This window comes from Mercurialis annua, linkage group LG3 (assembly GCF_937616625.2).
Source record: "Mercurialis annua linkage group LG3, ddMerAnnu1.2, whole genome shotgun sequence".
In the NCBI taxonomy this organism is placed as follows: domain Eukaryota; kingdom Viridiplantae; phylum Streptophyta; class Magnoliopsida; order Malpighiales; family Euphorbiaceae; genus Mercurialis; species Mercurialis annua.
Window position 1 is genome coordinate 17,939,968 of NC_065572.1, and position 72,089 is coordinate 18,012,056.

The window sequence follows — 72,089 nt, forward strand, 5'->3', positions numbered from 1 at the left end:
TAACCGAAAACTCATCGGAAAAATTTTAAAAAAATTACGGGACATTACAACGTGTATGATGAAGGGGAAGGTGAGTCGGATGGATGTACGTTTGGGGGTAATAAATCTGAGGCCGAGCGTTCTGACTCGGCCAAGGGAGGGTCTGTTGACGTTCCTCGGGTAAATAAGGTAGAGGAAGTTGGTTGTTCGGAAGCGACCTCTTCTGTCAAACCAAGACGAATGAGACCTAGGAGTAGTAAAACTGCCGAGTCTCGGAAAGTTAGGATGGAAACCGCTTTTTCCGAGTTGAACCAGGGATATTTGGATTATCTTCTTTCTCAAATAAATTTACGTGAGGGGTATCGGTTTGAACTATCCCCTCCCGGTCTAACAATAAACAGCACGGTCGGTTCGGATTTTATAGTAATAAGCGTAGAACACCTTCATTCTGGTGTCCGCATTCCCCTTCAATCCGATTTAGTGGCTTTTCTGAAATTTTATAACATGCCTCTTAGTCAGTTTCATCCGAACGGCATTAGGAACTTCCTCTGTGTTCGTCGGTTGTGTAGACGACGTAAGATCCCCTTCTCAGTAGAGTTTTTTGCTAGCATTTATGGCCTTATTTTTGGCGGTGCTTATGATTTTTCTAACTTCAAAATTCTTAAGTTTGTACCTAGGCATGTTATAGAGAAGGTATCTACCTCGGTTAAGAGGTTTATGGAAGATTGGTTTCGGATCTGTCACCCTACTGCCTTCGCCGACCTGCCTCGCCGGTGGTTGTGCACGTCTCCTGTGACCCTTTTGAGACGGGACGCTACTGGGAATGAGAACCATGTACTTCTCCAGAACGTTTTGAAGACGACTGGTCCTATAAATACTTATACTCTTATATCGAAACTTCCTATTGCTAAGTTTGACCCGAAGCGGGAAGGTTGTTCTCGGTCTTTATTTTTTACTTCGGATTTCTCTTTGTATTAACCTGTTTTGTTTTTTTTTTGTTCTTATCAGTTTTTGTTTTTGGTTTCCAAGTGTTTAATATGATTGCCTTCAACGCTGCTAGACGAAAAGGCGATGGTATGGCTGCTAAGAGACCGTCATCTGCCGATGCTGGAGTTGGAGAAAAGGTTTCTGGGCATGCAATTTTTGACGGAAAATCCATCACAAATCTGTAACAAACTGCCATTTGTTATGGATTTATAACATAATTCTAGCTATTAAAAAAAGGGCGTCTCTAATACTTTGTGAGAGAATGTCAAATCCGTCACAAATTTTATGAGGGATTTGTGATGAATTTGATTCTCACAAACAATATTTTCCTATTTAAATAATCTGTTACAAATTTGTGACAGATTTGTGTTAGATACAGCTTTGTCTGTTAAAAATGCGTCACAAATTTATGACGCATTGATTATAGATACAGTTTTATGATAGCAATTTCCGTCAATCCATCACAAATTTCTAATGCAGTTGTAACAAAGAAGTTCATCACATATCCCTTTCAAACTAGGAGAACTTGTAAATGAACTTCAAGCATTCCAATATTATGTAATAGCATTTGTTTTACAAATCTGTTCAAACCTATATAAAAACCAAAAAGTTATGTTCAAACCTATATAAAAACCAAAAAGTTATGTCGATACACATCTATTCAAACATATTGACGATACACAAAAACCAAAAAGTATTGTGGATACACATACAAGTTCGATGAACATATAAACATACGAGTATGATAAACACACTAATAAAATGCTAAGAAAGAAGGCCCGATGGTGCACGAGGAACTATAGTCACAAAAACTATAGAAGCGGGCTCAACTAGGTTAAATACCTTTATGCATATTCTCCCACATCCTCCTATACTCTCCTTGCATCTGATGTAACATCTTCTCCTGAAGTCTTTCTTTTCTTTTAGCCGACTCTTGCTGCTATTGTAGCAAAGTATCCTCAAGACCTTGCTCTTTTCTAGCTAAATCTTGTTGTTGCTGCTGCAAAGTATCTTGATAATTATGTAAGGATTCTTGTTGCTCAGGAAAAAATCTCTAACTGTTCTGTAAGATGTTGTTGATGATCATGAAAATGATGCTCAGTCATCTGGTTTATGTGCTCACTAGTCATTACATCTTGTCCGCAAACAGAAGCAGAAGGAAAATTATGCAGATAATATACTGATGCCTGATAGCTTAATCCATACACCTGCTTCTTCTTTTCACCGCCAACAACATCATAGTACAATGAATTAATACCAACTTCTGGCACACTCCCATCTTCTTGTGGTTGACTAGCGTTAGCCACAGTAATTTCCATCTTATCTTGCATAGTAAATGAACCACTATAGTTATTAGCATATGATAAATAATTATAACAGTTATACTATTAAAATTAGTAACAAAATATTCAGAAAACAAATCAGACCATTACATTAGCATCTTGTGCTTTGCTACTAACAAAGGATCCATCTTTCCTTGTGTGGAACTTCTTTAGAATTTTCCATGAATTCACTCCACAAATCTCTTTTTCCTATAAAATGAAAAAATAAGAAAACTATATACAAAAATATTAAACTTTAGCTCATAACAATTGAATTAAATAAAACAAATTCATCAAAAATAGATTACAATCATCAATTTGAATCAAATTCATATCATAAAAATGAAAACACAAATACAAGGAACCTGCAAAATGGATTCTATTCACTGTCTAGTTTATAACACAAATAACAAGTATAATTCAATGTGCGTATATGATTTGATCAAACAAATTCTAGCTTTGCAAAATTGAGTAATAACTGAAATTTCAGCTAATCTAAAATTTATTTTTGCAGTAATCTTGATTAAGTAATGATAACTTGTGGGATGCGGCGACTCTCTGATTCGGTGGCAACTTGGTGGTCGTACCTGAAAAGCACAACACAACCGTTAGAAGGGTGCCGGAAGGGGATTCCAGCAGACCACTCCAACGGTCAAGTCAATAGGTGTTTTAGTGAGAGAAAGAATAAGAAATGAAAGATAGTTAATGAGTCGAGAGAGAAAGAGAATTAACCTTTTTACCTACTCTTTCTTAGCCTTTTATACTATGTCTTTGTTTCTCTTTGTCTGGGCCGACAAGTCTGATTTCATTCTCTTTGTCGTTGTAATCAGTGAGAGGTAATCTCGGACAAAGCCGGGATGGTGTTGTGACGTATGCTGCTCGGTATAACCGAGATGGTATTTGCTATGTGTTTTACTCGGTTGAGCCGAGATGACGATGTGGTGTGTTTTACTCGGTTGAGCAGAGATGGTGCTGTTATGTTTCTTACTCGGTTTATGTTCTATTTTTGAGATTGTTCATCTATGTTGTTATCAAGTAAAGCATAGGTTGGTCTTACAAGACTTTGATTAGAAAATCTAGTAGGATTATAGTACGAGCTCAACGGCTTCATATTCGAAGTGGAATTAATAGAACTAGAGAGTGATTTGAGCATAAAAAACCTAACTCGGGCTATTAAAAATGACAACTAAGAAAAAACAACAAAAAAATAAATTAATCTAAGTCACTGCTGTAGATATAGCATCAACTTCTCACAAAATAAAACTTATTTAATTGAACTGAATTTGGAATTTAATTTAGTTTGATTGATATTATAATTTTTGGAAACTTTGCTTTAATCGAATCGACAAAATTTGCATATAGAGAATATTAACTAATATTTTGTTTGACCGTTTTGATTGTAAATAATAAAATACTTAACTGGGACAAGATTGATGAGCTCTCTTGATCCAGTAACAACATCAAGAATCAAACAAATTCCACATGATAATTTCAGGTCTAAATCTAGTTTGACTTGAAAATGAATATGTAACTAGATCTCAGTTGACAGTATGGCGATCAGCGCAGGTAAGCAGCCGACTATTCACTCTTCATAGCCACCAGCTTCGGTAATCACCAACAATCATCCATTTATTAGAAATCAAGGCAGTCAGAATACCTATCACCAAACAGTTATTTATTTGAGAACTAGCCCCCAAACTGGTTCTATAACGACATTGAAAAGGCCTTCATGAAATTCAATATCGTCGGCAAGGTGAGTTTGGCAAGAAGGCTCAATAGGGCAAATAAGAAATTCGGGTTTCTTAAACTAGATTCAGATCACAATCTGAACAAAATTCTTCGCAAATTGGATCAAATTTATACTGGTCCTTGTCGTGTTAGGGCGTTTCTTTCGAAATACCCCAGCCCTAGAACGCTTAAACCCATGAAAGATACCTTTGATTCACGTGAACAGTACCAGAATTAAGGGATTAAGCCTGCCAGCCCCTACCTCCCCCGTTTCTCAAGAGTTCAAACACTCACCTCGTGACTCAAGGTCATATGCTCAAGTGCTTGTTACTAAGCCAATCATCTATGATTCTCATGTACTTGATCCAAGTTCGAAATCGATTATCATAGAGGTTGCTGAAATCTCTAAGATACTGCACGTTAATGACTTCCTGCAGAATATCGAAGCTGTTTATGAGTCGATTTCATTTCTAGACGGCTGCCTTATCATGATTAATTTCCATGATACTACTGACAAAAAACGATTTATTGCTGATTTTCCGAATATGGTTACTTTTTTCAAAGCTATTATTCCATTGGATGTTAATTTTGCTGCGAGCGAAACTTTCGTTTGGGTTTCGTTCTTTGATGTCCCTATTTCTGCTTGAAAGGAGGACTTCTTTTTGCTGCTAGGTAATCACCATGGGTCAGCTATCGCAGTTCATCCCTCAGTGGCTGCTAGAGATCGAATGGAAACAGGCTCGGTCCTAATTTCAACATCCTCCACACTCATCGAAACTGATATCCCGGTTGTAATCAATGGCAAATAATTTACTATACATGCTCATGAAACACAACTACCCGTTTTAACTAATGGAATTGCAGATTATGAGTCCGTCTCAGAATCAGATTCTGACAGCTCCCCACAATCACCTTTGAACCAGTTTGTGCAAGATTCACAATGCAAATCTCCTTCCTTAGTTGTTTCTCCAGTTGATACTACCTTCTCCTTTGACAAGTTGAGCCTAAGTAACATTACTCTTAGGAGGAAACTTAAGAACACATCCAACAGCCACAAGAATTTCAACTCTCCTCCAGCAGAATCACCTTCTTCTAAACAGCCTTGGTAAGCAAGAATGATCCTTCATTAGAAGCTAACAAGTCTTGGGAAATTCGTCAGATGCTAGGTTTATTAAATGAAGAAGGGAAAACAGTTAATGTTCAACAGTTAGAAGCAAACATCATCAAGGATAGACAAAATTAGAATATCTAATTTCTTTCTTCCTATCTCGGTATTTTTCTTCTTTTATGTCAGTTATCTTTAAGTTTATTTCATGAAATTTTCGAGGGAGTATAATGATTCTCGGAAACAGTCCTTTATCAAAAATCTTGTTAACGATTATAATATTGCTTTTCTTAGTTTACTTGAAACCAAAAAAGAGTCCATTTATTTATGGTTTGCCTTATTTGGCCTAACTTAGACTTTGATTTCTCGTTTGTGCCATCAGTTGGAGCTTCGGGTGGACTTCTACGGGTTTGGAATCCAATCTTGATCAGTGTTATTTCAGTAGTAATGGAAATAGATGGATTTGTTTGGATTTTATGTGGAAGGGAAATAGCTATCGTCATATCTTTCTTAATGCGAGCACTGTGGCAGTTGAGCGTATTACTTTTTGGAATAAAATTCTTCAGCTTGTTGTGTTTAACGGGGCAATTATCATTAGTGGCGATTTCAACGAAGTTCTTAATCCAGAGGAAAGAACTAATATCTCTAGGTTTAGTCATTCTACGGTAGTTCTTCAAGATTTTACTAATGAGGAAAAACTTATCGACTTATCTCTTCAAGGAAGATCATTCACTAGGCATAACTCTAATTCGAAGTCCCGCATTGATCGATGTCTTATTTTAGCAACTCATTATATAGAGTGGCCTTTTATGTCCCTTACTGCTCTTTCAAAAGGATTATCTGACCACTCTCCTATTCTCTTTAATTTGGGAATGATATTAACTGGGGTCCCAAACCTTTCTGCTCTCTCGATGCTTGGTGGACGCATGAAAAATTCTCTAAGGTTGCAGCTAATGCTTGGAATGAAGCTGGTCTATCTTCTACAGCTCTTGTTCCTAAGCTAATGGACCTGCGTAATAGTTTAAAAACTTTGAATCATCAGGTTTTTGGTAACAAGAAAAAGCAGTTTGATGATATTTCAATGAAAATTGATGCTCTTGACTCTCTAGCTGATACTCGTGTGGTATTTGTTTTAGAAACTGATTTGCTCGCTTCTCTTCGTAGTGAATTCTTTATGACAGGTAACACTTTGGAGTCTATTTGGAAAAAAAATCAAGAATTACTTGGCATTCTCAACGGGACCAAAACACGAGATACATTTATACTTTGGCTTCGGTTCATTACAGAAATAATGCTATTCTTTTAGTCCAAGTAGGCAGTGACATTTGTACGGATCCAACAGTAATGAAAGCATAAACTCGTCTCTTCTTCAGTTCTTTATATGCAAGGCAGCATATAGCTGATTACACTTTATCGCATCTCAGCTTCAAGCAGATTTCTCGGGCTTAATCTGATCTCCTGATTAGTCCCTTTCAAGAGGAACAAATTTTGTCATGTGTTAATTTCTTTAATCAACTTAAAACCCCAGGTCGCGATGGCTTTAACTTCTTCTTTTATAAACGTGCTTGGAGCTTTATGAAGCAGGACATCATGAGCTTTTTACAAGTTTTCATGAAATAACATTTCTCCCAAAAGGTATTAATACGTCATTCACAGTTCTTATCTCGAAGGTAATTGGTTCTGCTTATTTATCCGATTATCGTCCTATTAGCCTGGTTAATGATATTTACAAAGTGCTCTCCAAAGTTTTACCTATCAGACTGTAATACCCCATAAATTGAATAAGTAAACTGTTAAGATACTAGGACGTAGCCAATAAATAAGGACATAAGGGAATACAGGATTCATTTCACTTCTTAGAGCTAAAGAGCTCCTTTTCCTTCCTTTTTGTCTCCAAGGTGCCGAACCCATCATCAACTCCATAGCCTTAATGATTTCTCACCAAAACTCACCAAATTTGAAGCAAATCTTCATTATTCTGTAAGGTAATCAAGGTAAGACTCTTTATTGACGATTCCTTTGGTTATAAATGGTGATTTGAATGATAGAAAGGTTAGGATTTGGATGTTGATTTTGGGGTTTCTATGTGTTAATGATTATAAGGTATGGTATTCATGGACTTTTAATGGTGAATTGAAGCTTGGCATCTTCGGCTTTGAGACTTCCATCAAGGTGAGCATGGTTGCTGAAATTTTGATTAACATTGCTCATGAAATTGGATGTGTTTGTTAGCTATGTATTCGTCCATGGCATGATTTGAAATGATTGTTTATGTGTTGATTTGGTTGTCTAATGAAAGAAAGTTTAAGATGAATGTTTGAGATAGGATTCGGCCATGGAGTAGGATGATGTTAAGTGATTCTTAATTTTATTATAAGTTTTGGTTTTGAGTCTAATAGCTGAATATTGATGGAGATTAAGTTAAGTTTGAATTAATGAAAAGTTTGTTGAATTGCAGAATATAACTATGCAGAACAACCCTGTTGCGAGAGTTATATCTCGAGCTATGTAGCTCTGCATTAAGTTAACTTTGTTTGTACGGTAACTTAAGGTTCTTAAATAAATATGTCTAAGTTTAAGTTTCTTCATATTTGGCCTATACGTGGCTTGAATAAATTTGAACATTACGTCGTGCGTAACAGTTATGAATTTTTGGACAACCCAGAGGATTAAACTTCTGGGATAGAATTCGACATCTTCGGGTGCTAGAATTAGTCCAAGACCTAAAGGGAAATTGAAGATGACATTCTAAACTTTAAGAATGTTGGTTTTTTTAGAGGTCGGATTATTTTACAAATAGCAAACGTAAAATAGTACGACAAGTTATATATTTGTTTGTTCTTAAGTCTTATATGTCCATCGAGTTAAATCCTAACTCAATATCTATATGCATTGTCTTAGGTTCGACAAAGTGACCTACTAGCAGACGAGGAGTTCAGGGAGCTTACGCTATTATATCAAAGATTATGGATAAGCAAGCAATGACTTTATTATGTTGAATGTTTACATTTAAAGTATTTTAAAAATGCAACTCTTTATGCAAATGTTAATACATCTTGCATCTTATTATTCAAATGAATTGCTTTGCTTTTAAATGCATATATTATGTTTTGAAACTAATATAGAATCGATGAAACAAACTACCTATTTGGTGTCAATAGGCTGTGTGATCACCAGTGTTGTTACTGTCTAGAGATCTATAATTGTTCAAATAGATTGGTATGTGTATGAATGACATGGAATGTATGTGAGCCGTTTGTATATGAACTGTTTGTATGATTCGTTCTATATGCAGGAGGCTATAAATGTGATAGGCCGTAGCTTGAGCTCGATGGATTTATCTCGGGTCCAGGACCTAGGTCTAGTGGGTGAACTCGATGACTTATCTAGGGACCCACAACTTATGATCAAAAGACAGTACAGTGTAGCTCGGTAAAATGTACCATTTGGATGATATGATCTGAAGTAAGTATACGTGATAGGAAATACGTCTTACGATTAAGACTAGGTTTTTATCTGGACTATTTATACATATATGCATTCAATTTAATGAATTATACAATGTTTTGAAATGTTTAATAAATACTTTTGTGTAAAAAAATGAACTCACTTAGGGATGACTAATCACCCCCACAGTGTTTCATTTCAAGTGAAAGCATCTAAAGTATCGTACTTCCATTCTTGTTCCGGAAGTCTGTAAGTACAGTAAAGAGAAGTCACTCAGTAATGCTACAGTAGAGTTAAGTCCTAGTGTGTATATTTGTTTGTCAACGGTGTTCATACGTTTTGCGTATGCTCTGATAAGTATGAATGTTTTGTAATTCTTCCTAATACTGTTTGTTTGTTTTTGAACGAGTTATGCTAGAAATTATTTATCGCATAGCAAGACTCAGATTCCTATGATGTATTTTCATATTATGAAACAGACCTTTGCATAGGTCAAGCTTTTGACGAAGTGTTTTGCGAAAAAATTATACGTGTTTTTAAAAGGCTTGCTACAAGTTTTGGAACTACCATTCCCATTTCCTAGCGCCGGTTGCGACTCGTGATTTCGGGTCGTGACACAGACTTGCTCCTCTACTTCCAGATATTATTTCAGATAACTAACACGCGTCATTAAATAAAGAAGTATTCTTGATTGTTCAATGATTGCTAACGAGCTTTTACATCTGGCTAATAAATGAAAAGATAACTTACTTATCGTAAAGCTTGACTTCCACAAAGCTTTTGTTAGTATTGATTGGCATTACCTACTTTCTGTTATGAGATAAATAGATTTTCCCGATATTTGGATCAGCTGGATGTCAAAATGTTTCTCGACAACTTCGACTTCTATTCTACTTAATGGTAGTCCTATGGATCCACTTTCTTTGGAAAGAGAAGTCAGACAAGGTGACCCGATTTCCCCTAATCTTTTTGTTATTGCTCTGGAAGGCCTGAATGTTATTTTACAGAAAGCTAAGTCTATGGATCTTATATCAGGTTATGAGTAATAACACGTACTTTTAAAAGTACGAAATAAGGTGCCATGAGGCATAAGTTTACATATAAGGCAAGGACATCAGAATTAAGTTCAATAAATAAGGATTAGACCAAAACGGTCTAATAAAATTATCGCAATATAATAATTTAATTATTATGCGATAACTTGAAATTTAGCGGAACTTTATTTATTGAAAAAGGGAAATAAAATAAAATTAATTATTTTGGCCCGGATAAAAAAATAGTGTGAAAGGTCCATTATTTATCGATAAATAAATATCGTGAATGTTTTAGTTGATTTTTAAAATGAATTGGAATCAATTTAAAAGAATTGAAAGCTTAGGGATTAAAATGCAAGAGGTGCCTAATCAAGGAACCCATATGGACATTTTTCCTTATAAGCAAATGATACTGAAAGACCAAAAACATAAAATCAAAAGAATAGAAACCCTTAAACTCAGCCTCATCACAAAAGACCAACTTCACCATCTTCTTCTTCCTTGCGCGATGAAGACGACAGGAGCAATAACTCGACGATTTGGGCATCTATTTTAGAGGTTAAGCTTCGGTTGTGAAGCTAACCCACGAAGGAACAAGGTAACTCCTTATTCTCTGAAATCAATTAGGTCTTGATGGTGTTTTGCTGAGTTCAAAGTGATCATAAATTCTGCTATGTTTTTGCTTGATTTTATGTTGAGTTTAAGTGATAAATTGAAGTGTTTTTGGGTGAGTCTTGGAATCATAGGGTTCGGTATGTATGGGAGTCGAGCTAGGAGGTCGGGACATTAGCCATCTGTTGCTGCTGCAAAAGTGCAGTAGCAAGTTGCAGCATTTATGCTTCAAAATAGAACAGCCACGGTGGCTGTTTCATCACCCAAAAATAGACCCTAAAACGTGATAGTTTGTGCTTGATATGGTATAGAATTATGTTACATAGATGAATTATGGATGTTTTAATTTTAATTTGAATGATATTTGATGGCTGTTTTATATGTCTGAAGTTGAGTGAAAAATCTGAAAATGAATTTCCAGAATTATGCATGATGAGAGGCTGACTTTGATGGCAAATTTGAGGATGAATGGTATGTGGTATGTCGGTTTTAGTTCGAGTCTTAATGAAAAGTGTAGACGAGGTTATAGAGAATAAGAATATAAATTTTGTTTAGGATTTGCAAGTTTGTAAAGAGTTATTTTTGATTGATGAAAATAGTAAAAAAGTTAGTAAAAATCTGGAAATGAAGATATCAAGCCATGAGGGCTGTTTCGAGTTTAAAAACGGACTCAATCCGTAATAAGTTTTACTCGGGAATGAGCGGAGTTCAAAAAAGGAGTTGCATAGATTGGTTTATAAGAAATTAATCGTTGTATTGTTAAGATAGATGAAAAACTGTTTAAGCTTAACGTTTAGTGAAAGATAAGGAGATTGCATAAAATGGTTAAAGCTTATTAAGAAGCCAACTTTAGGATTTTATTCTGAACAAACTCGACGTCGAATCAAGTCGATGTCTTCATGAAAGTTGTAGGCGACAATACAAAGTTTAGGAATGTCAAATTTGTTTTGGGTTTCGACTATGTTATATGCTCTGTTTCTGAGCTGGAAACAGCAGCGATAGTAAGGCTGTTTTGCAGCCAAAAACAGCAACTTTGAGGAACCAACTTCAGGATAAATTCTCGACACGTTAGGACTATAATTACAGTCTAGATTCTAAAATGAAATTCGTAGACGGGGTTTTGGACTTTAGGAATATCAAGTCTGTCCGGGAGTCGGGCTATTTTAAGTAAACACTTTAATAGCCTAAAGTGGACTAGTTAAGCTAGTTTTGGAAAACTAGTTTTCACTTAACAAAATAGTAACTCATTAATGATATGATTAAGTAATTATCGTTTTGTTTCGGGGTGGATATGATATGATAGAGTCTATTTGTTTATTTGTTTTATGAACGATGATTAAAGTGTCTTGGGTCAGAATCTGTATTAATTCCAATTAGTTATCGAATTTGCGTAGACCCGACGAGACAAGTACTAATGGAACCTGGAACTGGAAGAACTTAAAACTGCTTTGCTTAGTTAGATATTATGGATAGCAAGCGGTGAGTTTATGTTTATACCGTCGTTTATTAATATTGCAAAATTTTGTAAAATTCTTTAAATTGCATTTAAACATTTTGAAACCTTATATATAAATCCGAAGAAACAAGCTATCTATTGGGCATCAATAGAACTGTGTGTACACCAGTTAAAATGAACGCAATGAACATAAAATGGTAGTACATTATATATCCATTATGTACAACCAATAACAGTTAAGCTATGAATGACAATAGGATATTAAACATCCTATATCACTGAACTTATCTGTTATTACAGAAAGGGTACTAAACTTCATTTTATTACAAAAAGGTCACTGAGTTATACCTTTTATTACAACCAATAATAGATAAGCTATGAATGACAATACATTATACATCCATAATGTACAACCTATGATGAGTAAGAAGTATATCTATAATAGATATAATATAAACTGATGCGGGATAAACTCGGTGAACTATCTCAGGCAAAGTAGCTCGGTGAACTATCTCGGGACAGCATCATTAAGTGATTAATGCAAGATAAACTCGGTGAACTATCTCGGGCAAAGTAGCTCGTTGAACTATCTCAGGACTGCATTAATCGATATACCAGGATAACTCGGTGGAACTGTCTCGGGACCTGTATCTCACCCATTTAACTCGATTGAACTATCTCGGGTTGCGAAAAATTTATACTCATTTTTAGGCGTGCTACGGGTTTTTGAGCTACCACTCCCATTCCCTAGCGCCGGTCTCGGCTCGAGATTTTGGGTCGTGATATTATGCTTATAATGACAGTCGTGATTCTATTTCACAGTTACAATTTACAGATGATACTTTACTACTGCTTCCTTTTGATATCTGTAAATTGCAAAATATGACTAGAATTCTCAGGTGTTTTGAGCTTATCTCTGGTTTAAAGATCAATTGTCACAAGAGTTCTATGATTGGCATAAACATTAACGACATTGACCTTCAAATTGCATCAAATATTATTGGATGTAAGATGGACATATTACAATTAGGTAATTAGGTTTGCCTCTTTCTCATCGGAAAATAACTTCGGGAACTTGGAAGCACGTTGTTCAGAGGGTCAAGTCGGAATTCTCATTATGGAAGGGCTCCTTACTTTCTCTAGCTGGCCGCTTATATCTTATTTAATCGGTTCTTCAAAGCATTCTAATTTATTTTATGTCGATTTTTAAAATGCCAGTTAGTGTTCAAATCACTTTAGAGTCCTACATGAGAAGTTTTCTTTGGAAAGGCGATGTCTCCAATAGAGTTTTATTCAAAATTTCTAGGAATATTATCTGCCATGACTTCAAAGATGGAGGTTTGGGTTTATCTTCGCTTAAAGCAGAAACCGCTATTTGCTCTGCAAATGGATATGGAAGATTCAATCTAATCATCAATCTCGTTGGGCTAAGATAATTTCCTCAACTTCGAAGATTGTTAGCTGGAACAATCTTGGAAGCGATTCAAATTACTCTCTATCTCATATATGGAAAGGCATTATATGTTTATGTCTTCTTGATTAATCTTCTTGGTTAGCTTTTATTGGCAATCGGTCGTTTATAGTTAACAATGGAGCTTCGATATACTTTTGGCATGATAATTCTCTCGATGGGGCTCGCCTTCAATTCAATACCTGCATCTTTTTGGGTTATCAAAACAGAAAGATTCTACTGTTAGTCAGCTTAAATCTGCATGTTGGAGCTGGAGACGTAGACTGAGAATATTTGAAAAAACCGAGCTGCTTCTCCTTGAAGCTTCTCTTGATCAACTCACTCTAACTGATGTAGATGACATTATTTGCTGGGACCTCAAAAATTAGCAGTATCTTGCTCGTTCCTTTTCCATTTTGTCTCGCTCGGATCCTCCAACCAGCCATGCTTTTTCTATGGCATGGAAGTCAGTTACTTCTCCTCGCATGAAGTTTTTTGTATGGACAGCTCTTCATGGAAGAATAGCGTCTCGTTCTTTCCTCGCTTCTAGGAACATCATTCGGACTTCTAAAGTTGCCTGTATTTTTTATGGAGAAGCTGAAACGAGTGAGCACATTCTCATGCATTGTTCGTTTGCTAGATAGATTTGGAATTTGAGTATTTCTAAGTTGGGTTTGTTTTGGGTAATGCCTTTGTTTCCTTGACACTTTCCTTAGATCTTGGAATCACTTGATTATTAACACTTCATATCAGGATTTATGTATCAGTTTATGGGTATCCACAGCTTGGAATCTTTGGAAGTGAACGGAACCTTCGTGTTTTCCAAGGAAAATCTACCTCTATGGCTTTGAATTTTTACAAATATTCAAGGCTAGTTTTTCCTTATTCTAGTTTGAAGTTCTTTAGAAACTCAGATTATATTCTTCTGGGATGATGTTTTTTTGTTGTCTCTCTTATGTCTCTTTCCGGCTTTTGAATTTGGTTGTTTTTAATATAAATTTCATTCATAATAAAAGTAGATTTCAGTTAATATACTTAAATAGTAAAGTAAGCTTGCTATTTGTCAATTTTAATACTAGCATAAAAAAACTAAGGTTAATTGTCATAACAGTAACCTAATCTCGTTTAGAATTCATTAAGAAATTTCATTTAGAATTCATTATGCATTTCCATATCATGTCTAATTATTATAAAATAGAAATTTAAAAACAGGATATAGGCATTTTAGATGTCAAAAGTAAATTGAAAACAAAAGTTACGATTAGTTTAATTGAATCGGTATAATTGAACAAAAGGAAAAACTCAAGGATTGGAAGATATATTTAATATATCATTGAGGGCTTAAGAGGATGTTTGTATTAAGCATATCTATCTATGTGTAATTGTCAAAATTATCCTTAAGAGTTGCTAAGTGTTTAGCCAAGGTTAGAGATCTAAGTATATTTTGGTAATTTCATAATTAGTTAGATTACTTAAACATGGAGACTTTGCAAACAAACTTCACAACATAAAACCTAATTCTAAAAATCCAAAGCTTCGATTCTGATTGTTCTTGAGGTTTAGGAAGAGATTCAAGATCATTTGGTAAGAAATTTTATCTAAATAGCTTGTGTATTTGAAGTTTACCTAGTGATATCATATTCTTTTTTTGAATTCAGTATTTGCAGTTTAGGGAGAGAAGTATATCTCGAGTTCCACAACTCCAAATTATGTTCTGTTTTCTGATATAGATACTTTAGTGTGTCTCCTACAACTTTTATTCTTTGAGGTTAATCTTTTTTGGTCTTATTAATACCGTAATTGACCATGACATTTTATTGCTTCAGCTGTGAAGACAGTCTGAACACACCTTACTAAAAATCGTATAACTCATTGCTTAGCTATTGAAATGATGAAATTCTTTTTGATTTGGATTTTAGACTAAAAGGGATAAATGTTCACTGAAGGGTTTGTTAAAATTATGTCAATACTATTCACAGGACATGTTTGAATAGAGGCTTAATGTTCTTCCTACTAAGACAGATTTGTTGCCATGTTTATAATCATGCATAAACCATACAGAAATCCATTGTTAGGAGCTGAATTTCGGTCAAATCAGTATTAGATATATGTATAAGTATGTATATGTGATTGTGATGGTGTTTTGTGATTTACATTACTCATTTAGGTGCTCGTTTTGGCAAAGACGGTGCAAGTAGAAAGTAAGGCAGCTTTTGACGATATTTTGGACTAGTTTTGGGTTGTTGTGTGGTGAGTAGATATACTAGCCCTTGCTACTGAAATCAATATGCTATTTTGATATTCAAAGTGTCAAGGTTTATTGTGTTTTAAATGGTTATATATGGTTGTTTTGAAATGCACGGAAGGCGTTCGATAAAATATTTCTTTGAACGTTTCAAACGATACATTATTCAATGTTGTTTATAAGTGAAAGGTTTCTGGATTTCATCAATATGTGGACTTGATTATGGTTAAGTTTTGAATGATAATTTGAAATGGTTTTGCAATTGAATCGTATTGAGTTTTGATGAAATAACTTGAGATTTCTTTTATGTGATATGCCTACTCTGTAACGATATATTTGGGAGGTGCGGAATTGAGATATGCACCTGGTTTATATGCTGAGATAGTTATATGCACATGTGTGATATTGTGAATGTCTATGCGCATTTGACACAGGGCACTTGATTGATGGTCAGTGAAGGGAGAAGGCTGAGCCGTGCTAATGATGGAGAAGGGTTAGCCATCAAGTGTTCCTAGATATGTTGGTTAGACTGTAGATCAGTGTTGTGTTCCTGATTACAGGTCTATGGTTTATATTGTCGTTACAGGGTAATATATCAATCTTATAATTGATGATTGATACGAACTATATTTCATATTTAAAGTGAAATTTGTTTGATATCGTTTATATTTGTAAATGTTTTCGTGATGAACTTTACAAGTATTTTGTGTTGTATTGAACTGTTTTCTAGTATACGTTATTATATGATATACTTACTTTAAGTATATAAATGTTTTATGCTTGTTATGTCTATTCACTGAGCTTTCGCTCATTTTAGTTGTTTTAAAACCTTTTCAGTTAGCAAGGCAATCTACAGTACAGTTGACTAGAGAGGGAGTGCGGCTTAGTGTTTGGGCTTGGTGTTTTGGTTTATAATAAACGTATTTGTACTTATAGATATATTTTGAATCATATGTATAAAACTTTGTAACAATACTTAATTTTTATACAATAGTTTAAATATAATGTTGAATAAAGGTTTTTCATATATTTGTGCTTAATTATTTATAGAACACATTTTAAAATGTTGATTTGAAGATAAAGATATTTTAAATAACTGTCAATCTCGTGCTAAGTAAGGCGAGGTACGACAATTTTGGTATCAGAGCTTCGGTTTGATGGTCCTATAGACTCTTCACTTTGGTTTTTGATATTTTATTTTATTTAATTTTGATTATAGGACCATGGAAGCTCAAGGTCATGGAGATAGGGTTTCTCAACGTGAGATTGTTGGCCAACAGGGTAGGAATGTAAAGGATGAGGCAGAGTCTAGGGGCAGTACTGATCATGAACTAGAGTCTGAGGCTAGGTCTCATGTAGTTAATCAAACAGTACCTCATGTACCCCTAGTTGTACCTATCCTACAGCTAGATCCTGCTATCTTAGCACAAACTATCATTGCTACTCTGCAAGCTCAGGATATAAGAAGAAAACCTGGGGATATCATTGAACATGCTAAAAAGTGTGGAGCATTTAATTTTCATGGCTCCATTGATTCCAAAGAAGCAGATATATGGCTTAGAGCTACAGATAAGTCATTTAACACTTTAGAGCTGACAGATGTGCAAAAGGTCAGTAATGTTTATGGCTTGCTACATGATATAACAAATGCATGGTTTGCTAGGATCAGATTGCTATTAGGAGATCAGTTGACTTGGGAGATATTCAAGACCGAGTTCCGCAAGGAGTATTTAACTGAAGCATACAATGCAGAAAGGAAGAATGAGTTTATTGCGTTAAAGCAAGGTTCAATGAGAGTGCGAGAATACATTGATAAATTTGAAGAACTTTACAAGTTTGCTTCAGAAATCTTTCCTACAGAAGCTTAAAAATGTTATAGATTCAAAGAGGGGCTGCAAACTATTTTGAGGAATGAACTATCATTATATGAGGGAACACAGTTCAGAGGCTGGGTAGAGAAGGCGATAGAAAAAGAAAAGCTGAGAGAAGAACTTGAACAAGAGAGTAAACAAAAAGCTTATGTTTTGATTGGAAAACAAAGGGGGATTTAACAAGGGAACTGGCTCATTTCAACAAAGAAAATCAGACACTGGAGGATCTAGAGGTAATAGAATACCCTGGTCTTGGTCTGGTTCACAGAGACCTCAGTCACATGATAGCAATTTCTCAGCGAGACAACCAGCGTCTAGTGTCGGTAGTGTAGCTAGCAAGAAGAGATCTATAACTTGCTTTGAATGTGGTGGCATGGGACATATTAGAAGAGATTGTCATAGTATGGCACATTTTAGCTCAGGTCATGGCAGAGGTTTCCAAGGTACTGCAAATAGAGGTGGTCGAATGTCAGGCATTGATAGAGGTTCATGTCGAGGTTCTGGCTTTAATGCGAATAAGGAAGGCAGAGCCTCTACTTCAGCACAACCTATGCAAGGTACCCAAACTAATAAACCTGATGTACAACTTATAGTGTTTGCTTTGACTCAACAGGAGGCAGCGGCTTCTCTAGATGTTATTTCTGGTAATTTAACTATCTTTGGTAGGGATGCATATGTTTTAATTGATCCTGGTGCAACACATTATTTCATTGTGTCATCATTCATATCATGCATACCTCGAGATAAGAGTGTGATGAACCATGCTTTAGTTGTAGATTTGCCAGTGGGTCAGTCAGTAGTTTGTCAGCATGTTTATAAAGATTGTGAGATACAAATTGGGGATCATAAGTTTGAGGTAGATTTGGTACCTTTAGCAGTTGTTGACTGTTATAGAAAGAGGGTGCATTTTCAATTACTAGTACATGGTGAAGTTATATTCAAAGGTGAGAAGAGTTCAGAACACTATGGAATGGTATCATCTTTAACTGCTAGAAGAATGTTGAAGAAGGGTTGTGAAGCATACTTGGCATATGTTATAGATATAGAAAAGGAAGGCATAAAACTTGAAAATATTCTTGTTGCGAATGAATTTGCTGATGTATTTCCTGATGATTTTCCAGGCTTACCACCAGATAGAGAGATTAAATTTAATGTTGATTTGCAACCAGGCACTAACCCTATTTCTCAAGCTCCGTATAGAATGGCACCAGCTGAATTGAAAGAACAAAAGGTGCAGTTGCAAGAATTGCTTGATAAAGGTTACATTAGACCTAGTTTTTTCACCTTGGGGAGCTCCGGTGTTATTTGTGAAAAAGAAAGATGGAACTATGAGATTGTGTATTGATTACAGACAGTTGAACAAGGTTACAATTCGCAACAAGTATCCTTTGCCTCGAATAGACGACTTATTTGATCAACTACAAGGAGCTAGAGTATTCTCCAAGATTGACTTGAGATCTGGTTATCATCAATTGAAGATTAAGAATCCAGATGTTCCTAAGACTGCATTTAGGACTCGATATGGTCACTATGAATTCCTTGTCATGCCATTCGGGTTAACTAATGCTCCCGCTGCTTTCATGGATTTGATGAACAGAGTTTTCAAGCCTTTTCTAGATAGCTTTGTAATTGTTTTCATCGATGATATCTTAGTGTATTCTAGATATGAAGAAGAGCATGCAGAGCACTTGAGACTTGTTTTGCAGACTTTAAGAGAAAAACAGTTGTACGCGAAGTTTAGTAAGTGTGAGTTCTGGTTAGGGAAAGTTGTATTTCTTGGCCATGTCATCTCAGTAGAGGGAATTTATGTAGATCCTAAAAAGGTGGAAGCTATAATTAACTGGAATTATCTGAGTAATGTACATGAGGTACGTAGTTTTCTAGGTTTGGCTGGTTATTACAGACGATTTGTGAAAGACTTTGCTATTATTGCCTCACCATTTACAAAGCTACTAAGAAAAGATGTGAAGTTTGTGTGGAGTCAACAATGTCGGAATAGCTGTGATGCTTTGAAAGATTGTTTAACTTCAGCTTCAGTATTGACAATTCCAGTTACAGATTTGGGGTATGTTGTATACAGTGATGCTTCCAAGAATGGATTGGGTTGTGTATTAATGCAGCAGGGAAAGGTAATTGCTTATGCTTCAAGGTAGTTAAGACCACATGAATTGAATTTTCCTACACATGATCTAGAACTTGCAGCAGTGATATTTGCTTTGAAGATATGGAGACATTACCTATATGGCAAGAAATGTCTTGTCTACACTGATCATAAAAGTTTGAAGTACATAGTGAGTCAGAAAGAATTGAATCTGAGACAAAGAAGATGGATAGAACTTCTGAAAGATTATGATCCTACAATAAAGTATCATCCTGGAAAAGCTAACGTAGTAGCTGATGCCCTTAACAGGAAATCTTCAGGTAATTTGTGTTATATCAACACCGTAAGGATTCCATTATTTCTTGAACTGAGAAGACTTAATGTAGAATTAAGTGAAAGTGAAAATGGAGCTTTATTAGCTACTTTGAAGGTGCGTCCTATTTTAATTGAAAGAATTAGGGATGCTCAGAATCAGGATGACAAATTAGTGAAAATAAAGGGTGAAGTTCAACAAGATAACAGAAATGATTTTAATGTTTCTCATGATGGCACTCTACTATACAAGGGTAGATTATGTGTTCCTAATATTGATATATTGAAAAGAGAAATAATGGAGGAAGCACACAATTCAGCATATGCTATGCATCCGGGGAGTACAAAAATGTATCGTACTTTGAAGAAAAACTACTGGTGGTCGGGAATGAAGAAAGAAATTGCAGAATTTGTGTCTAGATGTTTAACATGCCAGCAAGTTAAAGCAGAGCACCAGCATCCAGCGGGTTTGCTACAACCACTTTCTATTCCTGAATGGAAATGGGAACATGTGACTATGGATTTTGTTGTTGGGTTACCTAGGACTCAACAGGGACATGATGCGATATGGATTATTGTTGATAGACTAACAAAATCAGCACATTTTCTTCATGTAAAGGTAAACTATCCTCTTGATAAACTTGCTGAGATTTACACTAGGGAGATAGTTATACTGCATGGTGTTCCATATTCTATTGTGTCTGATAGGGATCCGAGATTTACATCAAGGTTTTGGCAAAGCTTACAACATGCTTTAGGTACTAAATTGAAATTCAGTACACCAGTGTGTTGGGATGAAATTGGGGAAAAAATGTTAATAGGCCCAGAAATTGTTCAAATCACTACAGAAAAAGTACAATTGATTAGAGATCGCCTCAAGGAGTCCCAAGATAGACAAAAGAGCTATGCTGATTTGAAGAGGAAGCCGATTGAGTATAGTGTGGGTGATAAAGTATTTCTCAAGATCTCACCATGGAAAGGAATATTAAGATTTGGTAAGCGAGGAAAACTAAGTCCAAGGTTCATTGGTCCATATGAAGTAATTGAAAAGATTGTCCAGTGGCTTACAAATTAGCCTTACCTCCAGAGTTATCGCAGATTCATCACATCTTTCATGTTTCAATGCTACGGAGATACAGGAGTGATCCTAGTCACATCTTACAAGTTCAGCCTATAGAGTTAAAGGATGATTTATCATATGAAGAAGAACCAATTACTATTTTAGCAAAGGAAGATAAAGAGTTAAGAAATAAGGTTATTCCTTTAGTAAAAGTATTGTGGAAACATCACGGAAGTGAGGAAGCGACTTGGGAACGAGAGGAGGATATGAAAAGTCGATACCCTCAGCTATTCTAGTTTAATTTCGAGGACGAAATTTCCTAAGATGTGGAGAATTGTCATAACCGTAACCTAATCTCGTTTAGAATTCATTAAATAATTTAATTTAGAATTCATTATGCATTTGCATATCATGTCTAATTATTATAAAATAGAAATTTAAAATCAGGATATAGGCATTTTAAATGTCAAAAGTAAATTGAAAATAAAAGTTACGATTAGTTTAATTGAATCGGTATAATTGAACAAAAGGAAAAACTCAAGGATTGAAAGATATATTTAATATATCATTGAGGGCTTAAGAGGATGTTTATATTAAGCATATCTATCTATGTGTAAATGTCAAAATTATCCTTAAGAGTTTCTTGTTGGTGCAGCGGGACGTGAGGGTCCGAATCATATATTTCAATTCAAAATTGAAATTCCAACAATTCGGATCCAGAAATTGATCATATCAATAACAAATGGATCGTCGTATCATCTAGTAATTAAAGCACGCATCTAGAAACCGTAAGAAGAATACCTATGTCGATTCTCCAACGATTCTTGTAGTCCCGATAGTACGGCGACCTCAACCTCGTCCACACGAGTATGCGTCCGATTGAATCCTCGCCTTGAAGAGTTTCTCTTGCCGAGCAACCCTAAGCTCAAACTCTCGCCTCGATTACGTCTTTGCTGGGATGTATGAAAAACTTTCTCCAAGCTTTTCTGTGATTGATGACTACTTGAACTCCTTCAAATATGCTCTCTTAAGTGTGGTGTGTGTAGAATGAGCAAAGGCAACCTCTATTAATAGGGTAGAGCTTTGCTTAAGAATGCAACACCTCACATGCTAGGTGTCACACACCAAGCAAAGGTGTTGCCACCATTCGACACCTTACATGCTAGGTGTCACACACCAAGCATAGGTGTTGCCACCATCTGACACATCAGATGCTAGGTATCACACATCAAGCATAGGTGTTTCCACCTTCTGACACGTCGGATGCTAGGTGTCACACACAGAGACATACATGACATCATCATATGACATCATCGTGTGACATCATCGTGACATCATCACATGACATCATCGTGACATCATCACATGACATCATCACAGGACATCATCGTGACATCATCACATGACATCATCGTGACATCATCACATGACATCATCATATTAACTTGGATAAAATACATTAGGTGCCTACTAATTTATAACTCTTACAAATTAGTCTCTAATTGTATTTGTTTTTTCATCTTAGATTAATTTCCGAGATATGCTAGTATCTATATGAAATCGATCTCTCGTAAACTCAATCGGTTGCACACCCTATTGTGTGTGACTAACTAGGTTCACATCTATATGGCAACGAGAGTCATAAGAAACGCCTTTCTTATATTAAATAATTAAATCACATTAATTATTAATTCTCGTAGATCGTGAGTGACGTCTAGCAACATATCACGACCCCCAAATAGATATGAATGTTTCGATGCATTCCTTATAAACCAATGTTCATAATTACCGTACACTCAAAATTCCCTTCATCTAAGATTCCGATCTCGACTAGTGTCACAGTTAAGTCAAACACTGTTTGTCTTGATCATATGACCTCATCTCAGTTCTTATTCTTGATAAATATGACTTCCACTAGAAACAACTTTTTAAGTAAGTCATATACACCTGCGCAGGTTTTATCATCCATCAAGAACAATTTGAGATAGCATAGAATCTTTTCTCCGTTCATCCGGAGTGATAAATCCTCACTTGGTTAAACCCCTATCTCCATATACAACTAATTAGAGCCAACACATCCCGTGACCCTAGCTCATGAAAGATCTAGGGATAAGGAGTATCAAACTCTAATCACCTATATACAAGATAGTGGTACCGCAAGTCAAAGGATATATGTACAATTATGAACTAGATGACATTAAATTGACTTTGATGAAATACCATGTATAAGTCATCTAGCGTCACTTGTTCGACCCACACAACATCTTGAGTGTCCACATGTTTATCCTGATCCCCGTCGAGTAGTATGAGACTCACTACTTCCTATAATTAGTAACTCCTTACTAATCAGGAGAATAAACAGAGGTGACAATCTTTCCGGGATAATACGATGCCCTTATTCGTAGGACCCCATCGATCGTGAACTGTTATTTAGATCACGTGTATAATAAAATCTGTAACTCATATTCTTAACACCTTAAGAACAGATTCTATCACAATGTGATAAGGACAATACGTAATAAATGAACACTTAGTTGATGAGACACTTAGTTCAATTAGAACATATATATCTTTGCCATTGGGATTAGTTCAATAAATATACATGATCAAATGGCCCTAGGGCACATACTACTAACATTGCTAAGTGTTTAGCCAAGGTTAGAGATCTAAGTATATTTTGGTAATTTCATAATTAGTTAGATTACTTAAACATGGAGACTTTGCAAACAAAATTCACAACATAAAACCTAATTCTAAAAATCCAAAGCTTCGATTCTGATTGTTCTTGAGGTCTAGGAAGAGATTCAAGATCATTTGGTAAGAAATTTTATCTAAATAGCTTGTGTATTTGAAGTTTACCTAGTGATATCATATTCTGTTTTTGAATTCAGTATTTGCAGTTTAGTGCGAGAGGCATATCTCGAGTTCTACAACTCCAAAAATGTTAAATTTTCTGATATATAAACTTTAGTGTGTTTCTACAACTTCTATTCTTTAAGGTTAATCTGGTTTGGTCTTATTAGTACCGTAATTGACCATGACATTTTATTGCTTCAACTGTGAAGACAGTCTAAACACACCTTACTAAAAATCGTATAACTCATTGCTTAGATATTGAAATGATGAAATTCTTTTTGATTTGGATTCTAGACTCAAAGGGATAAATGTTCACCGAAGGGTTTGTTAAAATTATATCAGTACTATTCACAGGACATGTTTGAATAGAGGCTTAATGTTCTTCCTACTAAGGCAGATTTGTTGCCATGTTTATAATCATGCATAAACCATACAGAAATCCATTGTTAGGAGCTGAATTTAAGTCAAATCAGTATTAGATATATGTATAAGTATGTACATATGATTGTGATGGTGTTTTGTGATTTACATTACTCATTTAGGTGCTCGTTTTGGCAAAGACGGTGCAAGTAGAAAGTAAGGCAGCTTTTGACGATATTTTGGACTAGTTTTGGGTTGTTGTGTGGTGAGTAGATATACTAGCCCTTGCTACTGAAATTAATATGCTATTTTGATATTCAAAGTGTCAAGGTTTATTGTGTTTTAAATGGTTATATATGGTTGTTTTGAAATGCACGGAAGGCGTTCGATAAAATATTTCTTTGAACGTTTAAAATGATACGTTATTCAATGTTGTTTATAAGTGAAAGGTGTGTGGATTTCATCAATATGTGGACTTGATTATGGTTAAGTATTGAATGATAATTTGAAATGGTTTTGCTATTGAATCGTATTGAGCTTTGATGAAATAACTTGAGATTTCTTTTTTGTGATATGCCTACTCTGTAACGATATATTTGGCTTGAATTGAGATATGCACCTGGTTTATGTGATGAGATAGTTATATGCACATGTGTGATATTGTGAGTGTCTATGCGCATTTGACACAGGGCACTTGATTGATGGTCAGTGAAGGGAGAAGGGCTGAGCCGTGCTAATGATGGTTTGTGTTCCTGATTACAGGTCTATGGTTTATATTGTTGTTACATGGTAATATATCAATCTTATAATTGATGATTGATACGAACTATATTTCATATTTAAAGTGAAATTTGTTTGATATCGTTTATATTTGTAAATGTTTTCGTGATGAACTTTACAAGTATTTTGTGCTGTATTGAACTGTTTTCTAGTATACGTTATTATATGATATACTTACTTTAAGTATATAAATGTTTTATGGTTGTTATGTCTATTCACTGAGTTTTCGCTCATTTTAGTTGTTTTAAAACCTTTTCAGTTAGCAAGGCAATCTACAGTACAGTTGGCTAGAGAGGGAGTTAGGCTTAGAGTTTGGGCTTGAGACATAGAGGTTGGCCACATCTCCGAGCTTTGAGATGCCTTGATGTTTTGGTTTATAATAAATGTATTTGTACTTATAGATATATTTTGAATCATATGTATAAAACTTTGTAACAATACTTAATTTTTATACAATAGTTTAAATATAATGTTGAATAAAGGTTTTTCATATATTTGTGCTTAATTATTTATAGAACACATTTTAAAATGTTGATTTGGAGATAAAGATATTTTAAATAACCGTCAATCTCGTGCTAAGTAAGGCGAGGTACGACATTAATTCTATAAAAAATCACGAACTTCATTTTAATCATAACTTTTGAAAGCTGTCATATAAAACTATGAACTTTCATTTTTTTGAATCTATCACCGATTAGTTTTTCTGTGTATTTTGTTTTCAAATCCGCCGGATTCCGGTGGACACGTCAGCAAAAATACACCAGAAATTGATTTGGTGATAGATTTGAAAAAAAATGAAAGTTCATGGTTTTATATGGCAACTTTTAAAAGTCGTGATTAAAATGAAATTTCGTGTAAAGGTTATGATTTTTTATAGAATTAACCCAAAAAATAATAAAATGAATATGTGGTGTGGCTTATGGCTGATGGCTGATGGCTATCATTATGCTACTGCTACTGTTCCTACTTCCAAAATAGTCATTAGTCAAATGGCGTTTATTAGAAAATTAGGCAACTAACTATTTCTCATATGTTCTTTTGATCATCTTATTAACTTATTAATTAATTAATTTCCAATCAAAACTTACTGTTTAGAATTTGTATTGTATTATTCAAATTCGAGATGCAACAGATGATAACTCTTTATTCTCATCAACCAATCACACATAGATAAACAGAGAATATATTAGTTTATCAATCTAAATCAGGACCAAATTAGCTATCCAAAATTAAAAATACTCTCTTTCTAAAAATTATCCTTTCCCTTCTCTCTAAAAAAAGACTTTTTTTCATCTTTTGAGGATGGGAGAAAATAATCTTTCCGGTTAACAGAAATTCTCTCCGCCCATAGTATTAATTACTAGCTTTAACCCGTGCGTTGTACGTTTTTTTGTTTAATATCATTTGAGTGTAATTAGCTTATAATTTTTATATGAAAATAAGAAATTAATATATAAATTTTGTATTAAATATTTTACTATCTTACAATTGTTAAATAGTTTTCCGTAAAGAAATCAAAATAATAATTGATATTTTTAAAATAATTTATCCTAAAATTTTATAAATTATCACACACATGTAAGATACATTAGTTATCTATAATTTATAAAAAAAACAGTAGTATAAGTAATATATAAAAGTAATAGAAAATAAAAGGTTATTATGAAAAACAGGGTTAACGTCAAAAAAAATCATGAACTTTACACGTTTTTTCATTTTAATCACGCAGTTTAAATTTTCTCATTTTCATGCACGAACTAGCACTTTTTCTCAAATTCATGCATGGTGCTGAGATGGCACTCATTCATTGGTGTAAAATGACCTCCACCTCAGCAAATTACACCAATGGAGTTGTGACACCTCAGCACCGTGTATGAATTTGAGAAAAAGTGGTAGTTTGTGCATGAAAATGAGAAAATTTAAACTTCTTGATTAAAATGAGAAAACGTGTAAAGTTAGTTAATTTTTATAACATTAACCCTAAAAAAATGATCGTTAAAAAGTATAATTGTGCAATTAAAATCAAAATTTGAAGTAGTTTTGCGTTTTTTATATGTTATATACATTTTTATATTTTCATCTCGAAGCACCATTTTCATACGTGCAATGTTTGTTAATATATTTTTTTTTTATGAATTTAAAATTTATGTTTTATGTTTATTATTCAAGTATTTATATTTTTGTGTTACATAATTAACATACGAAGAATGCGTAATATGTAAAAAAATATCCTCACCTCAAACAAATGCATATATGGAATTTTTTCGTCTAAATTTAAAACGGATCTTTTCTCTTGATCATCACGGTAATTTCATGATCTCTATCTCTTTCACTTGCAATCAAACACAATATAGAATAAATTAAAATGAAATGTTAGATTAAAACACAATAACAAAATCTGTATAGAATCAAAAATATAATATATACAAAATCCTCAACTTTTAAAATGAAAAAAAATCAACACACATAAGAAGTTAGTAGCTTGAAAAAGAATAAATATATGAATATATATAATGGAAATTTATGGTAATTGAAAAGATTTTTAGAATTAATGGTATTAAAATTTTATGTTTCTAATATTACCATTTACATTGTGGAAAAGTAACGAATTTGGATGTGTGGCAAAAAAATTAATAATAGTCATAAGACTTAAATTATTTCCTTACATGATTGGTATGAAACTCTTAAATTTCTAATATTGCCAATTATTATGAAAAAGCAACGGATTTGGTACTAAACTGTGAGTTTTTATTGTAAATTGGATATATCTTCTAAAAAAGTAAATGTGTTGCTCAAACTAAAAAATCTAAGAGTAATTGTTGTGATATTATGATAGTAGTTTTGAAATACAATTTCTTTTAGGCACCGTTTGGATTGATGGATTCTAAATGGTGGATTCTAAACAATCCATGGATTTGGACAAAATCTATCGTTTGCCTAGAAAAAAAATTAATAGAATCCACGGGTTTATAAATTTCCTCATTTTTTACAATCCATCATTTTTGAGGGTTTTGATTTCCCACCTACTAGGTGGGAAAGTCCAAATCCACCATTTTTTATAGATGATGGAATGTTATACTATTTATTAGTTTCCATAAATAATATTAAAAGTCCATTGATTTTATATTCAATCCAAACGATAGAATTTTAAAATCTATGGATTTAAATTTCATTGATTTAAAATCCATCAATTTTGCAAAAATCCATGGATTTTAAAAACCCTCAATCCAAACGGTGTCTTAAAATTAAATGGAAATAATTAAAAGTACTTTTTCAATTTTATTTGATTTTATATTTTTAATTTTTTAATTGCATATGTAGTTAAGCTGTTTATCAAAAAAATATAATTAGCAATTAGTAACGTAATTAGCATGTAAAATGTTAAATTCAAATAAATATATTGAGTAGATTGAACTAATTTGGTAAGATCAAATTGAATTTTATGTGCAAATTATCAAAAATATAAAATGAATGAGAATGTGTTCTAGCCGTCTCTCTCTTTTGAGAAAGCTCTCAAACCCTAGTAAGTTTTACCTTTTTGTTCATTTGGGAGGTGGTTTTTGGCCATTCTTGGCCAAAAATCACCTACCCAATCTCTCAAATTCAGTTTTTTTAGCCCTTTTCCATAGTTTTTGTCTTTAATTTTGAATAAAATTTCTTTCTTGGCCAATTTTGGTCTAGATCTAGAAATTATTTTCTACCTTATTATCTTAATTTTATTAGATCTATTCTAATCGAAATTAAGAATAGTTTTTTTCATCGTTGGAGATGAAATTGTTTTTTGCGATGCAAGCGATTTGGATCTCTAAAACAATTAGAGCCACCATCTTACGACGGATTTCATCAAATATCGGTATGTTTTGCGTCAGTATAGATGATGTCTTTAATGTTCAAGAGAAGAGATATGTCAATGAAGATGTGATTAGGGGCTTTAATGATGAAGTTATAGCTGCTTGTTGTAGCAGTCGTGCGATTAAAGTTAGTATTATCATAGCAAGCGAAGCTAATCTAATTCCCTTTATTTTAAAGGTTGTAATGGATGCCTTCAATAACAACTCTTTGCTTTGTAATATTATCAGTTTGATAGCACATGACTATTTTAGCTTAATTGAGATGCATATATGTTGTTTTAATTACGATAGAAAATCTCATGTGGTAGCATATGACTATTTTAGTTTATCTAATTGGTTGGGGCATGTCCTTCCGATTATCAAATTTTATGTACTGGCTGATCAATCAGCTTTTGATTAATAGAAGTTTTTATTTCAAAATAAAATGAATGAGAATGAATATATTTAGCATTTAATCATTAGCATTTAATGTAATTAATTCTCATTTATATAATACAAATGAAAGAATTAAAAAGAAAGAAAATATATTAAAAAGAATGAAAAGTGAAAACCAATTGTAATATGCCAAGTGTCAATAAAAGGGAGAAAATGTCATGCTTTTTTTTTTCTTTTTTTAAATCGAAAAATATCATGTTTTATATATATACTAGCATTAGTCCCGTGCGTTGCACAATTTTTATTTCTATTAACTTTTTATAAACTTCAATTGACTAAAGTTTCTGTTTTTAATATGGATAACTTTTTTATTTTTGAATTAACATGTATTCTACACTTTTGAGTTTTAATTAGTAGCAGGTGCAATTTTGAATAATTAGATTTTCTTCTAATGAAGATTGTTAATTATTATTTATAAGATGCAGTATATAAATTTATTTTAATTAAAAGTGGAAGTTCTGTGTTAATACTTTTAGAGAAAACCACAAAAATATTACTATTTAAATAAGAAATAACCAAAATACATAGCAATCTAAAAAATAACATTGATACCAAAAAAAGGCAAAAGTTTACATATTATAACCAAACCAGTAAATAGAGGACATGTGTCAAGTTTGTAACAAACAAAATCCTTCCTCCGTGTGACACAAAACGCGTGACATTCTATAAGAGCAGACCAATTAATTTGCTCCACGTCAGCTTGCTATGTGAGCTAATCACCTACAACACAAAACACAGTAAATTAAAAGAGAGAAAATAGGCAAATTTTAAGTTTCCTTCTTCTACATCATCACCAGATTCTATAGATTCATTATTATACGATTTCCTTCATCTGAATTCAAAATTCTATAGTAAAACCATCTCTGAAACATCGCAGACACATTCTCATTGTTGAAGATTCATCTGAAGAACACAAGAAACATCATTAATACATTCTGTATTCAAATTCTTTGTTAAAAGCATCTGAGAAAAATCTTTGATACTTATAATTTCTCTTGTTGAAGATTCATCTGAAGAACACAGGAAACATCACAGATACATTGTCTACAGGAAGAGGTAAGCTTCTCTAATTTTATTTTTTTCATATAATTATCTGAAAATAATAATATAGTTACTAATAAAATCTGGATTTAAAATTGTATATAGATGGAATCTGTTCTAGTTATGATACAACACAGTGGAAAATGGGTAGAGGCAAATAGATATGAAGAATTTGAAGTTATTGGAGTCATGATTCCACAAGATTTAACATATTTGAATCTTGTGAATCTAATATCAGAAGAGCTGAGATTGAATTTAGTATATCAAAAAATTGAGATAAAGTATCAAGTCAAAACTGAGTATCCACCTCTAAAGATCATTGATGATTCAAGCTTCAAGTTCTACTTGGAAATCAAGAAAAAACAAACTGATTTCACTATGTATCCTCTTTGCATAATAGTGCATGATGATACACCACAGATACATTTACAGCAGCAAACTACAAGTAGCATTTCAACAGGTTCATATTCAGCCTGCAACAAGAATCTATATTCAAATGAGATAGATTGGGATACGTATCTGATACATTCCGAAAACAATCCTGATACATTATTTGAAAAGGAACAGTATAGCAAACTTCTTTTGAAAGACACCATTGAAACAATCAACAATATAGAAAAGGAAAAGGAAACAGAGGAGAGGGTTCAACAAACAATAAATGTGCCAATAGAAGATATAGAATTCAAAACAGGTCAGTCTTTCAAAGACAAATCAGTTTTACAAACATGTTTGCAATTTCATGCTATCAAACATCACTATCATCAAAGGGTTCTCAGATCATGTCCAAGAAGTATTTTGGTTAAATGTATCGATAGTGAATGTGATTGGTATCTGAAAGCATCAACTAATGGAGAAGCATGCCAATTCATCATTCGGAAACAAAATATGAACCACACATGTGCAATAGATACAAGATTCAGTATTCAAAGGCAAGCTTCCTCATCACACATTGCTAAATCGATCAAAATGAGGTATCTGAATGTCAAAACAACCTATACTCCAATAGACATAAAGAATGACATGGAAGCTTTAAAAGGAATCAAAATAAATTATATGCTAGCATGGAGAGCAAAAGAGAAAGCATTAGAAATGATAAGAGGAAACCCGGCTGATTCTTACAAATTGCTGCCTGCTTTTCTCTATAAACTTCTTACTACGAATCCCGGGTCTGCTGTAGACATTCAGGTGAGAGAAAACAACTCATTTTTGTATGCTTTTACTGCATTAAAAGCTTCTATTATAGGTTGGCAGCACTGTAAACCTATAATTGTTGTTGATGGGACGTTTTTAAAAGCGGCGTTTGGTGGAACACTACTTGTTGCAACATCACAAGATGCAGCCGGAAAACTATTCCCTCTTGCTTTTTGTGTAGTCGATTCAGAAAATGACTTATCATGGGAATATTTCATCACCCAACTCAGGGAAGCTTTTGGCACAAGAGAAGGTATCTGCATTGTATCTGACAGACATATCAGCATTGATTCAGCAGTCAAGAAAATTTATCCTGAAGCAACACATGGAATATGTATGTTTCACCTTTTAAATAACATCAAGACTCATTTCAAGAGGAATGCAAAGAAAATTAAAGATCCATTCTTTGCAGCAGCGAGAGCATATACAGAATCTGAATTTGATTATCACATGAAAGAGTTAGATAAGCTAGATGAAAGAATTAAGCCGTATCTTCAAGGTATCGGTTACAAAAGATGGTCAAGACATCATTCCTACACCAACAGATTCAAAACAATGACGTCTAACTTGGCTGAGTCATTAAATGCAGCAATACTACATGCAAGAGAGCTGCCTGTTACAACTCTCCTTATGCACCTACATGACCTCCAACAAGAGTATTCATATACGCATAGAAACATCGCTATGCAAACACGCACAACACTGACACCAGTTTATGAAAAAATACTTTCATATAATTATACAAATTCACTAAAGCTACAGGTATGAATTCCATCATCTCATTAACACCTTCATTTTTATCTGCAGTCTGAAAAATACATTTATATAGCATATCAGATACATACATTATACAGAACTGATACATAAAAATTTTATTTACATTATAGTCTTATTAATGTATCAGCCATGTATCTGTGTTGTATAATTTAGATATCTATCTTTATAGTTTTACTAATATGCACTTTTTCAGGTAAAACCCTCTACAAATGAACTGATCACAGTGAAGGATAATGGAAGGAAACATACAGTTGACATGAAAGAGAGAACATGCACATGCAACAAGTTTGAAATTGATGAAATACCTTGCCAACATGCTTTAGCAATTCTAAATGAAATGCACCAAGAGCCTTATAAGTATTGTTCAAAATACTATACAACAGCCAGTATGCTAGCAACATACAGTGAAACTGTATTTCCAATTGAAAAGGAAGATGAGTGGAAGATACCACAAGAAGTAAAGGACATGATCGTCTTTCCACCACAACATATGACAAGAACCGGAAGACCAAAAAAGAGAAGATACAAGAGTGTTACGGAAAAATCAAAGAATGCCAATTGTGGAAAGTGCGGACAAGCTGGTCACAATAAGAAAACATGTAGAAACATGCCAAAAGTTAGTCACAAGAAGAAAACATGCAGAAACATGCCACAAGCTGCTTGATACATATATCTTTTATTCTTGATACATTTTTCATACAACATTTAAACTTTGTTATAACATCTATATTTCTATGCTGATTCATGTGACAAATTTATACTTTTATTACATATTTTGATCTTTATTCTACTGAATATTGAAGTAACAAACACATGAACCTGGACATATGTTTATATCATGTCTTTGTAAAAATATTTGTATCAAATGTGTATAAAACATGTATCTGAAATGCGTATATTTTATATTCAAATGTCTTTACAGAATATATGTATCATATATGTATACGATATGTGTCCGATATGTATATTACATATAAATTATTTCCAGTTATATGACCTATACATATCTGATACATTTTATATAGAAAAACTATAAACCAAAACAATAAATGCATTTTCAAAATGAACATTATATAATACTAAAAGTCACAAATTCAAACAACAATTCACATAAAAAATGTACCATTAACACAAATTAAAACCTAATATAAGTTCAAGTAATCCTTAAAACATAAAAAGAGCCTTAAAAATCAGTTCACCAACTTCTTCTTCCCTTTTCCCTTGTATGCACGCTTTTTCCTCCCTTTTCCTGAATCTTTCTCAGAAGCACTTACAACATTATACATGTTCTTCCAACTTCCATATCGATAAAATGAAAAACTGAGACGTTTTCGTTGATTTGAAACATCAATTTCTTTTGACAGCTCATCTTCTTTACCGTAGGCAATTTTCTCAGCAAAAGTAAACGCGTAGATGCCACAATCGCTACATAAAGAAAACAATCAACTATGTATAAATTATGTATCCAGAAAAACAAACAGCTACTAAAAAAAGAATTAAAAACATAATAAAATTAACAAATCAAACTGACTTGAATTTTTGGTATGGCAGCTTCTCTTCTATAACCAGATCAAAAGGATCATTCATGCCTTGAGTGGTAAAAAAAGGTGAACACAAGTCACACGCAGGATTGGTTTTGAAAACATTAAGCTTGTCGAGGCAATACGGCAGAACAACTGAATAAATATGTGCAACATTCCGACACGAAGATGCACTCAGAATTGTCCGTAGAGAGTTGTACATAGTCAGCCTCCTTAACTTCATGTCCAATATAAGAAGAGCCCAATGATTATTAGCCGACACATGAAAGGGGATGAAAACAAAGTCGCACTGATTCCATGGTGTATTGGCAAGCATATGACGACCATTAATATACTGAGAAACGATATGATCAGGATAAATCAAGTCTTCATCATAGTTGGAGCCTTCAAACGTATTTGCAAATGACTGAAAACACTGATCAAAATGGTTGTCGGTTGTAGTAAACTTCAATGTAACACTGCTATCATACTTCGCTTTCTTCCTCAGATAGTAGAACAAAATGTCCATATGCTTCAATGATAAAAACAGTATCATCATATATGACAAAATTAGTTATGAATGTATACAGTTATGTATTATATATGTATCTGATATGTATCAGATATATATAAAATCACATATCAGTTATGCTTTAAAAATGTATGAGAAAAAACATACCAACGATGTCAACGACATCCCCCCAACATCAAGCACATGAAAAAAATCCTTCTTAGAAACTACTGAGACGCCAAAATCAAATGGAGGAATGATCTCATTAGTAGATTCCCTGTAAAATCTTCCTCTACAAGAACAAAAAATACATAAAAAATCAAATTTATTTGAAAATAATAATATAGCACAAAAAGGAAAAAAAGCGACTTACTCTTTCAGTTTAGCAACTCTCAAAAGTCCATATTTGACCCAATTATCATACACAACCAGTTCCTCACTCATAAAAACATCTCCGATGTGGTTATTGAACGGAAACATTCTAGAAACAACATAAGTACTTCCAACTTCTTCTACTTGAAAGTCACCGGAAGTGAACTCAGTTAAAAATGGAGATTGCATAATATGACTTGGCTTCACGCTTCTTTTAACATTTGCAGGGGTTTCATCAGCCAATAAAACAACCTTCTTAACATCCATAATCTCATTAACACCTTCATTTTTATCAGCAGTCTGAAAAAAATACATTTATATAGAATATCAGATACATAACATATACATAAATGATACATAAAACATGTCCAAATTATATTTACCTCGACATTTTTTAAAATAGCATCACCACGATTACCATCGTCACCAGCAGCACCGCCACCGCCACCTGCACCAGCAACACTACCACCTGCAACACTGCCACCAGCAGCACCGCCACCGCCAACTGCACCAGCACCACTACCACCTACAACACTGCCACCAGCAGCACCGCCAACAGCAGCACCGCCACCCGCATCACCGTCACCACCATCATCGTCACCAGCAGAATCATCCGCATCAGATTCCTCACCATCAGCTTCATCATCATTCTTCTCCTCGTCCTCAACACCTTCGTTGTTAGTATCATCATTTTTCTTCCCCTCCTCAATCCCTTTCTCAATATTCTTATCAACAGCACCAACTTCAATGGGCGACACATCATCGTCCTTTCAAAATGGTGGAAAAAACATTAAAATCGAATATACATATAAGATACATAAAAACTGAAAAACTGAAAATTGCATTACATTTTTCAAATCTGTGACAGGATCACCAACATTTTGCAAATCCTCATTAGCCTCACTACCCTAATATGTAAAAAAGACATCAGATACATAGCAGAATCATTAAATATACAAAAATACATTAGAAACTTAAAAAAGACATCAGATACATAGCTGATACATTAATTATACCTCATTATCCTCATCTACATCATCAAGCTCCTTTTCTTCAGTAATGCCATCCTCATTTGCATCATTAACCTTCTTTTCCTCATTAATGCCATCCTGATTTGCATCGTCAAGCTTTTTTTCCTCATTAATGACATCCTCATTTGCATTAGGAACAAAATCAAACTGCTTCTCAACGCCTAAATGCTTTCCAATCACATATAAAGCATGGAATATAGACTTCAACTGCTTTTTGGTATCAGATTCACTTAGCACAAGAGTATCTACAGACTTCTTCAATTCAGAAAATATCTTTCTTTCTTTCTTAAATTTCAAAAAATCACCAAGGATCTCATCATCACTTGAATCTTTGACATCTTCAACAATTTTTGTCTTTCCAGTTTGAAAAAACCCAGCAATATTCAGAATGGCTTTTTCATCAACAGTAGGAACAAGGTTTTTCAATTTCAACTGAAACAAATAGTTAAATAAGTCAATACATATCAGATACATATCAGATACATATCTGAAATAATAATAAAAAATCATAAAAAACTATTTAATAAACATACAGACCTGTTCACGCGACATATGATAGAACGTTTCTTCTAACATCTTAATAGTCACAGTGACTTTAGAAGGAATATGCCACTTCAGCATTCTAGGAATACATGGCTCCTTATCATTGAGTAGACAAATCTTGTTAGCAGCAACAGGACACACTTCATAAAACCACATCTGTAGTGCTAATGGAAAACCATTGAGCCTATAGTACATCATAGGCTGCTTACTAACAAGCCTATTCTTCATGTCAACAACAGTGTTTCGATAGACCAAAATACCCCAAGGAAAAGAATTGAAATCCCCACTATCAACCATATCCAAGAGAAACCTACTAACTAACTGAGAATTTATTTCGCTAGAACATAGAAAACACTCAAACAAATAGATAATTGCTAGCTTAACAGCATCTTCATCACTCTTAAAACAAGTGTTCAAAAACACAACACCTAAACCCTCTCGAGTAATAGAGCTATTAGGAAAGTAAGTTGCAACTAACTTATTGCTTGAAACAGAATAAAGCGTATTGCAATCACCTGAACAATTCAAACCGGTTATGAGAGCAAACTCCTCTATACTAAATCGAAGCTTATATCCAGAAACCTTGAACCATATTTCGCTGTTATTTGGATGCTTAACTTCACGCATAAAAAGTGAATGAAACAACTGAGGCTGAATAACAAAAGGCTCCAATTTGAGAAAATTACCAAGAAATGTCTCAGAAAACAATTCTAACTGACGAGGAGACAAAGTTTTCTTAATATCTTCGATAATTTTGTATCTAAAAGGAATAGCAACTCTACAACTATAACGGTCCTCAACAGCTAACACAAAATCCCAGTTCTGCAAGCAAATACATAATAAATACATTATGAACACAAGAAAATACCTAAAAAATACATAATAAACACATTGCAGATACCTAAACACAATTAAAAACATAAAACATATAACATCACAAAAACAACAGATCAGAATCCAAAAAACCATAACACATAACACCAAATTACAATTGCACAAACGAATACAAAATAAACACATTTCTAATACATAATGAAGACTAATATTTAAACAAAATCTATTTTGAAAACATATAGATTGGATTGCAGATACCTTAACTATACATAATAGACTCAAAAGTAATAATAAAAAAAAACCTAACAACCTAAAACATCAACAATAAACAGATAAAAAAAAATTAAAATCCAAAATACCACACAAAATTACCTGAACTAAACGAGAAGGTTCCTCAATAGTTATTGTTCCTTTTTTATTCTTCATATCTGCAGCACCAACATCGACATTCAAACGCCTTTTCTTGCCAGTTTCCTTTTCACCTATTTTATCCTTTTTTTTCACATTACCAATAGCCTCAGTCTGTAGTAAACCAGAATCACCACCATCAGCAACTAATTCTCCTTTTTTCACCAACTTCCGCTTCATTTTTGTGAGAATTTCAGGAACTTTTGAAATGGGTTTCGGAGAAGATCTAGTAGCAACCATTATCGGTATTTATAGACAAACGACTGAGAATCAACTGCTTAAACTAACCGGCAGTAATGGAGTAGTGGGGAGATGGAAAACAAACAGAAGATCGTGTGAGAAAAGAAAGCAAGAAGAATTTTAAAAAGAAAGGAAATCAGAGAGAGGAAATAAGAAAATAACCGTTAGTCACATGCAATTTCCTTTTAGGTGTGTATACACGTGGCAGCCAGGGGAAGAGTTGGTAGAATAAGAAATAAATTGGACACCTAAGCTAGTTAATGTAAACATCAATTGTCAGAGCTGAAAAGTTTATAATGTGTGGGCATTTTGGTTATTTTTTACCGCATTCTTAATTAATGCGTAATTTTCTCATACTTTTATGGCTTTATTTGTTACAATTAAAATTCTGAAACTTAAAACATGAATGCATACTGTTTACACCGGCCCAGGAAATTATTGAGTAAAGTTTCATATGGGCTTATTAGGGATTCAGGCCTAACGAAAAGCCTTTTAATTATTGCTTTTTCTTATTTGGAGTTTGTAACTCATTAGGAGTATTTTACTTTTAGAATTTTAGTCCTAGTTGAATTAGGAGTCTTGATTATGAGGAGTTATAAATAGCTCAGAGCTTCAATAATAATGTATAAACAAATCAATTAATCAAAAACCAAGCTCAGTGCTTTTTATCTCGCAATCTCCGGATTATTTTAATTTAGGAGTAGTTTTCGGTATATATCTCGCCTGAGTTCGTAGCTCCCAGATTATTACTTTTAAATCACGTGATTAAGTGTTTTTAACCAAACAAGCCCTGTGAATATCTACATAGGTTCGTTAAAGTATCAAACCTCAAACCGATCCCGATTATAAATTCAAATATTCGAGTCCGGAGTATTTCCAGACGAACACATACCAAATTTTATTGCTATTATTATTATATTTTTTTTTCAAGAAAACTATAGCTAATCAAAAGTTTTCCATAGCTTAATTTGTTCTGCTGATTTTATTTTTCTATTTATACAATTCTATTCATTACTTTACGTTTGTCATGTTAAACAATTCTATTCATCTCTTTACGTTTGTCATTTCAAACAATTCTATTCATCTCTTTATGTTTGTCATGTCAAACAATTCTATTCATCACTTTACATATGAACGCAAGAATTAATCACTAAAATTTAACATCAAAAAAACATTTATAATAAAAAAAGTCTCTAAAAAATTTAAGAAATAATTTATACACAATTTTATTGAATATTAAATTTTATTTTTCCGCAACTTTAGAGGACATTCAAAAGGCAATATAAATTATATGAAAAGAAGATTAGAGCCTACCAATATAAAATATGAGCCGAGTTATTCAATTAGTTGCAATTTCACTAAATTAAAGTGATATACAAGTGACTTGCTTATCAAAATATATTTAAAAGGTTGCCATAAAATCAATCACTTCACCCTATAATTTAATAGAATTAAAATTAAGCAAAAATCAACCTTCCTTTAATGAGATAGTTCTTTGAAACCTTTTATCGAGCATAAAAACTACATTAGCAATTATTTTTTTGAATAGAAAAAAAGAGAATCAATACCTGTTAATAATGCAATAAATAATATTAAAAATAAAACTTGAGGAATCAAAGAAGTTGAATCACCAAATATGCCAACTAAATAGTAGCACAAAGATAAAGAGTTAAGCAATAGTCAAAAATTAAAAGAAGAAATCAATTGATTTCTTGTTCTATCAAGAACAGAAATAATAAAAGATGAGACTTTTTACTCTAAATATATAACTACAATGGTTTTTAAGTGTAGTTATTATTATTTAAATCCTCTCATAAAAGGAGCGTTAAAAATATAAGCACTAATTATGAAATTATATGTTTGTAATTGTTGGTATTCAAATTCTACCGCCTACAAATTGACTTTCGGAAAAAATTGCAAATGGACCAAATGTGAATAAACAACTCATATGATAGTATCACAAATGTAATAATTATTAAGAAAACAAATACTTGAAAGTAATTTGCATAAATTTTTAAAAATAACAAACATCAAAATTAGGTATATCCTCCCATTAGCTAGGTATTATTTCTTATACAAAAACTAATTCGAATTTTATTACTAAATTGCCCGCGTTTACAAATGGATGGTTTCATAAAACGTTAATGAAATGAAATATAGAAAAATTAGGAAATACTTACAAAATAAAAAGGCTTGAATGCCTTAGTTGTAAAAAAAAAGGCCTAATGTTTTAAAAAACCCCGACCTTTTAGCCCTTTTTCAATCATACCCTGACGTTACAAATTTGTCAATTTTACCCTATTTTACATTTTTGTGTTTCAATTGTACGCTGATGTCACGACCCAAATTTATGAGTCGCGACCGGCGCTAGGGAATGGGAGTGGTAGCTCCGAAACCCGTAGCAAGCCTAAAATCTTGTGTAAATTTTTCGCAAATCAAATCATATTTCATATATCAAAATACATGTGACCCCATTTTACATAAAAACATCAGAGTTCAAAATGCGTTATATAAATACATAGACAAAAACATCTAGACTACTGCGGACCGCTAGAATGAAATCCTTCTTTTACTTCTTGTGCAAATGACTTCCGAGAATTAAAACTTCGGAAGCTTAACTCTTCAAATCATATCATACTATCCCTGAAAAATGGGAGGAGCAACGGTGTCAGTATAAAACTGAGTGAGTTCACCAAATCACACGCAATATCACATAAAGGGTTAAAACCGTTGAAAACCTCCTTTGTATATAGAAAATACTCTTTTGAAATCATATTGCATACCTTGTTTACTTTCCTTCATAACTATTTGTTTATTTCATAAACTTATGGTTTATAAGTATTTGTCGTCCTTGATTCCTTATTATGATATTGATATTTTTCTTTCTCGTTTTGTTGCATTAGTTTTCGACCGAATCTTAAATCTAAGTTTATATTAACATGATTCTAAGTCGAACTAAATCATTGGCAAGTCTCTTGTGACTTGATCCTTATGGTTGGGTCCCGAGATAGTTCAACTGAGCTACCCATAACCATATGGTACAGTCCCGAGATAATTCAACCGAGTTACTTGTACCATTTCTCAATCCCAAACGATCGATAGGAGTCCCGAGATAATTCAACCGAGTTACTCCTTAGACACGGGTCCCGAGATAGTTCAACCGAGTTACCTTCGTGTCTGCATTCGGACTCTGCACCCTGCAGGTCTTTTGAACTTAACTGTCGATTCATATAATTTCTATTGACATTTAATAGGAGTGCTTGTTCACATTGTGTCTCGATCTTGTTTCGTATTGATTCTCGATGTATCGCACTTACTTTTTATTATGTATGAGTTCTGAGGATTATCATCGAGAATGGATGAGATACAGGCCCCGTGATAATTCTACCGAGTTTCACCTTGTATTTCAATTCTTATTATTGAATATGTCAGAGTTCACTTTTCTTATCTCATGTATTTATCATTTCGATGATTTATGTTGGGTTTTCTTGATCCTTTATGGACCATGACATGCACATTACAATCTACAAGCATACATCCATAACACACGCACGTATGGGTATTCATTATAATTAAAAGTACGTATAGGAACGTACAATGTATCTTTATAAATATATGAATAATAGTACATATAGGCATGTACTATATTTTTCTTATTTGTATTTGGTTCGATTTATGTCATTTTACTTTACCCATCCCCGGTGCCTTAACATTTATGTTATTATCAAAATAACACATTACGATAAAACATCATTTTCAAAGCATACATACGTATACATTTTAAAAGCAAACATCTCATATATATATAAATATTCATATAGCCTTTCGTATGAAAATACGCGGCTCTATGAATATTGACGAGTAATTTAAAGTGTACTCACCACTTGCTATCCAAATTCTTCAAATAAGCTTGAAAATATCTCGATCCATTCGCCTCGAGCCTTATCGATAGTCGCTTCTTCGAGTCTACGCAAATTCGATAACGCTACGAATTAATAAAATTTCTAAGTATAACTAATTTATCAAAAAAGCTATTTTTCTAGTCTACTTCGGCTAACAAAACTCTTATCTAAAAATAGTCCGACCCCAAAATAAAATTGACATTCTTAAAGTTCGGAATGTCGCCTACAACATTTGTTTAGGTCTCGGAATGCAATTCGCACCCGAAGGTGTCGGAATCTAGCCCATAAGTTTTTTTACATAGGGCTGTCCTAAAACTGTAGACCTGCTCTGAACAATAAAATATTCTGCTCAATTTGATCATCTTAGAGGCAGAATTAGAGAAAACTTAAAGCTAGACAATTGTAGTTAACATCTCAAAGTTTCCGTACCAACAAACGGAACTTGATTTGAATTTATACAACTCTGGATATAGTCCTCACAACATGGCTATTTTGCATAAAAACTTTCTGCAAAACGTCAACTAGTTTGCGTTGATTCGTATCACAACTTATTATGCATCGAGGCTAGCCTATCGATATCACATTCCAAAATTAACACAATCCAGCCCCTATTACTCTACCACAAACATATGCATTCCATATATATTCATCACTCAAAACACTTAGACATGAACTTCACAACTTGGCCGAACTTGTACCTTATGTTCATGTCAAGATTTCATTCAACTTAAACAATCAAAATCTACTCTTAATTCAGCTATGCCATCCTTAATTCATGCTTATTATCATCAATTATCATTAATAGCATCACCCCATCTAAATGGCTGAAACCTAAGCTCCACATTCATTCCATCATTACAATTCACAATAAAACAATTCCATAGCTATAAGGCATCAATCATCAAACAATATTCAAAACATGCAATTGCCGAATCCCTAATCCAAATTACCATTGAATTCATCAATCGATATCTAACAAATTTCAGAAAATCCTCACCTTGGTTGAAGTCTCAAAACCGAAGGTGTATGTTCATGATTCACCATTAAAATTGCTCCATCCAAGCTCTTAAACATCTATGAACACCAAACATTCAAAGCCCCTAAATTAAACTTCAAAACAGAAATTCAAACTCAGAAACCCTAACTTCAAGTTGTTTTTCTTACCTCAAATTGAAACCATAGATCCGTAGAGGATTCTTTCCTCGTTCCGTGGCCGCAAGAATCACGCAATTCCGATGAGAAACGAAAAAGTTATGGGCATTTGAAATTTTTCTTTCATGAAGAAGATGATCATCACGTTTTTGATTGCTGAAAATGAGGGGTTTCTCATCTTAAATCATATGCCTTTGATATTTATATGTTGGCAAAGTATCTCTTTTAGTCCTTGAGTTTGTCACCTCCTCAACCTCTAACTTCTAACTTTTCTTTCGTCCAATTTAGTCCGTAGAACACTAAATCTCTTAGGCCCAATTAAATCCATATTATTTATTCTCAAATAAATAATATTAACCCCATATCTTATAACTTTACTTTCCAATAATTTATTTTGACAATTTTGGCTAAAAGCGCTCAAATTTCCATTTTGAGCTAAATTGCACTTTTTCATCCAATATTTCATTTTAATGACCATCGATAACCACTTTATCGATATTATTATCTTATCTTGAGAAAATAGAGTAAAACACAACTTCCTCCGGAAGTTTGTGGTTAAAAGTCCACTTTAGCCCTTAAAGTGGCTAATTTGCACTTTAACTCTTATTCTTGACTAATCGTCAAACTTTCTTCTAAAACGATTTCGTACACTTACGAAACTTTGACGATCATTTATTAATAATATTTCACAAACCTTGACGTGAAAATTATTAGCTCGGGCTTTCCAACTTATTTTATTTTATTCCCTTTTTGTCTCGATTAAATCCAATTGCTCGCCTAATAATTTTTAATTATTATTTTATGATAGTTCCAATAGACCCACTTCGGTCTAAGTCCTTATTATCCAGTCTTAATCTGATAGTCTAATTCTTAATCCTTACGATTATGCCTCGTGGCGCTACACGTAATACCTCAAAAATTTAGGTTATTACAATCTTCCCCCCTTACAAAAATTCGTCCTCGAATTTTCATAATCTTCTAATATCACTTATCCAATCCTTAATCAAATCTTATCATGCGCTTCCTTCCACACTTCCACTGCGACACTCTGATTAATTATTCACCAACTGTTGACTTTACGGTTAGATTTATACAGTCATTCATCTAATATTGTTTTTAGGTGAAAGTGTCTTGATATACTTATCGAGTAAATTCTTATACTAACCATCATAATCATCTTATTACTACTTGATTCATAATTATTATGAATCAATTCTCTTTATTCGACCTTTTTGAACAACATATGTTTGTTCATAGGGTTCTTATCCCCTGACGTAACTAACTTCTATGTTCGATTTCCTCGTCCTAGAGGTAAACGTGCTTCGAGTTTAAACGGGGCCGCTATCACTTTACATGTTTGTAAAGTAGCGTCGTTGTTCTTGTATTTAATATACAATACCGCCTTAGAGATTTGCAATTCAAATCTCGATGCATTGCGATTCGCATTACACTACTCGTTGTTCTATATACTTGTCGTGTTACATACGTATGTTTTCAAATAGGCCTAACAAGATGATCAGTCTTGTCCTATGCCTCTATATACAGAGTCACTGTCTGAGCTTACTTACGTTGGAAAACTCATCCGTTTAAAATCACAATACTTTTCATTTCTCAAATCATGTCATAATTGTGCACCAGTGTGATGATTTCTCTCATCACAAGAGTTGCAATGACACTCCTCTTTTCTTTTCAGACACACAATGTATATGATGCATGTCCTACTAGTGAATGCAATATGGATATGGTGATGCAATTCTATTCGTGTCAATGCGATGTTTTATGATTCGTGTCCGAGCACAATTATGTCTTTTCAAAACATTTTGTTTCGATCAAATATTTTTCTTTTTCATAAAACGGGTTTTACGTAAGTTTCTTTTGACATCAGACTCTGTATTTCTACTTGTTCTTATCATTTGCAATCTATAAACATCTTTTGCACATGAAAAGATGTGGTTCTACTCGTCTCGTTCAGACGTCGTTTGAAGAGTACGTTCTAAACGTTCGTGTCTATACTAGACTAGCTCAAAAGGTCTGATCACTTTCGAGCTTTTAGTGTTTGGACTTCATGGTGTTTGTCTCGATTACATCGTATATCTGGTTGTGTCTAACTAGAAGTCGTCGCGACAACTTTGTCTTTTAGGAAAAAAGGTTGTTTCGTGTTGCCCGTGGTATCGTACTACTCGGGATGTGGGCATTCTTTCACATGAAAACCTTGTTGTCCACATCGAAGACATATATATGTCATAGCTTGACAGCTACTCGAGCATCTCCTATCGCATAGCGAGTGCATGAAACTTGCATAGTTGGACTTCCTTGTTCAGACAACAAACTAATAGTGCTAGCCCTTTTGGCTGCCTTCCCGTATTTATCTTTCCTATAAATCCGACTATGTCGCCTTTCTTAAGTCTTGCGAGCATTTCGCTCAGCATAGACTTAGCAAACTTTGCATCATTGAATCATAAGAAACTATTTCTATTCATAACAATCGATTACAATATATAAATTTCATGTATCGCATAAATTATCACAGGCTTACATACCTGTGGGCATATCACTCTCCTGAGTGATCGCATTTTGCAGCGCGTCGCATATCTCATCAATCATATACCATCTAATCAATTAATTCAATCATAGTCCATAACGATATTCTTAATCATATGAGTCTCGAGCGTATATAACTCTTCACAGACTATAAATACTCGAAAGCGTATTGCTTTATCGAGTAAACACACACATATTTTGTGCTCGCACACATCTAACTCGACTCCTAATAGCACATAAGGGAGAGGACGCATTTGTCAAAACTTTTGAAAAATCGATGAAAACGTTGATAACGTTCAAAAGACATGACTGGAAATCCCTATAATCCGCAGTAGTTCTTAGCTTAACCTAGTGACATCATACCTAGGAACTACAGACATCAATCGTATACAGGCAATGGCCTATGAATCTAAACCATTGCTCTGATACCACCTTTGTCACGACCCAAATTTATGAGTCGCGACCGGCGCTAGGGAATGGGAGTGGTAGCTCCGAAACCCGTAGCAAGCCTAAAATCCTGTGTAAATTTTTCGCAAATCAAATCATATTTCATATATCAAAATACATGTGACCCCATTTTACATAAAAACATCAGAGTTCAAAATGCGTTATACAAATACATAGACAAAAACATCTAGACTACTGCGGACCGCTAGAATGAAATCCTTCTTTTACTTCTTGTGCAAATGACTTCCGAGAATTAAAACTTCGGAAGCTTAACTCTTCAAATCATATCATACTATCCCTGAAAAATGGGAGGAGCAACGGGGTCAGTATAAAACTGAGTGAGTTCACCAAATCACACGCAATATCACATAAAGGGTTAAAACCGTTGAAAACCCCCTTTGTATATAGAAAATACTCTTTTGAAATCATATTGCATACCTTGTTTACTTTCCTTCATAACTATTTGTTTATTTCATAAACTTATGGTTTATAAGTATTTGTCGTCCTTGATTCCTTATTATGATATTGATATTTTTCTTTCTCGTTTTGTTGCATTAGTTTTCGACCGAATCTTAAATCTAAGTTTATATTAACATGATTCTAAGTCGAACTAAATCATTGGCAAGTCTCTTGTGACTTGATCCTTATGGTTGGGTCCCGAGATAGTTCAACCGAGCTACCCATAACCATATGGTACAGTCCCGAGATAATTCAACCGAGTTACTTGTACCATTTCTCAATCCCAAACGATTGATAGGAGTCCCGAGATAATTCAACCGAGTTACTCCTTAGACACGGGTCCCGAGATAGTTCAACCGAGTTACCTTCGTGTCTGCATTCGGACTCTGCACCCTGCAGGTCTTTTGAACTTAACTGTCGATTCATATAATTTCTATTGACATTTAATAGGAGTGCTTGTTCACATTGTGTCTCGATCTTGTTTCGTATTGATTCTCGATGTATCGCACTTACTTTTTATTTATGTATGAGTTCCGAGGATTATCATCGAGAATGGATGAGATACAGGCCCCGTGATAATTCTACCGAGTTTCACCTTGTATTTCAATTCTTATTATTGAATATGTCAGAGTTCACTTTTCTTATCTCATGTATTTATCATTTCGATGATTTATGTTGGGTTTTCTTGATCCTTTATGGACCATGACATGCACATTACAATCTACAAGCATACATCCATAACACACGCACGTATGGGTATTCATTATAATTAAAAGTACGTATAGGAACGTACAATGTATCTTTATAAATATATGAATAATAGTACATATAGGCATGTACTATATTTTTCTTATTTGTATTTGGTTCGATTTATGTCATTTTACTTTACCCATCCCCGGTGCCTTAACATTTATGTTATTATCAAAATAACACATTACGATAAAACATCATTTTCAAAGCATACATACGTATACATTTTAAAAGCAAACATCTCATATATATATATAAATATTCATATAGCCTTTCGTATGAAAATACGCGGCTCTATGAATATTGACGAGTAATTTAAAGTGTACTCACCACTTGCTATCCAAATTCTTCAAATAAGCTTGAAAATATCTCGATCCATTCGTCTCGAGCCTTATCGATAGTCGCTTCTTCGAGTCTACGCAAATTCGATAACGCTACGAATTAATAAAATTTCTAAGTATAACTAATTTATCAAAAAAGCTATTTTTCTAGTCTACTTCGGCTAACAAAACTCTTATCTAAAAATAGTCCGACCCCAAAACAAAATTGACATTCTTAAAGTTCGGAATGTCGCCTACAACTTTTGTTTAGGTCTCGGAATGCAATTCGCACCCGAAGGTGTCGGAATCTAGCCCATAAGTTTTTTTACATAGGGCTGTCCTAAAACTGTAGACCTGCTCTGAACAATAAAATATTCTGCTCAATTTGATCATCTTAGAGGCAGAATTAGAGAAAACTTAAAGCTAGACAATTGTAGTTAACATCTCAAAGTTTCCGTACCAACAAACGGAACTTGATTTGGATTTATACAACTCTGGATATAGTCCTCACAACATGGCTGTTTTGCATAAAAACTTTCTGCAAAACGTCAACTAGTTTGCGTTTATTCGTATCACAACTTATTATGCATCGAGGCTAGCCTATCGATATCACATTCCAAAATTAACACAATCCAGCCCCTATTACTCTATCACAAACATATGCATTCCATATATATTCATCATTCAAAACACTTAGACATGAACTTCACAACTTGGCCGAACTTGTACCTTATGTTCATGTCAAGATTTCATTCAACTTAAACAATCAAAATCTACTCTTAATTCAGCTATGCCATCCTTAATTCATGCTTATTATCATCAATTATCATTAATAGCATCACCCCATCTAAATGGCTGAAACCTAAGCTCCACATTCATTCCATCATTACAATTCACAATAAAACAATTCCATAGCTATAAGGCATCAATCATCAAACAATATTCAAAACATGCAATTGCCGAATCCCTAATCCAAATTACCATTGAATTCATCAATCGATATCTAACAAATTTCAGAAAATCCTCACCTTGGTTGAAGTCTCAAAACCGAAGGTGTATGTTCATGATTCACCATTAAAATTGCTCCATCCAAGCTCTTAAACATCTATGAACACCAAACATTCAAAGCCCCTAAATTAAACTTCAAAACAGAAATTCAAACTCAGAAACCCTAACTTCAAGTTGTTTTTCTTACCTCAAATTGAAACCATAGATCCGTAGAGGATTCTTTCCTCGTTCCGTGGCCGCAAGAATCACGCAATTCCGATGAGAAACGAAAAAGTTATGGGCATTTGAAATTTTTCTTTCATGAAGAAGATGATCATCACGTTTTTGATTGCTGAAAATGAGGGGTTTCTCATCTTAAATCATATGCCTTTGATATTTATATGTTGGCAAAGTATCTCTTTTAGTCCTTGAGTTTGTCACCTCCTCAACCTCTAACTTCTAACTTTTCTTTCGTCCAATTTAGTTCGCAGAACACTAAATCTCTTAGGCCCAATTAAATCCATATTATTTATTCTCAAATAAATAATATTAACCCCATATCTTATAACTTTACTTTCCAATAATTTATTTTGACAATTTTGGCTAAAAGCGCTCAAATTTCCATTTTGAGCTAACTTGCACTTTTTCATCCAATATTTCATTTTAATGACCATCGATAACCACTTTATCGATATTATTATCTTATCTTGAGAAAATAGAGTAAAACACAACTTCCTCCGGAAGTTTGTGGTTAAAAGTCCACTTTAGCCCTTAAAGTGGCTAATTTGCACTTTAACTCTTATTCTTGACTAATCGTCAAACTTTCTTCTAAAACGATTTCGTACACTTACGAAACTTTGACGATCATTTATTAATAATATTTCACAAACCTTGACGTGAAAATTATTAGCTCGGGCTTTCCAACTTATTTTATTTTATTCCCTTTTTGTCTCGATTAAATCCAATTGCTCGCCTAATAATTTTCAATTATTATTTTATGATAGTTCCAATAGACCCACTTCGGTCTAAGTCCTTATTATCCAGTCTTAATCTGATAGTCTCATTCTTAATCCTTACGATTATGCCTCGTGGCGCTACACGTAATACCTCAAAAATTTAGGTTATTACACCTGAAAAATTAAATTAACGTCTTTTGCATTTGGAAATTTGTTTAAAACATTCTACATGTCTCGCATATATTAATTGTATATTTTTAAAATTTATTTAAATTTATTTAAATTAATTAAGAGTTTAAATTAGTGTTAATTTGATTATGGTTTTTAGTTAGTTTTTAAAAATAAAGGACTTATTTGTACTTTTTTGAATAAAAAAGAATTTAATTTTATGTTTATACTTAATTAATTGAATGATTTCATCATTTAAGTAAATAAATTAACAAAAATTAAAATATTGGGGTACAATTGAAAACGGAAAATTCAAAAGTGGGTAAAATTGATAAATTTTCAACGTCGGGGTAGAATTGAAAAAAAGTTTAAAAGTGAGGGGTTTTTGAGTGATTAGACCTAAAAAAAATTGATAAATTGAAATGCTGTATTATAAATATATATGAGATGTTACCAATAAAGTTGACAAAATTGATAAATTGAAATGCTGTATTTAGCAATTAAACTTAATCATATTAGTTTAACGATTTACCAATAAAGTTGACAAAATCAATTGATAAAATAATATCAAAATTAAAAAAAATAATTATGAGATTAATTTATAAATATAAAAAAAATCAATTGTTATGATATAAATACAAATAAAGATTACCAAATAAATTATTATTCCATTGCCATTTTTATATTAATTTAGCAAGTTACAAATAAGGTTTACAAATTAATATCACTAAAAATAAAAAGAAAAAAAATAAAAATATTTGAGTTCATCTTTTTGTAGTTCTTGCTCAATTTGATTTAATCTAATTTCACCTGATTCTAATTGTTGAACATAATCATGCAATCATTAAACAAGAACATTAAAACTAAACATGTAATTTAACAATAATTGAACAAAAAACAAGAAATTAAAACAATTAAATAATTGTAAATAACTTTTTATAGTGAATAAGAGAAGAAATGAAAAAATTACCTAAGAAAAAGAAGAAGAAAGCTATGGATATATATAGCGGTGATTTAGGGGTAATCAATTTTTTAAAATTAATATATATGAAATTGATTTAATAGACATTAATAACATAAATTCTATTTAATTATTTCCATATTAGGCTATCAACTTAACAAATCAATTAATGCAATGTTAATTATTCATAAAACAAATTCAATGTTAACTCTATATTTTTAAAATTAAAATTTGTATAATTTATTATTTTCATATAATTCTATATATCATTCTATATTTTTAATATTTTACAGTTTTTTATTTAAATATAATTATATATGTCATTTTACTAATCACCTGTGTATTTATTATTAAAAAATTTAGATATCTTTAGTAATATTTTTATTATTTTTTTATAAAAAAGTTATTTTAAATATGTTAATAAACAAAAATTGTATAAAGATAAAATATTAAACATTCATTACTTTTTAGTGGATTAATTTAAAAGTATATAAAAATGATTGATTGTTATAAAAGAAATGCAAATAAAAGTTATCAAACATATTCTCAATTAATTAATCATCATTAGTATTGACCCATTAAATATTAGCTTTATCAACAAAATGAATTAGTAATTGTTTTGAAGTAAATAAATAGAAATGAAGGTTACCAAACATATAATTAATGAATCATACGTTACCAAACATATTAGCTTTACCAAACATATAATTAATGAATTATATGGCAAGCTTAACGTTTTTTTTTTTTGGCCAAAAATCATTAATATGGAATTGTTGAATGTTATCAATTAACATTTCCATATTAGGTTTTTTTCTTTTCAAATTTCCATGTTAGATTAATTGTTGTATAAATAAAATTGACAAATCATTAATTAATATAATGTTAGTAAAATTAGAAAGAAAGAAATGTGAGAACCAATAAAAAAATGCCAAATGTTAATCCATAAGAAAAAATGTCATGTTTTATATATATATATAGTAGACTAGTGTTAGGCCTGTGCGTTGCACAATATTTATCTTTTTATTTGATTTATAAGATAATATATTTACACTAATTTTAAATAAAAATTGGAAAATTATTATATTTGAAATAATTATAATGTCATCAAAATCAAAAAAAAATATCTATAAAAATATTGTGAAAAATTAAAAATTAATGTAATAAAGAAAGCATAAATTATGAAAATAATTGTCATTCCTTTTGATAGAGTAATAATTTGAATAATGGTCATTTTTAAGCTAATCGTACCAGTTAAAAAAAAGATAATTTTACCATTTCATTTATAATTTAAAATTAATTAAATATTATATTTATAATTCCAAAATGATAAAATGTTATATTTATAACTCCTTAATGAATACTATAATATACATACATATTAATTTTTATGTTATCTAAGTCTTATGAAAGTGTAATAAGTTTTTTTTTAAAAAACTTTGATGGTCTTAATATTATAGCACTTACTAATAGTATTATTCTCAATTACATTAGATTTAAATATGGGTTAAATGTAAATTCATATACCAATTTTGACCTAATTTGCAATTACAACATAAATTTTTTAACTTGGCTATGTCGGTAATGAACTTTACACTTTTGGCAAATCAATGCACCGATATTTTTCCGGGACATTTTTGCTAAGTTGGAAGTCGGATTTCCACGTAGGCTGACAAGTTGGAAAATAAACGGTATATCGATTTGCTAAAGTAAAAGTTGTTGCCTGTTTTTGCCAAAATTTTAAAATTAGTGTTGTAATTGCAAATTACGCTAAAGTTCATGATTTCATTTGCAAACGTACCAAATTATGGCAAATACTGAAATTCATTATGTTTTCTGACCTCCAACTCAGCAAAATTGTCCCAAAAAATAATCGGTATATCGATTTATCAAAAGTGCAAAGTTCATTACCGAAATCGCCAAGTTTAAAAGTTTATTTTGTAATTACCGACATTGCATTTAACCATTGTATCTATCGTAGCCGTGGAGCCGAATCACATGAGATCCACTCTCAGGTGATACCGGACTCCCGATGGAAGACCTGAATATATGAGGAATGCGGCCGAATCCCTTGAGATCCGCCGATATACCAATAAAAACTGAATCCCTTATGATCCGCCCAAAGCGCGTTAATCTGGGATTCGGATAAATCGCCATGATCTACTATAATATCTCGAAGTATCTTCCCATTTGGACACAATCTCCAATATGGAAAGATAAGCTCTATCTTAGGAAGACGAGACTATTAAGGAAGACGTTCCTAAATAGGACTCATGTCTGAATAAGGTAGATCACGCTAAATCAGGATGAATCCCTACAAAGTAGCCTGATCCCTATAAAGTAGGATTCACTTACCTACTATGACTCTACAAGGTATGCATTCATCTACTATAAAAGGAGCATGAGGTATGCCTAGAATCACAATTACATTCATATACTCAAAACGCTGCTCAATGCTCTAAACTGACTTTGGCATCGGAGAGTTAATCGGACCTCCACCGTCCGGTTAGCTTCTACCCTATTTTGCAGGTCTCATTCACCGGTTCAGAAGGCAGACTCCATCAATTAGCTTAGCCCCAATCGCCAACCGGTACTGGGTCATGACTTCGGAATAAAAGCAGTAAGAGTCGTCTAGACGCCGGCGGAGACGCTCCTCTTCTTTCTTCAGATCATCCCTCTCTTTCGTGAGAACATCTGAAGAAGACTTTTGAGACTCGATCTCATCAGACAAAGTCTGAACCCGAGTCTCTAATTCGGAGATCTCTTTACCCTTAGCAGCAACGGAAGAGCGCAGCTGCTGGATCAGACCCGTCGCTTCACCAGCTTCCTCCTCCATCTTCCGTTTCTCGGACAGCCAAGATTTGGAGTCTTTCTGAAGTTTCTTTAGTTGATCCACCGCATCCCTACGGCGAAGCTCTAGAACAGCGATGGATTGAACCACCTACAAAATAAAATAACAAAGAAACAATGAATACAAAGTAGGAAATGGAGATATGAAATAAAAAGAGAAGAAAAACGCACCGAAAAACCGCCAAGACAGGCGAACTCAGCAAGACCATCGCCATGGTCACGATCTATGGACTCTATGTCCTCCTTAATCATAATATTCTCCATGCAAGCATGAAGAATAGCAACATTGGAAAGGCGAGGCGGATTTTGAGCATCCCCCCCAAGCGGCGAACCGAGGCGCCTCATCAACAAAAGTCTCCTTAGAAGATTTCTTCTTCTTGGGACGCTTGGAAGAAGCACTGACTTGATCCTCAGCAGGACGTTTCTTACCAGCGGTAGGCAACTCCTTCAGAGAAGGATTCGAACCCTTTGCAGGAAGTGAAGAAGACTCGGGACTCACAGAAGGCACCTGATCAACAGGAACAGGCGCGAGATCCACCGAATTAGGGGTCGGATTCGGAACGGCGGTAGGAGTGGGAATGCCACTAGTAACCTCGCCCATATCTACACTCATATCGACATGAAAATTGTCAAGCAAATGGTCAAGAGAAGTTGACATCCTACAAAACAGCAAACATAATAAAAAAGTTAGAAAAATACCTTCTAAAGGAAGACCCGCCAAAAATATTTCACGTCGATTTAAATATTGCCTTAAAAGGACACTGTGCTTGGCCTTATTGAAGCGACAATCCGACAACAACGACAAGGCGAAATCGTTCTCCCCATCGGTCAACTCAGGAATATCAGTAACCGAAACTTTACTTGCAGTAAAGCTCCGTGAAAAAGAAGAAAAGGAAGGATTTTGAACCAAGAAAAATTTAGGGGTCCAACCCTTCAAAGAAGACGGAAAACTAAAAAGAGATCGGTTCGGTCGACCGCTGGCAAAAATAAACTCCTCGCCCTTTCGGCGAGAGAAAAGATAAAAATAATTAAAAAGACCAAGTGTAGGCTCTTGCCCCCGAGTCCTACAAGACTCCATAAAAGAACATAGAAGGCGAACCACGTTGGGATGAAGTTGACCTAAAGGAATGTTTAAATTACGACAAACCTCTATGATCAAAGATTCAAGAGGAAACCTAAGACCCGCTAACAGTTGTTCGTGAAAAATTACTATCTTAGAAGACGAATATGTACTATGATTTGCCCGATATGATTTTTCAGGTCTCAAAATAGTATATGACCCTGGAAAACGAAATTCTTCAGCATAACCAATTATCTGTTCAACAGACAGGGAACTTCGGGTATACTCCAATTCATCACGAGCACCCCGAACCCCCTCAGTTACTTCTGACATTTTAAAATTTAAAATGGGGGGGGAACAAGGAATGACAACAAAAATAAGATTTTAAGAGATCAAAGGAAGGAGAAGACGAAGAACAGGAAGAACAGAAACAACAAAGAAATCCAGAAACTGAAAAACAGGAAATTAAATCAAGGGAAAGGCAAATACCTTGCAATCAAATATGCCGAATTAAAGGAGAGATAGGGAGCAACTTGAAAATGAGGAATCTTGAAGGTAAAAAAGAAAGCCAACCAAATTTACTGAGAATTTGCTTGGAAATGATAGAGTAACTGCAAAGAAAAATGAAAGTAAAAGTGAAGAAAAAAGAGGGAAATGAACATTTATATAACCCAAGAAGACGAAGAAGTTGAAAAGATGAAACCCTAAAAATCGAAGCGGATGAATGACAAATGGTGCACAAAGACACTTGTTCTTCATCCAGAAGCTGCCTTTTGCTGATAAAAAACACGTGGCAAGAAAGAGAATCTTACTAGATAAGAAAAGCAACTCGCCAATATATGAAATGACTTGCCCAGAATACAAAAAGACTCACCCCCAAAAGAGCCAAAATCTACTAAGGCATGAATACCAATCACTTCAGCTCACTTGCGGGGGGTTAATGATGGATACTGAATCCTACGATAGATACAATGGAGCCGAGTTACAGGAGATCCACTCTCAGGCGATACCGGACTCCCGATGGAAGACCTGAATATATGAGGAAGACAACCGAAACCCTTGAGATCCGCCGATATACTAATGAAAACCGAATCCCTTAGGATCCGCCCAAAGCGCGTTAATCCGTGATTCAGATAGATCGCCATGATCTACTATAATATCTCGAAGTATCATCCCATTTGGACACAATCTCCAACATGAAAAGATAAGCTCTATCTTAGGAAGACGAGACTATTTAGGAAGACGTTCCTAAATAGGACTCATGTCTGAATAAGGTAGATCACGCTAAATCAGGGTGAATCCCTACAAAGTAGCCCGATCCCTACAAAGTAGGATTCACTTACCCACTATGACTCTACAAGGTATGCATTCATCTACTATAAAAAAAGCATGAGGTATTCCTAGAATCACAATTACATTCATATACTCAAAACGCTGCTCAAAGCTCTAAACTGACTTTAGCATCGGAGAGTTTTTATTTTAGCTAAGTATAGTAAAAGAATTACAAAAAGTCAACAATGAAATTACTAAATTAATTGTGTATATTGTCAACATATTTAACACTACCATTATCAAAAGAATACAATAAAGATTTTTTCAATGATTTTAAATTTGCACATAATGTTGGCAAATCATTATTGTTGATATTAATATTTAGGAAATTATGGAGGTGATTTTAGCAAATTGTTATTGTAATCTTATATAATATATTTTTAAATCAATTTAAAAGCAGGAAATTAATGAGGCTATCTGACAAAATAAGTCAGCAAATTTAAAATAAATTTTATGAAAGTTAAAGATTACTATTCCAATTGTATTAATTTTACTTGTTACATATTAAAAAGATAATAAATCTATTATCGTAAATATAATTCATCAAGTGAAATTGAATAATGTTAGTAAAAATAACTCAAAAGAAAATTGGGTAATTTACACAAATCCCCTAAAAAGAGGTTTGATTTATGTTAGTGACTCAAAAAGAAAATTTGTTCAAAAATCTCCCATTAAAATTTAAAACTTTACTTTTATTCCTCAATATCCTACGAAAGCTAATTTATAATTAAATAAGACAATCATGCCCTTTTCCAACAAAAACATATGAAATTATTTTCTCCATTTATCCGAACAGAGTAATTGGCTCTCCTAGTCGCCGAAGACGAGAACGGTCCGCCTTGTCGTTGGTTGGCACAACTAATACAGTTGCCCGTCACTTCATCATTAGTTCTTGCACTGTCTTTTGTTGCCGTTCATTTTACTTTTTGCTTGTTTCTGATTCTGTGCAATAATTACCACTACCTTCCTGTGGTTGTTCGTTGTCTAGATCTGAGTCGTCGTCTATTTTCATTGATTGTCCGTTGTTTAGGACGGTTTCTGGTGGCACTAGCGGTGGTGGTCAGATTGGGAATGGTGTGATCCGAGGAATGAATGGTAAGACACCTACTAGTGGAACCATCGGCACCGATTCCGGTAGATTTAAAGTTAACGGTGACGGAGATGAAATTTGATCTTCGGGTTCCTTGAATTTCTCGACTAGATTTTAGTTAGGGTTCAGAAATTAAATTAGAAGGAAAAAGACATAAAACTGCACCAAAAAGACATAGATTAGTAAACTGAAGTGAAGGCGTGAGAGGGAGGAAGGAACACTGTGTGCATGCTAACTTATTTGCTGGAGAAATTTATTTTGGCCAAAAGGGTCTCCTTGCAAAAAGGTTAATATATCCCAAATAGGTTGATTTGAAACTTTATCTGCAAAGAGATCTGTAATTTTCAATTTTTGATAAAATTCAAACCGAATAAGCTATTTTTATTTGTCATTTTTCATTTTTTAAATGGTGTAAATTTTTAATTAATTAATTTGATTAAAATATGGTGAAATTCCTGCAGATCCAACCCAAAAGCAAATTATAAAATCAGAAGTTGGAATTAGATTCAATATGTTCATAAGAATTGTATCAAAAAGTTCAGTATGTAGTATTATTGCAGGTTCATATACGGTTTTCATCAGGTTGCTTTTCAGTTTTATAGATTATTAATTACATTTCACTTAAAAACAGTTATTCAATTCTTATAATAAACTATATTTTAAAATTATCTTTATATAAAATATCAGGTAAGATTGTAAAGAGTAGAAAGATAAATATTATAAAAAATGAATTAAGGTAGTCCAGTTGATGTAGGATCATATCAAGTTCACATCAGGTTGATTTTTGATTTTATAGACTATCAAATACATTTCATTTAAAAGAGATATTCAATTTGTGTATTACACTAAATCTCAAAATTTTATCTATATAAAATATCAGATACGATTGTAAAGAATAGTAAGACAAATTTTATAAAAAAATGAATCAACATAGTTCAATTGATATAGGTTCATATCAGGTTCACACTAGGTTGATCTTTGGTTTTATAAACTATCGAATAGATTTCATTTAAAAGAGATATTATAATTGTGTATTACACTAATTCTTAAAATTTTATCTATATGAAATGTTAGTTATGATTGTAAAGAGCAGTAAGACAAATTTATAAAAATAAATAAATAAATGTGTTCAGTTTATATAGGTTCACATTAGGTTAACATCAGGTTGATTTTTGGTTTTATAGATTGTCAAATACAGTACACTTAAAAGAGCTATTCAATTTGTATGTTACATTATATTTCAAAATTTTCTCTATATAAAATGTCATTTAAGATTGTAAAGAGAATTAAGACAAATTTTATTACAAATTGAATAATACTAATTCAGTTGATATAAGTTCACATTCAGTTCATATCAGGTTGATTTTCAGTTTTATAGACTGTTAATTACATTTCACTTAAAAATAATTATTTAAATTTTATAATAAACATTAATAGTATAAAAATAATTTTCATATGAAAGCATAATTTTTTTAGCAAAAAAGTTGTGCATTTTATTTAATTTGTAAAAGGGTCTATAACATTGAAATGCTTCCAGAAAACTTAAGAAATTAAAAATAAAATAAAATAAAATTAAATTAAATTAGATGAATGATTGATGAGCAGATGGTTAGATTTTGGAGAGCTTGTTAGGAGAGCCACTGGTGACTTTAGCGACATGGAGGAAAGCCACTGGTGACTTTAGCTACAGACTTCCTATTACTATGATTATTATCTTCACCTTCCATTTTCTTAGCAACCCAAGGTTTCAACAATCTTTCTGTAACCCTTGTTTAACATGAAAAGTCTTCAAATGTGACAAATCATAACCTTCCATTTCTCAATTTATTAAAGCTCATATTACACAAAAAAGAAACTTAACGCCTCATCTTCAAATTAACAATTCATATCCACATCGCAATTGAAGCTATAACAATAATATATATACAAAATTGTCAATAACACGTAATCAGAAGAAACTTACTAAGTCTGCTTCTCAATTAATGAGCTCCAATGCAGGTATTGTCAATGGTTTTCTCTTCCACCTCTTTTAAAAATTGAAATTTAACATGAAAACGAAAAACTCGAAAATATGAGGAGTAAGTCAATGTTTAGAACAGAATAGTTCAATCAATTAATTCAACACAATAATTCGCAACCAATACAATTGCATATTAGCATCGTAATTTAATTCGAATCAAGTCATATGCTTACCACTGCTAACGTAGAAGAGAAGAGAAAGTGGAGGGGAGGGAATTGGGTGTAGAAAGCACACAATTGCAAGTATAGAACAAGGATAATTTAGTAACTTCCAAATGAAAAAGGTAGAGCTGAAAATGGAAAATTAAAAAAGAGAGATTTTTGTTAAAAAAATTATGTTGGGTCACTAACATAAACTTTTCAAATTTTGAGGTATATGGTGACATTTTCTCAAGAAAATTCTCTAATTTTTTTTTCAAAAACAAAAAGCTACTTTTTTTGATACAGGGTGCATGAGGTGTCCTGAACGGCTCCTAACTATGAGACGGCACCTTTAAAGCTTCCACATTCATACTAATTCCCACTCGAGCCGGGTAGCTCTCTTGCAGGAGGCAAAGCTCTGACCCCAAGTTTTAAACGGCTGCATACATGAGTACGGTTCGAATCCACGACCTCACTTAAGATAGAAGAGTGCCTTACTAACTCATCTATGTCTTGGGGTTAAAAAAAAAATTCAAAGATATTAGAGAAGATAAATATAATTAATTCATCAAGTGAAATTGAATAATGTTAGTAAAAATAACTCAGAAGAAAATTTTCTAATCTTTTTTTCAAAAAAAAAAAGCTACTTTTAATGCATTAATGTAAAAATATTTTTCTTGTTACCTTATGATTAAAGTAGATCACATTATAGAGAATATAAATATTTAAAACTATTTGAACATATTGTTAATATAATTAGAAAAAACATTATATCGGAAAATTTATTTATTCAGCTTTCATTTGATAGTATTTTTATGAAAATGTTTATATTTAGTATATAGCAGTGGTTATTGATGGAAACCGGAATATTATGATCCGAGTTTTGTGGGGTTCCCCACCGAGACGAATCTCGAGACTCGTTGAAGAATCTGAATATGATTTAATACCGAAAATAAGGGAGATTTTAGAAGATCAATCTTTTAGAAGAACAGGAAACATATTCCTATTAGGAATCACATTGCTAAATAGATTTACATGCTAAATAGGAATCCCTTTCCTATTTAGATTCTACAATGTATTCTCTCACTACCACTATATAAGGAGTTTCAGGTATGCCTAAAATACACAATTTACAATAAATATAAATATTTTCCCTTAAGCATAAACTGTCTTAAGCATCAGAGAGCTAATCGGACAAACCGTCTAATTAGCCATCTACAATGTTTTGCAGGATTAATGCTGTCGAGATGCCGGAATCCATCAATTGACGCCATCTATGGGAAAATCTCAAAAACTTCGAACTTGAAGGAGCTTTCTTGAACTCAAATAAATTCTCATTGAAGGATGGCGTGTGTCGGGACTGATCCAAAAGAACCACAAATAGATCCAACGGATCTGATAAATATGAAGAATCAAGAATGAACAAAACGATTGTCATCAAGAATAATAAAAGGAGAAACGAGCAAATAATAGCACAAAGAAAATTAAGCAGGAAAAGACGAGGAGATACAAAACTGAGAAGGAAAAAGAAGTCACAAAATTTGGCGAGCAAGCGAGCTGCTCAATTTATAAATTAAAATAAGAAAAGAAACAAAGAAAAGATAATAAACCAAAATCAACAAAGATCAAATTAAAGCAGAACGTAGCGTTGAGATTGGATTAACAAGAAACACAAAGTAAAAAGATGGACACAAGTATCACTAGGCAATTATGAAGTGGGTGAACAAAACTGAAGCACTAATCGCTGCCCACACATAAGTTACTACAAATCAATGGAAATAATAAATAAGAAAACCAACGTCAAAAAGGGAGAAGCATGCATGTCAACTAATATGAATTTATTCGCCTGAAAATATTCCGGACTCGAATCTTTGAATTTGTAATTGGGATCGGTTTGAGGTTTGATATTTTAACGAACCTATGTAGATATTCACAGGGCTTCTTTGGTTAAAACACTTAACCACGTGATCTAAATAGTAATAATCTAGGAGTTATGAACTCAGTCGAGATTAATAGCGAAAAAAACTACTCTTAAGCTAAAACAATCCTGGGATTGCGGGATAAAAAGCACTGGGCTTGGTTTTTGATTGATTGATTTTTTGATACAAATCTAATGAAGCTCTGAGCTATTTATAACTCTACAAAATCAAGATTCCTAATTAAACTAGAACTAATATTCCTAAAGAGAAATACTCCTAATGAATGACAACTTCCTAACAAAGCTATTCTAAAAGAGGCTTTCTGTAGGGCCTGATTCCCTTGATAAGCCCATATGATGCTCTAACCCATATTATTTCTGGTCCGGTATACACAATGCCCCCAACAAGCCTGAAATTATTGTTTTGAGCTTGTTTCCTTCTTAGGCCCATATACGGTGTTACCTGATCCACATTTTCAGCCCAGATGCTATTGTAAAATTAACAAAGGGGTGTGCATCTATAAACCGTCCGGCACTCCCTCTAATCTACGTCACCTCCAGCTGTTACCCACGATGACACGTAGTAATGACATGACACCTTCGGCTTCCATTCATTTTGCACTTTTAAGAAAAATACCCAGTCACTTTCTCATTACCTACGCTATCTGCAAATTCAAGACTTTCTCTCTCCTCTAAGCAATCTCATGCTCTCTGCAAACTTACTGGTAAGCTTCCGCACTCGCCTCTTTTATTTCCAAATCGCTCGTTTAGATATCGCCTAAACGGGGTGTGCTCTTGTGTAAAGTTATCATGGCCGCTCCTAACGACACCATCGCCACCCAAGTCACCGACAAGATCAACGAGATCAGTGCTGCTGCTCCAACTACAGATTTTCAGGTAATAGTTAAAACCAACGACGATCAAGAGTGTGTTGGTCCGATCCTTGTTACGCCCAGTCATCTGTGCGAGATTGCTACTCCGTTTCATGAAGAAGTCCCACCACGCTTTTCGCTCCCCCATCAGTCTTCCATTTGGGTTAACACCATGTTTAGAAATTGGCCGACCGGACACAAAGGGTATCAAGACTGGGTTAACAGATTAAAACCACATTTCGGCCAACTATGGAAAGATGTTGGCATATATGACATGTTCAGCCTTTGCAAGGCGAGTAGGCCTATAGCGAAGCATTACATCATGGGTGCCTCACTCTTTTGGTCGACCGTTGTTCACTGCTTTTGTTTCAAGTTTGGTATGATTACTGTCACCCTCCTTGACATGGCGACTATGCTCAACATTCTGGTCATTGGCGAACGCATTTCGCCCAATCTGGACGCCAAAGTTCCACCCTTCAAACTGACAAAGGCTCAAAGAAGTTACGGCCCCTTCGTCAAGCTTTTTATGGGCGAAGAGCATTACAAACCCGATATCAGAGAGCATATCGCATTCCTTGCTTTCTTTGTTGCGAATTCGTCCTCTGTACATCTTCTCTCGGAGTCACCACCGACTGCTTCACCCTCGCCACTGCTCTTGCCGAATGTCGAAAATGAAACCTTGGGGAATTCATGCTTGCTCACCTGTACAGAAGCCTTAATGAAATCGCCCCTCATGGCGATACCCGGGTTTTCCAATGCCCAAGCGGCCCCCTATGGGTATTGCAGTTGTGGCTCGCCCTTTAGTTTCCAGAGCTCTTTGAAGTCGGTCCTCAGATCAAGGCCGAGTTATGTGGCTACCAATTGATCGCCGCTGAAACTCGCCTTCCTCATGTGCTAGACGTGTTAGAAGTTTTCACCAACTCCGTCAGAGCCTCCGAGTTGTTCTGCCCAATTTTGTCCCTAAAGTATCATCATACTTGGCTATTTCTCGCCTGGGATAGTGATGATACTGAAGAAGCGAAGGCCGATCCTCAGTTAAAACTTGGCGTTCAATATTGGGGCAGTGCTTTGAAGTCCCGTAATTTGATCGCCGGATTGGAGTATAAACGTAGCATCATAGAGACATACTGGCCTAACTACGTCGCCCGTTAATTCAGCTATAGTCAAGGAATTTCCTGCCCTTTATTGATCTCCGTCAATAATCGCGGGACCTATAAGCCTTCATTAGAAAACTACCCTGACTTCCAATTCATTTGTCGCCTGAACAGGGCTTACCTCCCACCTATTTCTGAAATATCTCGTCCTTTTACATCTTTGACCTATACTCCTGAGTACGAAAGCTGGTGGGCTTCAGTCATAGAGTCCTACTTCGACCTCTCGCCAAAAGAAATCCTCAGTCTTCATAATTTTTCATTACCTCCTTTATCACGAAACCCTACTCATGCCGATCTGTTTCTATTGCAGGCACCGAAACATTCCAAATTTGAAGGTAATCTCTTTCATCTTTTCGAAATAGCTAAATTTGAGCGTTTTTATAAGTTTAAATATGATCCCCTAAATTGCCCTAGTATGAACCTTAAAATTCAAAGACATAGGCGAATAGCTAGGTTAAAATATGATGAAAAGATGAAGAAAGTCTGGAAGGAACACTATGAAAACAAATACTCCTATGAGTTTTTTCTTGCCCATATTCGTCCTAAGTTTAAGTACAAGAGTCCACCAGTGCCCAAAGTCAATATGTCCACCGTTGACCCAATAAAACTTCCTAAGAAAAGAGCAAAAAAACGTAAACCTGATATAACAAGTGAAGCCGTAACGTATACTGGCATCAGATGCCCTTCTGATGTCGAGGCGATAACCGAACTGGTCAAAGTCGGCTATAATAGAATACCAGGCAAATGAATGTTTTCTTTTCCAAGATCCTTCTAAGATCACCGTTTTAACTTTATTTTTTTTCCTCAGTTGGCGCCCCAAAATGGAACAAGGGCGATGTCTTCGATACAGATGGCGAAGAGAACATGGAGTCTAAGAGGGCGAAGCCCAAGCGTCCTTCGAGCAAAAAATCATCAAAGAGGGAACCCAAGGCAAAAAAAGCAAAGAAGGAATCCTCGGCATCTCGTATGTTCGACCCTACTCCTAACGAAGTTCCATCCGCCCTACCCTCAAGCGCTCATTCATCCTCAAGGAGCGATACTGAAACGGCCGATAAGCATACTGGCGATGAAGGCCCTTCGGTCCAACAATCATTTTCTTTCAGAAGACTCCTTCTGAGGTGTCTCCCACTGTACCGCAGATGCTAACTTTCTCGCCGCTGCCCACATTACTATCGCCGTTGAGTTCATCCTTGGTCAATCTACCGGCAAGACTTGCTGCCAAAACTAAGGTACCTTACATTTGTTTTGCATCGCCTTAATAGTAGCCTGGCAGCTGATTTTTTATTGTGGAAAAACTTGGTACATTCCTGATGACGCCCCCGTGGACCGGGACGATGTGGCGACAAAAGCGGCCGCTTTCTTGAAATCAGATAGCGAAGATGCGGACTCGCCTGCTCTTGTAGAAAACGAGTTGAACGCAGAAGTGAGCAGCGGCCCTTCTGAGAACTGGGGAGATCGCCTAGCCGTCATTTCTGAGATGAAGTCTCAAGGAACTGCTCTTTTCAAATCGCCCCAGGACGTTGAGAAATTGAAAAAGTCCGCCCTGGCATTGGCCGATGCTCCTTCGGAAGTTCTCGGCGAGAAGGCCTGCAGTGCCATGGTGAAGTTATCAGCATCACTCCCGGCCTTCTAGAAAATTCATGATGAATCTACTTCGGTCCAGTCTGAGCATGACAAGTTAATTGTCCAGGAGGCTGAAACCAACAAAAAGCTGGAAGTGCTGAAAGTGAATGTGAAATCGGCTGTCTCGACCCTGACGACTCGCCGAGATCATGCCAAGGAGCTTCAAGATGAAATTGCTGCTATGAAGTTGGAGCTGGAGGCCGAGGAGAAAGACATTGGCGAGTTGGAGGTCTCTATGGACAAGGATCTACTCGAGGGTATCGCTGTCAAGAAGAATCGAAATGCTCTGAAGCAGAGTATCGCGAAGATGAAGCCGAAAGTGGATGAGGCTCGCAAACAGTTCAGCACTGTTCGCAGCGAGATGGCGATATTTTCAGCCATTTTTGAATTTTCTGTAATAATTCCAAGTATAGAACAATTTTTATCTTTTTGTTGTCTAATATCTGAATATCACTGCCCTTTGATTGGCCTGGTGGCCGTATCTTTTAATGTTTTATCAACATTATCATGATTTAATCTTTTTAATCGGCCAAGGGGCTGAATATTGCTTCATAATTCATTTTTTGTTCTTATTTATGTTGTCACCGTTTTTATCGGTCTCAAACAGTCCGATATTATAAATTTAAGCTTTTATTATTTTGGATCATTACATTAATTTTGAGAAAAACAGAGGACCCGTTGAAAAAACTCGATTGTAACAATAAATGGCTGAACTTCCAATCAATCATCCGATATGTCGTATATCGGCCTTAGTGAAGCTCCTTATCGGTCTAAAATGTCCGATAACTGTTTCTTGCGGGCGTTACTCCTCGCTGTCCCCAAATAACCGTCGGTCAATGTTCTCTCAACAACTAGGAAAGTATTTCTTTAGATACTGACCGTTAATTTCCCTATCATTATCTTCGCCGTCAGTATTTGCCAGGACATAAGCTCCGCCTGTTAACTTGGTAGTTATGACGAAAGGACCTTCCCAGTTTGGACTATATTTACCAAATCGCCTATCTTTATGGCCAATAGGCAGGATTGCCTTCCACACTAGATCACCTATGGCAAATGATTTTGTTTCACCCGCTTGTTGTATGCTCGTTCAACCCTTCTCTTCTGCGCTTCAAGGTGGTCTAATTCTATCAGTCTTTCTTCGTTGAGATCTAGGGATTCTATCACCATTTTATCGAAGTAATCTTCCTTGGATAATTTGTTCTGATGCAAACGGCGAGTAGACATTATGGTAAGCTCCATTGGCAACATCGCATCATACCCATACACCATCCTGAACGGCGAAGTTCCTGTGGCCGATTTCTGGCTAGTTCTATTCGCCCAACCTGCTTCTAACAGCAATACGTGCCATTGTCTTGGGTTTTCCTCGATCGTTTTTTGGATGATAAGTTTGATAGCTTTGTTAGTCGCCTCAGCCTGCCCGTTGGCTTGTGCATAGTATGGGGTTGAGTGCAACATCTTGATCTTAATCTGAGAAGCCCATTACAACATATCGCCGATGTTAGGTAAGTCATAGGTGTCAGTATTATGATTATATTATGAAATCGAGGGAGGATTATGTATGGCAGACACGAACTGGAACTAGGTTGAACTATCTCAGCACCTGTGTCTAGTGAGTTGAACTCGGTGGAACTATCCCGGGACTCACACCATGGGTTTAAAGAAGTGATATGAGTTAACTCGGTGGAACTATCCCGAGACTATGTCACATGGTATAGGTTAACTCGGTTGAATTATCCTGGGACCATACCATATGGATCGTTCAATATGATATAATAGATTGTGAATCGATATTAGTCTGTTCAGGCTATGATTATAAGATTAGGATTTTGGTCGGATCTAATACTTGCGTTATGTTTATAACTGTTTTGTTATATGCAATGTTATTTTTGTATTAAACTATTTTATTGGTATTTGTGAACTCACTCAGTATAGTCTGACCCCGTTGATGATTAAACCTTTCAGGTGTTCAGAGTCTTAGGTAGACCAGACTTCCATTCCTTGTTTCCGAAAGTCTCGTTTTTGCATGTATAGTGTATGCCTTTCCGCTAGAGCTGCACTGGTCTATGGTAGACCGGTCGTAGCCTATTGCAACAGTGTGTTGATATGAGTTTATTTATGTACTTGTTGTCTTTGTATGTATTGTTTGTATGCTACGTGTATGATGTTTTGCCATGGTGCTAGTTGCCCATGTTGTTATCGTGTGAGCTAGTACGTACGAGGTTACAGAAGTTATATGCTCACATGTATTGTATCCATGAGCGCAGTAACATGTATGTGTTATTTGTGTTGATATGAGTATGTCTTATTTGTGCTTCTGTTTTTCATTGTTGTCCTGAGTATATTTTCAGCAAAAAAGTTTTATTGGTTTTAGGCTTGCTACGGGTTTCGGTGCAACCACTCCCATTCCGTAGTTCCGGTCGCGACTCTTGAATTTGGATCGTGACACAAGTCCAACATTTTCATGGAACGCATTCAGACATTGATTCATGACATTGTTTTCTATATGAATGTGGTCCATCACAATGTCTATTTCCAATTCCGAGCTTCTCAAAATTGCAGCTGCTATTTCTATAGGGACCGATATTTCATGAAAGTCGCAATACGCCTCTAACTTGCATCTTCTCTCCCACAGCCATGCCCATCGAGGCTCACTTGACACAATAGAATTTTTAAAGTCACGCAAATATTTAGTGTCAATAGAGAAATATATGCCCAGCATTTGTGCTATTCAGGCAAGCATGGATTGGATTGTCTTGAAAAGCTCTGTTGCGTCCGGATCGTATTTCACAAGAGGGATCCTCATATTTTTGAACAATATGTATTGCTGAACTCATGCCTGAATATTAAACAATATGACGTAATAATTAAAAAAACATAATGACTCTTACATAAGCAATGTTACACTTCATATATCTCTAATTGTATTGGTACAAGTTTAAGCATTATGCCCTGTATTATAATATTTATTGCAAATGTTAGGGCTTGGATCCTCCATGTAGTTCTTAGGCCAAACACATATTTTTTTTCCTGCACTATACCATTTTTCCAAATTAAATTCCTTCACTCAAAAACATCTATAGTAAATCTCTGCACTATACAAAGTGACCACTATAAGTCCTTTTGTCCTATTCCGTTATAGAGTGAGACACACATGCTTGTTTTTGAGACTGGTGGTTGTTTATAGTGTAAACTTTTGCCAATTATATATTTTTTCCAGTTGAGTCCTTAAAATTAAAAATCTCTAAAAATATTACCAAAAAATCCAATATTATATTATTCACATTTTAAAATATTATTAAAATTCAATTAGTTACATTAATTTTGTAACTCAAATAAAAAAAACTCTAATTCTACACTAGTTATTTTATGTATTGAACCAAATTATAATAAAACACTAATTAACATTTAATAATGATTAAACTCAACCAGCTCCCAACTTAATTCTACAATAGTTCTTGTTGCTCCAACCTCTGCCCCCAACGCAAAAATAAATTAAATCCAAATTCACCAATGAATTGAAGAAAATGTAAACAAAAACTCAACTCCAATTATAACAACAAACAAGGGTATTAATTAGTTCACCTGATTTCTTAATTTTCATTTTTTTTTTCGTTTTTGCTCTAGCTATGTTCATGGCTTTTAAGGTCCGGCAGTAGCAACATCAGCGTGAGGCAAAAGCAATATCGACTTGAGATAGGAGCACAGGCGATGTACGGTGTTCAGCATTGAGTAGGTGGCGTCTGGCAGAGCAGAAGACGATGTTATCTCGTTGATCTGGCGTCGTTCGTTATTCAAAAGAGCAAACTTCATTTGTCGTTCAAAAGGGCAAGCTTCATTCGTCATTCCGGAGGCGCCGCTCGTTGTTGAAAGGGAGCTGACTACGTTCGACGGAAACATCATGCGTAGGTAGGGAAGGCGGCAGTAGTGGAATTCCTACAACCCATTTATTTTGTTTTACTTTCATTCAAAATTTAGTGATTTGTAATATTGATTTGTATCTCACTTAACGTCCGTTTTGTGTCTGTTTGATGTCTGTTAACTCGCCAGTCAGAAGGACTTATTATGGATTTTTTTAGTGTAGGGATCCAAGTTGGAAAAGAAGACAAGTGTAGGGACCCAAATATGTATTTGGCCTAATTATTATTCATCTTGTTCCTGAATCTTTGATTGACCGGTTGTCCCTTCTTTCTAATCCAATTACTGTTGGAACAAAAGGAACGTATTCAGGGACTATCCAGCACACGCAGTCACGTAATCGAACAAAGGGGGTGTTCTAGCATAGGAGTGAATATTTGGATTGGTAGTGCCACCCAAAGAGGTCATTATGGTTCAACTCATACTTCAAACAAACAGCCATAGCATGAGAAAAGGGTACTTAAGTTGCTGAAACTCATTGCACGTGCATTTCTTTTTTCAAAGGTTTACTGTATAGATATTTCTTCCTGTTTGGTTAGTGTGGTTCCTCCTAGTTTTCACTTTGCAAGCCATTATGAGTTATATGTCTTGCTGACATGGGTGCGAGCCTTCTCCCCAATCGCTTTCATTAATTCGATGCAGATTGGAGTGAACTGAATGTTGTTCTCGATGCGTGTTTGATGCTTCGTCCAACGCTTGACGAACATATCGACAAGCTTATCAAAAATATCCTCAATCATTACTGTGATAGGAAGCCCCCCTGATATTCTTCAGTATTTCATTAATGGACCCAGTGTAGTTCGTGGTCCTCACATTGTGTCGTTGTCCATTTTTTTCATACGACATTGTCCACTTTTCTTTTGCTAGACGGCGTTCATTAGACAAATATGCATACCCCTCATGTGATTTGATTTCAATAATATTAATGAATTGTTTGTATTTCTTCTTTTTATATGCCCACCCTACACATAAGTTTTACCACACTGTTAAAGGAAAATATCTACATTTATATTTTCTCAATTCACAAGCACCGCACTATAAACAGGAAGAATACTTTCCTTCTCTGCCAGGTTTTTTATACTCTTACTTTTAATGTGAGTATATATGGAAATTACTCACTAGATTCTTGATGCAGAATTTGTGAGAAACACCGCCCCACTCCTAACGCTTTAAAACTACCACTATTCTACCGGCGTGATCTAAAATAATGGCCACCCTCCTATCGAGAATAACCTTCTCCCGGAGATGATCCAAAAAATATTCATAACTTTCACCGCTTTCAGATTCAACATGTGCAAACGCGACGGGCATTATTTTGTTGTTTCCATCTATTTGCGACGCTATCAACATGGTCATTTTGCATTTTGACTACAAATAAGTGCCATTGACGAACAGAACAGGCTTTCAATAAGGAAATCCTGCAATCATCGGTTAGAAAGTCAAAAACATTCTACAGAATGTTCGGGTGAAACAACCCATTTAGAGAAACTGGAGTGCATATGTATTACAGGTTGAATATAATTAGACTCAGTACTTAATTTACTAGTTATACACAAAATTACATAACATTTGCGATTAAATTTGTACCTTCTACATTCCAAAATGATTCAGGATTTAGATGAACCATTTAGCCATGAACTTGCAAACCTACGCAAAGGAAGCATCCCACTCCCCGTAAATGATACAGATTGCCTTCTACTTGCCATACTATGTTTTTTTTATGTGGAGGCCTTACTCCATATGTTCCCATATTTTGACAATGAGTGTCTTGATCTGTATATCACGCTTCTCAAGAACTTGAGTCATGATATATTGGGCGATCTGATTAGCTACAAAATTCTGATGGCCAGGACCTGGCACCAACTAATTACACGTGTATGGCCCGTTGTATTTTGTCAACATCCATGTATAGTTTTTTGTAGCAATGTGGCGTGCAACCGCCATTTGGAGATGTTGCCGTGCTCACAAAGCAACACAATTATCGTGTTGGTAGTCCGGTGACTCTTATGCTCCCTTTTTATAGCCATTGAATAAGAAATCGCACATGTCTGAACATCTAAACGGTTTGTGAAGATCATCCTAACTTAGAACTCCATCCCAGACGATCAAACAAGGTTCGTGGCAGACCACGTTAAGTTTAAGTTAGTTAGGAAGTGTAATACCCCAAAATATTTTAATATTTTAAGATAATCACACAAGGTTCGTGGCAGACCACGTTAAGTTTAAGTTAGTTAGGAAATTTCTGATAAATTAAATTAAGGAGAATTTAATTTGATTATATCGGGAATTTAGAATAAATTTAATAAGTCAATTAACGGGATTTGAGGAAATAACTTCAGAAATTAATATAAAATAATTTATAAATCCCGTAATGGATTTTATTTCGCCAACGTCCGCGAAATAATTAATAGTATTTATGGTAAAAGTTTCGAATCGATCGGAGATCGTTTAAAAGTTGGACGCGAATAGGTTATGGACTAAATTGAAACTTTTGAAAAGTTTCAAGAACCAAAGTGCAAATTGACCATTATATATATACAAGATTTGAAGGAGAGAAGGATCCAGATCTTCTTCCTCAGTTCATTCTTTCTCTCTCGCTTCGTTCCATCGCCGTTTCCGTCGCTCGATTCCGTTTCTCGTCCGTTTTCGACGTTCTATAACTCCTAACGATCGTATTTTAACGGGTAATCACGGTAAGTTTGGCGTTTTACCATTTCGTTGATTATATTTTGAGTTATATCGATTCAAAGTTTTAGGCCACGAAACGATTTTATCGTTTTATCAATTATAGGATTGTATTTGGGTGTTTTGAAGTTAGAAATAGCGTTTTGGATACGTTTTGAGCGTTTTGGCACGTTGAACCACGTCGGAAATCGAGTTCCGGGCAAAAGCCCGTGGCTGTGACTGTGCGAACGCACAGTCTGCTAGGACTGTGCGAACGCACAGTCCCCTGTGCGATCGCACAGGCAGACGCGTGTACGCACAGTGTTTCCGCCAATCGACCTAGTTTTTCGAGAAAATTATATACGCGCATATCGAGATTTGAAATGGACTAGTAATCGATTAATTTGAGACGTTAACCTAGTGAGGTTAAAAGAGGACTGAGTTAAAAGTGATATTTTTTCCATAAACGAGTTTGATACCGTTTATCGGATTATCATGTGAGAAGCATGACGGTTAATGAAAGTTCAGTGTGTCTAGTCTTGAGTCTAGAGTCAATCTTAGAATAGGATTCTGATATCAGTCAAATGTTTTAAAAATTTGTTTTAGATCCGGCGAGGCAAGAAGCAGCTGGACCAGTAGTTCGGGAAACTTGACGTTCTAAAGCCCCGACGTATTTTTGGATAAGCGTTTTCTGTGAGTTTATATGATTTGCTTTTAAAGTATTTATTTAAGCAATTATTTTATATTGCTTTATATTTGAACTGCATGTTTTATATGCGAAACTTTTATATGAATTGCGCATATGCTTGATTTGAAACCAGTATTGATCCGATGGAACGTGCTACCTATTGGGCGACAATAGGACTGCGTGATCACCAGTTTTGATGTGACTCAGCTGGGAGCTGATGATGATTATGAAATTTACGATTGGGTTTATGATTTTGATACGAGTGAGCACTCGGCTGCGGTGTAGTCTTGAGTCCCCGTATCTAGTGGCTGGGCCACCAGCGAGTTGGACTCGCAATTTTATATTAATGATTGGGTTGTTTGATTGATGATTAGTATGTTTGAGGATTAAGGTTTCAATCGGATCTTGTACTTGGCTGCATACGATTAAATATCGTTTTATGTTTTATTTGAATACTTATTAGTAAATGTATGAACTCACTCAGTATATCCCAATATACTGACCCCTCACAGATTTCCTTTCAGGTTAAAGACGCTTTGAAGCGACAGACTTCTATCCTACTTCCAGAAGTCTGTATTTTTTAGTATGTAAAGAAACAGTGCTTTACTCTTAGAGCTGCAGTAGATAAGTATTTTGCGAGTCAGCTTGTAACGTATAGTTTTAT

The 72,089-nt window shown here is 34.3% G+C and overlaps 2 protein-coding genes and 2 long non-coding RNA genes across 4 annotated transcripts; 1 reads left to right on the top strand and 3 right to left on the bottom strand.

The window, feature by feature from the left end:
- The first annotated feature begins 29,989 nt into the window (after positions 1-29,989).
- Positions 29,990-32,795, top strand: LOC126673758 (uncharacterized). Its single transcript, XM_050368012.1, has 3 exons — positions 29,990-30,047; positions 30,138-31,985; positions 32,194-32,795. Exons 2-3 carry the CDS (start codon positions 30,138-30,140, stop codon positions 32,662-32,664), a joined length of 2,319 nt encoding a protein of 772 aa, XP_050223969.1. The 5' UTR covers positions 29,990-30,047; the 3' UTR covers positions 32,665-32,795.
- Positions 32,796-33,430: 635 nt separating this feature from the next.
- Positions 33,431-37,810, bottom strand: LOC126673757 (uncharacterized). Its single transcript, XM_050368011.1, has 8 exons — positions 37,184-37,810; positions 35,972-36,799; positions 35,420-35,866; positions 35,252-35,311; positions 34,787-35,170; positions 34,405-34,703; positions 34,200-34,323; positions 33,431-34,052 (listed from the first exon to the last, which is right to left on the bottom strand). Exons 1-8 carry the CDS (start codon positions 37,457-37,459, stop codon positions 33,522-33,524), a joined length of 2,949 nt encoding a protein of 982 aa, XP_050223968.1. The 5' UTR covers positions 37,460-37,810; the 3' UTR covers positions 33,431-33,521.
- Positions 37,811-39,805: 1,995 nt separating this feature from the next.
- Positions 39,806-42,671, bottom strand: LOC126671464 (uncharacterized). The gene is made up of 3 exons (XR_007639014.2): positions 42,526-42,671; positions 42,359-42,435; positions 39,806-40,102 (listed from the first exon to the last, which is right to left on the bottom strand). It is a non-coding gene; the product is annotated as an uncharacterized LOC126671464 (long non-coding RNA).
- A 2,860-nt stretch (positions 42,672-45,531) lies between these two features.
- LOC126671463 (uncharacterized) lies at positions 45,532-47,089 on the bottom strand. Its single transcript, XR_007639011.2, has 2 exons — positions 47,041-47,089; positions 45,532-45,799 (listed from the first exon to the last, which is right to left on the bottom strand). It is a non-coding gene; the product is annotated as an uncharacterized LOC126671463 (long non-coding RNA).
- Between the last annotated feature and the right edge of the window lie 25,000 nt (positions 47,090-72,089).

Excerpts from the sequence above, each read along its gene's own strand:
- LOC126673758 (XM_050368012.1), top strand. The coding sequence starts at position 30,138 with ATGGAATCTGTTCTAGTTATGATACAACACAGTGGAAAATGGGTAGAG. Across the intron at positions 31,986-32,193 it reads CAAATTCACTAAAGCTACAG|GTAAAACCCTCTACAAATGA; the intron begins GTATGAATTCCA and ends GCACTTTTTCAG.
- LOC126673757 (XM_050368011.1), bottom strand. The coding sequence starts at position 37,459 with ATGGTTGCTACTAGATCTTCTCCGAAACCCATTTCAAAAGTTCCTGAA. Across the intron at positions 35,867-35,971 it reads ATCATATGTCGCGTGAACAG|TTGAAATTGAAAAACCTTGT; the intron begins GTCTGTATGTTT and ends TATTTGTTTCAG. Across the intron at positions 34,704-34,786 it reads CTATTTTAAAAAATGTCGAG|ACTGCTGATAAAAATGAAGG; the intron begins GTAAATATAATT and ends TATTTTTTTCAG.